The sequence below is a fragment of the Melanaphis sacchari genome, unplaced genomic scaffold, assembly GCF_002803265.2.
Source record: "Melanaphis sacchari strain LSU unplaced genomic scaffold, SCAv2.0 Contig225_pilon_pilon, whole genome shotgun sequence".
NCBI lineage: Eukaryota > Metazoa > Arthropoda > Insecta > Hemiptera > Aphididae > Melanaphis > Melanaphis sacchari.
This window is the reverse complement of record NW_020271102.1, coordinates 29,949-102,037: the sequence shown is the minus strand read 5'-3', so window position 1 is coordinate 102,037 and position 72,089 is coordinate 29,949. Positions and strand designations below refer to the sequence as shown.

Below are 72,089 nucleotides of genomic sequence, written 5' to 3'. Positions count from 1 at the left end.
TAGTTAATAAAATATTATAATTTAAAAGTACACATAACTTGTTCAAAAAAATTAAAATATCGTATTAAATCTACGTAGATATAATCACAAATAATATTATTATTGCTTATATCTATTATCTATAACTTTTAGGTTTGATAATAGTCCAATTCAAAAAATTATAATATAAGTACGAGGATTAAACACATTTAAAATATAACTGAAATTCTGCTGAGAAAATATACTTGTATTTCAAAGCGTAATAGAATCTCGACTTATATTTTTTGCTCAACTTCCATGCTGGTTTTATTACGTCTTATTTTATTCGGTATTTTAGTTTATTAAATTTTATCATTAATAATTATTAATTAATGTTTATAGAATGACTGAAGAAAATTATTATGAACTATAAAATATGTGTTATGAGTGCGAATCGCATATGGTTTTACTTTATGATAAACCAAATTATATCAAAATGATTAAAAAATCATTTAAGCTACGCATGACGTTTATCGTTACGTAAATTATTATTATTATTATTATTATTTTTAGCGACGTTTATTATATTATTTTTATAGGTTAGTAAGTACCCATTACCGCTTATTAATTATTAAACAGTAAAAACAAAAGCATTGGCCATTGAGGATGTAGAAAAAAAAAAACTGATAAAAATTAAACTTATTGGTGTTTTAAATATGAAATCGTATGCGCAGCATGCAGATCATTAATGTGCATCATGCGAATTTGGTAGTTTGGTGCATACAAATAACTTTTTAATTCACATAGACTAAATCACATTAATTGATTAATGAAATGAAATAATCTCAAATACACATTTAATAACCACATGTAAACATCGTAACGGTTTTAAACTGGTGGTCTGGATGAAGACTACTTCACGACGGTGCAGTTGGAGACGGTTGGGAAAAAATTCTATCGTTTTCTAGTTATGTTACGTGGTAGTCATATCACGTGTTTCACAGAGAAATAAAATCAAACCATTTCAACAAACAAAAATTACTTTACAGGAAAAAAAAACTTCGTCGAATCATTGAATTTAGATAATTTTTTTTTTTTATTTAAATGAGAGATACTTTATTTAAGTCACACTGGATCTTGATTTTCGAAGTACCTAATTTAAAAACAGCACTCGAAAATACATTTCAAATACTCAAAAAATGATAAATGTTTAATCTTCATTACAATTTCCGCAAGTAGACATTTTAAAATTAGAATCCACTATGTGACTTGTACAAATTTTTCATTTTCCAAATAAAGAAATATTGTTGAATTTGGACATTTTATGAGGCGTGTGAGACTTTCTTGCGAGACAAGTTTTTGTAGAAAATCGCGTCGACCCCAACACGTAATCAAATTTTAAAATGTTATCGTAAATTAAACATTAAAGGAGCAACTTTACGGCTTAGAACAAATTCAGTTACTAATCATTTGAGAGGTGAGAAGTAGTGAATCGGTTTTTAATTTTTTCTTATTATTTTTCCATGTTCTTTTTTCTTGTTCCTATCGTTACTTTTAACACATGATATAAATTTATATATAAAACGCTGTAAAAATTTTTTGTTAAAGACACTTATTAATATATTTGCAGTTTATGTCGTTAACCCATTTGAACCATGATAAGAAATAAAAAATTAAAAAGAAGAATATTGTAATATTAAACATATCATGGTCTATATTTTAACTATGTATGTATACAGTTTTAAAAACTAATTTACTGATAAAATCAACGTCAAATAACAATTTAGTATTTTTTCGGTTGTTAATAATTATTTTCATTTAATCAGGTAATATCGATTAAAATATTAACAGCATGAGTATTTTAATTTATTTCATCAAAACAGAAATAGGAAATAATAAAACAAATGTCATAAATGGTTTTAAGTTAAACGGCACTGTTTACAATTTTCCAAGTAAATAAAAAATATTTCCTTTTTGTCTTAGAAATGGTAACATTGTAATATACAGGGCGATCGAGTAATTGAACAAAACTAGGTTTTAAAATATAAAAATATTGAAATTTGATTTTTAATCTAAATATTTATTTATTTATTAATGCCTCTATTATGTTTTTTAACTGAAAACAATATTACAGAGTATACTTATTTAATTAATGAATAAATGAATTGTTTTCGGACAATTATTTTCTATTGAACATTTTTTGTGCATATAGATCTTTTAGTTCTTTAATCTTTCATAAATCTTTGGCCAAAACTTTGTACCCACATCGTAACAATGATGATGATCATTATATTTCATATTATTATATACATCTCCAGTATTATATATTATTATTAATGTCAGACTGGTCATGTAATTTGTTATAAGTTCATTCCATTATTTTTTTATTTCGTCTTAACTGGTATTGTTGCTATTTCGCTGCATGTTCTTGCGCAAGTGCCACGCCTTATGTGGAGTACCCTTCTTGCACAACTTGCATTGTAAGGAATTTGATACAGTCTGCCAACAACGGCTCAAATATTAGATATAATAATAACAATAATTACTATTATTGTTAATTCAAGTGTTATAGTTTATCATAACACTAACATAGATTATATACATATTCACATGCAGTGAAATCCTTGCATAACACACATGTTATCATAATAAATAGCATGTGTATATTGTATTCAATTAGGTTCCACCCCGGAAAATGTTATTTCAACAACCCTTCTCGTATTCAAAGCCATTAAAAAAAAGACCTTAGTTATGTCGTTTAATAAAAAATTATATTTCTAGAAGATACCACTTTTCATATCCGTCTGTAAGGGATTTAATTTAAAATTTTTTAACTAGATATAGTTACTGAAAAATGTATTTTAATAACTACTTAAATACATTTGAGAATTAATTAAGCAAAAAAAAAATATTTCACTAAGGCACAAAAGAGACTATCGTCAATACATAATAATATTATGTAACAATTGTGCAGTAACAAACTAACAAACCACAGAAGCGATTTAAATAATGAAAAAATGCTTTGATATTCATCATTAAGGATTATTTTTTACGTTTAAATGGATCTAACATCTAAGATAATACTTTTGAGAGAGCGAAATTGAAAATTATTCGATAGTAATTCTTAAAGTAATTAGGAAAAAAAATAAAAAATAATGAAAAAACTATAGTCTTTATCTGAAAAGTATTTTCTACAAAATCTATTTAATTTTAATTGTTTTACATTAATCAAAAAATAAATTATCATAGAGACTTGACATTTTTACCAAAATTTTTGATTCTTCTTGTGCTATTTATAGATATTTTAAATTTGAATTTTTGAGTTTTCTTCGATTAAAGTAAGATAAAAATATAGTTTTCAAACAAAAAAATGAAACACGAGATTCTTTATAAATTGGTCTTACTGAATTTAAAAACTACCAAGATACATAATCACATTTTTTTTATGACATGTATCAAGTTTTTTTTGTTTTTGCAAGATTCTTCAAAATCATCAAAATTTGTAAATTGTTTTATAGATGAAAATTTATAACATTATAAACTTTAAGATTTTATGCAATATTCCTAATAAAATTATTTAAGAGAAATTAAAAAAAAAATAGTCACAACATTTTTGTACGAGTGCTTAAAGTTTAAATTTTGACGATATTCAAACGTATAATAATAATTTATCACCATTTATTTTTGTTTTTTAGTTATAATAGAAAAAATATTGATCTTAGAAACTTTAAACATTCCATTATTATTTAAATTATAATTTTTTTTACTTAATGACATTTTTAAACTGTTAAGTTATTTAAGTATAAGCATTTGACATTTTTTGAATTTTTTTTTCAAGTGTTAATTAAAATGTTTTAGGTAATTCAATAAATTTGAAAATTTGACACAAGATTCCACGTACATTGTTTTCATAGTAATTCAAAAATATATAAATATATATGCACATCAATTATAAATATTTTGTTTTTATAAGCATTTGAAGTTTAAATTTCGACAAAATTCGGAAAATAAAATATTTTAAAATAATTTTACATGATATTAAAAAATATATTTTAAATTTAACTAAGTAATATACCTATAGGCTGATAAAACGTGTTAGCTCCTAATTGTTTTACGTGTGCAATGAATTATTGTTTAATTCAGTTCAACACATCTATTATAGGTACTAACTCAATGATACGGTGCATTCAACAATTTTTTTTTTTATTGAAACCTTAGTTATACTATTAGGTTCGACAGTTACAAAGTATACAAATATTAGTTGAAAATAGTAAAACAATAAAAGAGAAACAGATACAATTATAGATAAGAGTACTGATATAAACCAATTAAATAATTAAATGTATATAAAATGGCCAGATATAATTAAGGAGGTGAAGTATTTTTGGAAAGAATTGTATTTAGGAGATTAGATAAGAGCGAGATTAGTGGAGTAATAAGGGAATTTAATTGCGTAATGAAATGAGCCATGATTACTGAAATAGATTCGGTGTTTGAATTGTGCAAGTTGCCTGCAGTTACTTTTGCATACGTCTTGGCACCTTTTTTGGAATTTAATTGAGTGTGGGCAAGCGGAGGTACATCTGTGACATGCAAAACTTTAGAGGGCGTGGTCGGTGGAGCTGGTGGTGTGATCTTCGTATGTCCTTTCTTGTGGGAGGTGTATGATATTTTTTTTATTGATGAACACCCTTTGTAATTCGCGGTACATTCAACAATTACTACAAAAGAAAGTGATTACCTATAGTGGTCCACTTTTTGAATTTAAATTTTGTTGTTGTTATTAAATGAAGTACACTAATTAAATTGGCTATATTAGAAAATCGGTAAATTAATATATTATATTATATAAATATAAAGTCAGGAATACTAAAATTGTTTTAAACCTTTTTAATGGTAAAATTTAACTTATATGTAGGATAATTCATCATAAATTAAACAAGTTATCAAATTATTTTTCATAATTATTTATAATACTTATTGTTTGAAAAAAATACAATATGAATACATTTGTGAAGATTTCTTTAATAAACTCATAGATAGCGCCACGTGTATATATTATTTATTGTAAATATGCATTAAAATATCGTGTCATTTATATAACATGTTAAATCTTGAAATAGTGTATGTGAACTTGTTGAAACTAATTATCGTTATTATTATTTAGATAATATTTTATACTCTGAACAGTTACAAGATAGTGTACACAAAGGGTTCTTATAATTATTAAAGTGTTGCAAAACTAATACATTTTGAAGACTTACTCTAAATTAGTCGCTTCAAAACGTCTATTTTACACATAATTATTTGTTATCACATTTTCAGTATACATAATAATATTTTTACTATATTATATTTTATTTAAAAATTAAAAAAACAGTAATTTGTTAAATGCAATAGTCTAACCATTCATTTTACTTTTTTATTTTTCTTGTCATTTTCGACGTCGGATTTAACACTACGAGTGGATTTTTGAATAGCTTCATCGGTTAGTCGAAATGAGTCCATTAATAAATTAGTACCATTGTCGATAGCTGCTGTGGCTTCTTCATTCCAATCATCGATTGTACTTTGGATTATGGTCTTAAAGTTTGAATGATCGTCAATCATGACGTTCGTTTTACTCGCCATTAGATCCTCCAGATGATGTTTCATAACTCGAAATGTTTCCAATTTTTGGCAATCAGCACACTGAAATATAAATAAACAATATGCATATATAAGAAGCAACAATCTGTGTAATGCACAGTTTAATATTTTTTATTTTATAAATGTATTACGACTCGACTATCAAGGATCAGAGTATAAATTATTATTATCAGAAATTGGCTAAATTAAATACATCATATTATATCTGATACATATAAGAAACATTTTAATAATTTATAAAAATGAACTACTAAATAAATATAAAATAATATAATTTACTATAGTTATTTTATTATTTAACGGTTTTATCATATACCTGATCTACCTACAGTAAGCGAACTGTAAATCTCTATAAGAATAAGAATAACTATTGATGGTTTTTACCCAAGTTTAATGTCGATCATCAGAAAAAAATAAATTATGTAAACTATTAACTAATATTGTATATTAAGTGCATGATAATAACTGTAAAGACTCGTTGTAATCGAATGATTACAAAAATTTTAATTTTCCATTTGATTTTGATTTTGAAATTGGCCACGAACGTGTAAAATATTACAATTTAAAAATGCTCATAACTCATTTTAAAATTAAAATACGAAAAAACATTCTCAACAAACCACAGAAAAGTTTAGTTTGACAGTAGATAAATTAAATTTTATAATAAAACTAACAAAGGTAATTGAGAATTGTTTAACGTACATTTTTCATGTTAAGCATTCATCAGGAGGAGACAATTTAATATGTGGGTGAGATGTTCTCGGGTCGTCTTAAAAGGAAACTACTAACCCGTATGCGCTGTCTCCGTCTTACAAACTCATTGCGTAGAAAATTTATACAGTTTAAAACGCTCATAATTCACTGTAAAATAAAAAAAATATAAAAAGAAGACTACGAGGTTTACTGATTTATATTCTCATTTTTAAACATGACAATAAGTAAATTCACCGTAATATTAAACACACAGAGTTAAACAGATCGTTCAGATCGAACAATTCGCTGTGCTACGCGTTTGTAAGACGGAAATACAGTATATGGGTGTAGTGTACTTTCAAGAACAACCTAATTCGGGGTGATTTGATTATTATGGTTTTTATTTTCATACATCATAGAAAAATATTAAATGGTTTACAAAATCAACATTATTCGTACGTCTTTTTCTATCTTTGCGCACCGTTAGGTAAACGTACATGACTTTGTAATTTGTATGAGGATAAAGCGATTTGTTTGATTTGTTGCTACGGTACGTCTATACGTTCATGGCGTAGAATAGCTTCATTTGTGCATAAAATTATAGTCAGTCGTAAAAGGTTACCTATTACCTACGTTACACGAAGATAATACCAGTATATTATGATGTTCGTCATATTCATATAATAAATAAACTTACGTAACACCGGCATCAATTACGCCGTTCATATCACGTAATAAGTACCTACACCTACACCTACACCTACACCCGAGAACCACGTATGAAAAATAATTCACGTGAAAAAAAAACATATTTTGTTATAAAGTTTTTAACATCAAAAACGATGCGGGTATTGTTGATTTTTTTTCTCTGTCTCGTGTGCTTTTCGGGCGTCTGACTGAGTCCTCTGCACAGTGAAATCCGTCAGCTGCAGTGCAGTCCAATCACCGATGTGATCCGCCACGCGTGACACGCGCGACACGCGAGTGCAACACCGAAATCGCACTGAAACCACCTTATCACGCGGAAACGAATAAAAACAACGTGTTGGGTGACATCGCAATCGGTGTTTTTATTTTATTTTTTTACCCATTATCTAGTGATACGAGCAACGGAGTCACTTTACTTCTGTTACTTGTATAACATAAACGAGATCGTAACGAAATTCCTTTTATTTTCAACAAGAAAAGCGAGTTTTGTTACTCTCGCGTTACAAAAACGAAATATCATTCAACCCGTAGGTATACCAAGAAGTATTACGGTGCGATGACCAAAGAGCATAAATTGCACCAACGTATATCGTCGCCCCCGCAGTAGGGTCTGAGTGTCTAAGACATAGTGCATTATGTAGCCACGTAAAATGGAACGTTATTATAAACACCGCGTAGACACTTACGCTGTACGGAAAGGGTTGCAAAGTTGAGTCACAGACGTAATGATAAAAACGTGTACAAATAATATTTTGGAGAGGGTATTTATTGTAATATTATCAATCGACGATTACACGTTATCGTGTATACAAAATATTAGTCGACGGACAGTGTGTCGCGGGATGGCACGTAAATAGTAATAGTATAGCGCGACGTAGGCATAAGATATCGTGAACAATGTCGCATAAAACAGGAAATCGCGTAACCGGAAACAATGTTTAATGATTTATCGTTGGTTGGGCCGTGGCTTTCGTTGTTGTTGCTGGGCCTTGTCGACGGCCGCCTTGGCCCGGTCAGCCGTCTCGTTGATGACGTCCGACGCGTACTCAAACACCGCCTTGCCTTCCGAGCCGACGGCCCGGAGCAGGCCGTCCAGCGCGTTGCTTATCCTCCGGTCGCCGCCTACGTCGTCCCGGTCGTTGCCGCTGATCGTCAGTCGTATGTCGTCCACGGTCGACTGCAGCTTGTGTATGGTCTCGTCCATCACCTTCTTGGCCGCGGCCACGGTGCGCCCCTTGGTCTCCTGCAGCCGTCCCATCGCGTTATCGCCGGACGGAAGTTTCTTCTCGGGCGCGCGCAATCCGCCTCCGCCTACTTCCGACGCCGGCTTGATTTTTCCCGGCTGAAGGCGGCCCAGGGCAGAAGCCGCATTTCCGGCCGCGGTCCCGGCCCCGTCGAGCGTCTCGGAAGCTTGCTGCTTGACGCTGTCCATCACGCCCGTCACTCGATCCATCAGCGACGGTGACGGCGTCGTGCCCTCGCCGCTGACAACGGCACCATCGCCACCTCCACCACCGTTTTCGTCATCGCTTCCGCTGGCCGATGTGCCCGTCGCATTCTATAAGGAAAAAACCATAACTGCAGTAGTGTCACAACTACGTTTCGTGGGCCCCGCGATGCGACATATTATTACGCGAGAGCCCCTCCAAAAATGGAATTATCATTTAGTCATTACAAATTATTTTTTTTTATTAGGTCAATGATATTTCGATAAATAAATATACGATGTCAACATACAAATCTCAAAACCGAAATTTATTTCATTTCGGATTCCCAGTGAAGCGATGAACCTATCACTTTTACAATGTGCGTTTGTGTGCGTGTGTGCGTGCGTGCGAGGTGCATGTGTGTTTGTCTTGACCTTTTGGAGCGGTGAAAATGTTTCAATATTCAACTCTGCGAGGGGGATTTCTGTTAGTAAATCGAACCACCTATAGTCGTCGATCATTGGGTACCATGTCACGATAAAAAAAGCCGCATGCATTAAATCACGTGCAGCCAGATTTCGAAAACATCACCAAAGGAATGTGTAGATAAATAACAACTATAGGAGTTTTTGGATTTTTTTTTTTTGTTATTGTTTTAAAAATATTATTGAACAATGTAACGTTCGTGAACACTAACGTATTATAAAATCTATGATATTATTGACTTATATTATAATATGCTATGCGTACAGATTTAACAATGAAGTCCGATCAAAGTATTCAACGCGAGTCAACACGACATAATATTGAATAGGCTCACGGCTTACGCGGAGCTCGAGAAAATGGTTTAACAGAAAAATGGTCTTTTAATTTCTTAAAATTTAATTTATATGACCACATTTTACAAACGAGGTTAGTTACGACGATTCATCGACGATGCGTGTCTGCGTATATAATATAATATAATATAATATATTGCAAGCGATATAAATGTGGCAAATCATTAATTTTCGTTGCCACCTTGATGCCCTTCTCTCCCCTCAAATATCTCTTTTTTTTATCCATAGTAGACCAGTAACTTAGTAATAATTTATAATTAATATTATTGTAATGACAGTCGTTGATGTTCAAAAATTTTCACGCCAATTAACGTACACTCTGGTACAGTTATTTCCGCAGACGATACGTTTTAAATGTAAAAAAAAAAAAAATAGAATTTACAAATAAACTCTATTGATGATTAATTGTGTTTACCGATATTTTTTATAAATTTACAACCTTGATGGAAATTAATAGCCGCTATGAATGGTTTTAAACAATAGTGGTATTTTTGTAATATTGAAAATTGTAACGTTTTGTGGTTTAAATATATACGTTTAAAAGCCTTGACCAACTAGTAATATTTGTAGTTAAAAATATTTTCAAGATTTCATCAAAATTATTATTCATATAGTATAGACTATAGACCATGAATTATTTTCCAATTTTTCATAAAATCGTAAATAAAATAATATCGTAATATTATGTAAAGAGGTACTGCATAATATATGAATATATGTGCTTAAGCTGAATGCCTGAATCAAATAACTTATAAATCAATATTAATAATTTTGTTCTATATCAATTAATAATCACATAATAATTTCTAAAAGTCTTCATAACATATTAGTGAGGAAATGTGACTAAAAATATTCTTATTTTGTAGTCATTAGTCATATTGTATTTGACCCAGCTGCGCATTATAAGTATTTTATTGTAATTTGTCTCTACTTTCATGAATTGTAGTTTTTAACTTGTTATTTAATTTTAACATTGTATTTCAATAACCAACAATTATTATTTAGTGGTATTGTCGAACTAAGTGTTAAATATATTTAAGTGACCGTAAAAGGAAAAGAAAATTTCTGTCCGCAAATTGATATGTTTGTCATCGTTATTTTAAATATGATTGTCCTTAATTGAATGTAAACGTGCTATAGCCACAACTACGGAAGCCTATTTTATTCAGTTGTTGCGTATGTATACACATATACATACATATATATATATATATAGGTACACGAATATATATTTAATAAAAGCATAATATGATAAGTGATAAGGATAGCGTTTTTTGTAGGGTCGTCTAGGTGATTAAAATTTGCGATTTTAAATCAGAAATTGTTTCACGGTTGTATACGTACTTTATTATCGCTTATAATTCCGAAAATTCGCATACCTGCCAATACCTAAACATAGATTTTAATCAACGCCGATGCTAGAGCCACAATAATGCGGTTAATTCAATAAAAATCAAAAAAAAAAAAATAGACAGGTACCCGACCATCACAATCCGAGTTTAAACCAGAAGCATTTAAAAAGTGTACGTTGTATTGTAATTTTCCATAAGTATAATGCACAATCAGAATGGAAAGAAAAAAATATACATAAAAAAATAGTAAAATATTGTTTCATCCGGATTATAATGTGTAACTGCATACTTGACTCAAACTATAGCTATATTATGCAAGGTAATTCTACTCGTATAAATAAGGTATATAACACGAATAATAAAGTAATTTGAAGTTATGATATTTTTTTTTATCTTCTTGCATTTTCTAGTTTATAACAATACGCCGCCAATACAATTTAGTGATAATTTAACATTTTGGTTTCAAACAATCGTATATTAAATCGACTATGATATGGTTGAATCTTTGCATGTATGTGTTTGACGAAAAAAAATCGTTGACGTGGAACATAATTTTCTATAATATCATTGAGTGTTTGCCGTATCAGTTATTTTTCATTATGCATATATATATTTCGCAATTGACTAAAAATTGAAGGTTTTGACTTTTTTCAAAAAGCATAGACGAATAACCATCATTGTAGGAAAAAAATTTAGATATTTTACATTTCCGTGTAATACTGTAATGATACTTATAAAAACAAATAATAATTTAAAAACACTTAGCTAATTATATATAAAAAAAAAAATCAAAAATTTTCACTTAATACAATTTACGTCGTCGTGTACAAAGGAACATAGCAAACATTTCTACCTGAATAAATGGTTCTATTTATAGATTTAAAACGACATAGGTACGAGTCATTACACGTTATTATTATTATAATTTATATTAGGTACTATTGATAATACTGTTTATGAATGATTTGTGTAAGCAGTCAGTGTATAACGGGCCGAAGAAATCCGTTCGTATTCATTCTTTTCAAGGTGTTCATTCGTTTCCTCGTCAAACGCCTTCTAGCTAAGTTCCTCCTCCTGGAACCGTTTAACATAGTGTTGTATCTGATTTTTCTTCCCAAAACGTTTTTAGGCATTATCAGCCTCGGTCTGAAGAACAATTCTACCGTCCGTTTCCCGATGGCCACTGCTTGCTGTAGTATACTCTGTACTAGCGAAGGTCGTTGCACAACCGCCGTACTTTTCACTTGCTGTGAACAATATACATTATAACGTCGTCATAATACACTGTAACGTGATGCGAATCATACGTCGCAATAACTGCAGACCGGCGACAATTGAGCCTCCCTTCAAAACCTCCCTCGTCGACTGGACTAAACCTCATAATCATTAAGTATACATATAGTACGTATTTACCATTAAAAACTGCTGTAATATATATATATTTATATGAACACAAGAATATTATATTATATGAATATAAATATAAATGGACCAGTATAACCGAATTCGATGACTGGAGATATCAAGAAATATTATGCAAATCGAATTTCCGGGAACACCATTTTCAAAGGTTTCAAATGCCAATTATTATAATGTGGTGTTGAAACTTCGGAAATATGTATTAAAATGGTTACGTGCTATCGCAGTATAGTTTTACACAATGATACACTGCAAGTGTGTTAACGATAAATTTAAGCTTTGAGAATACGACGCAGTTGTTCGTAGTTGGTTATTATGTAATGAGATTAGTTTATTAACAATAAAATTATTGTTATCTATAAATTTTGTTGTAAAGTTATCATTGCTGACCTAATTACATATGTTAATAGGTACTTAAATATTTTACTGGTAACTAGAGTAAGTAAAATTTGCTTTGACTAAAAAGTAATTTTCAAATTCTAGAACCATGAAAACTGTTTAAGAAATTATTAATCATTTTAAGATCGATTGTTGAATGAAAGCTATACAATTTATTAAATTTATCTAAACCAAATATTTTAATAATTTTCAAATTAATTTTGAGGAAATAATGAATGACTTAGTATAAAATGTCAGGACGATCATTATTTTAATCATAAACATTCATGAATTATATTTTCCGATAAAATATGGTACAAATAGATAATTTAATGGAACAAATTAATGATATTGTATGATACACATCGAATTCGTTTAAAAATAGTAGTTAGATTTTTGTACGTTTTGTCGTTTTAAATTGTGACCATATATATAATATTATTATAAAGTGAGTAGTTGTTGATATTTTATTTAATATGATTTGCATATTTTTACTGTGAATTGTGACATTTGTTTACTAACATAACATTGTGTGCTATAAATTTATTGTAATAACTATACTTATTGTATAAATTATTGAATGGTTCTGTATTTAAAATTCAATATAATTAATTAATAAATGTATGTGAGCAGTTTGACTTTGAACTTTTTCTGAATTTTTAAATTAAAAAAAACTTAATATGTATTAATATGTATAGACGTGTTTATTTGTTTTCTTTTGTAACTATATATATATTTATATTGTAGACATGTTTTTTTATGTTCTTTGAAATATTTTTACCCAAAACATTTTGAAAATTTATTTATGTTATGTATAAAATTATATTTAAAACATATTGTTACAATATTTTTATTTAATGGGCAAAAAATATTTTAAGCAACATCAAGTAAAAATATTGAGACAATGAATATCTATAGTTATTGATAAAATGTGATCAGATAGATATTTTGAAAATATGTTTATTGAAAGAACAAGAAAATATTTAAGATCTACTGTGTGAGCATAAATATATTTTAACATTATAATTATATATATATAATATATATTAACAAGACAGTTTTTATAGAATAGAAAGAAAAGTTACAGTACTGTGACAATGTTTATAAAACACAATATAAAATGTATTATAATTATTATTATATAAACAAAATTATATATATTTATATATATTATTTGCCATTACATAATAAAAATAATACATTGATATTATATATTTGATATTCAGTCTAAATACATTTTTGTATATTTGTTAGTTAATAATCTTAAAATGTTTTGATGATAACTCAAAATTAATATACCTATGTGTTTCAATATTCATATATAATTTCACTACATCAAAATTTTGATATCAACAAACATTTTTGTATGATATTTGCCATATAACTTATCTAATAGTTAATGTTTATTTGATATCTAAAAATATTTATCATAAATAACATATCTACGCTTTACAGTGTATCTATTTAATACAGGAAATAATATATTAAAAAACAGATTTGTAAACAACAATAATATTAAATTGGTATAGTAATATTATAAACTAGATAATATACAATTAAATTTAAGTTAATGGTATGTACCTAATGCAGAATAGTTTTCAAATAATAATGGTAGTTTATAGTATATATATATATATATATATGATAAATAGTGATGGGTAATTGCCCATATTTAAAATAAAAATATTTGGTTAGGTTAAATAGCTACAATAATAATTTTTATTAAGTAAAAGTAAAACAGAAATATTGTTTATCATAATATCATTGACCTAGGTTCTCAAAAAATTGAGTATATGTACTTATATAATACATAAAACATAAAATTGCATAACACAATATTTTTTAATTCTTATGGTTGTTTGTTTTTACTTATATATATTTATGTTTATAAAGTTTGTTATCAATAAGTAGTGGCGTACGTAGGAGTAGGGTTCAAAGTCTAAATCCCTCTGGAAATTTCCCCCCTCAAAAAGTGTGTAGAGTCTGTGATAACCGTAGTTAAATATTTTCAATAAACTAAAAACCTGAGTACACTACTTATTACTTACTATCAATATAAGTATAATGATACAAAAATACAAAATAGGTTATACAAAAATAAGTATGATTTTAAAAGTATTTATTATATTATTAACTAGTTTATTATATAGTATCTAAGGAATTGTTATAATTATTAATTTCAATAGTAAATATTGTTAGGAACTAGTAAGAGAATAATTGTTTTATCGTTATCACAATAAGAGCAATATCAATAATTATTGAATATACATTAATATACAGAGAATATAATATTTATTTTTTATCTGATATTTTCAGATAAAAAAACATCAGAAAATTATCATTAACATATATTGTGCCAATAATGATCTTTTTTTAACAATATTTAATTAATATTTTTGTAATATGTATTGGGTAATGTTTGGATTCCTACGAGTTTTGATACATAATAATATATAATATATTAACAAGTAAAGTATATTTAGATAAACATTATTTGTTTATAGTAAATTTTCAAGGGCGTAGTTTGTTACGGTTAACGTAAAGTCTACTAGGAATTTTTTTTTTATTTAAAGTGCAATTTAAATTACTGCGTTATCTTACGATATTATATTACGATTACATAATGTTGGAAATTGTACCATTGTAATACGATAACAATATATTTTATAGATATCATATTTTTATGTTCCTGCATAATTAAAGAATGTGAAACAAGTTTTCAATTATTATAAAATTATAAAATATTATAGATAGACACAATTGGTATTAAAAAAAATTATTACATTTTTCGTGTATTTATTGTATACCTATACCATGTCACTATACGTATCATTGTTTAACATATGACGACTGTCATATTTCATATGCATGATTGTTCTTCGGCGTGTTGCTATAACTGATAAAAAGTGAAAAAGTGAATTAATGATAAACAATCTGTTTTGATAGTATACATTACATGACATATTATTTAGTAACATTTCATTACTTTGGACATTTTTCTTATATGGAAAAACATTTTTATAATATCTACAATTATACGTTTCGATAAAATAAATTTTATGATATGGCCAATAACAGGGAAATATATTTAGATAGTTTGAATACATGAGAGCTTGGAATACTTGGATTAATATTAGTATTAATGTCATAAGAATGTTTAAATTCCGTCATAAAATTATCAAATTTTCTAATCACATACTTAAAAATAATATGATACGAAAAATAGTCCAAGAATACTACTGAAATGGGTGAATTTAAATTTTAAAGTATGATAAATTCGATTTTGAGTATTCTTGGTTTACTTAAAAACGTTTTGTTGGTGTTTATTTAAATTGTTTAAAATTATTTTTCTGTTTATATGCATTTTTACGAATAATTACTTAATACATGAAGAAGTAATATGACATTTTTTTTTCGTTTTCATAGATGAAATATTTTAAATTCCATTGTTTTATGATCTATTGATACTGTTTGAGATTTTTTAAATTAAAATACATAACAATAACACTAAACAAAATAAATAAATAAAAATAATATTAATAATAATAAACATGTTATTGCTTTTTTATAATAAAGTATAAACTCAAATGTTTATCAATATTAAAAAAATATATAAATTTATCGAATATCATAATAATTGATGGTAAACGAAGATTCTATTAGTGAGCTTTTGAACTTTAATGTAGATTTACTTTATTTGGTTCTATAAAACAGGTGGTAAACCTCTAAAAATGAAATGTATAATTAAATTATTCATTATTCATTTGATGGTATTGATGTGTTTAATGAGTATACTTAAAATGAAACTCTTAAACGTAAAATTTCGTATTTTTATCAACATAAATTGGTAGGGATCAACATATAACATTGTTGTAAATGAACACACATTTAATGTCATAAATTTTGTAATATAGTTATTCGTATGAGAATTCGAAGAAACAAATTTAATAATTGTACCATGTAAAATTTCACGTACCTACCTACAGGTTATAATTTTAATTCGTTTACATCATTTCACCATAAAACATTTAATGAGTTTGTAACAAATAACAATATTCCATTGTGGATAAATATCGTCGAAACAGGAAAGTCAGAAAAATATTGTACGTATAATGTACAGTATACACGACACCTGTAAGTGTCATTTATTGTAATTTTTAGTTGCGCTTACGTGTAGTAGGACGGACATGGTTAAAGCGATCACCAGGAAACCATTCAGCAAACAACGAGTTGCGATCATAGTTTTTTTCTTCTTCCTAAGACGGGAGTGTAAAAAACAGAATAAAATATTATTTAATTTACGTTACCTACAACGACCGTGCGTATGTCGATAGAAGACTAAACAGATCATTCGCTGACCGTGTACGGTGTTTGTTGGATATTTTATACAGATTGCTTTGCGCCTATCGCCATTCGACTATCTGACGGGATTAGATAAAACGCACAGAAAAAAAAACGATTTATCACTATATAATGTTTCATACATAACACTTTGTTTGTTAAACAATATCCAATTGTTTTGCAATTTGTACGGCGATTTCAACAGTGGCTGGCACCGCATTAATGATTGTACGAGTCATAATCAACGCTGGTAAAATAATGCCCATGCATAATGCGATCTTTGGATAGATGCGTAGAAAATATGATTATTGCACTTTGATCAACAACATTTTTTCACAACAATACTGTTATTGAAAGTGTACACGAAAAACAGTAATAATATAGGTACCTATTATCTCATAAGAGATTTAAATGATTCTACCCACATCCATACAATACGTGATGTTTAGAATATGCGTGTTAAAATAAAATAAAATATTATAATATAATGTGTACCGTGGTTGCACTAATTGCAATATCGTTTCAAACTTGCGCCTGTATAGTTAAAATATTGTTAATGTAATTATAATATGTATTAAGTTATTTTAATAACACAACGTACGGTCTTTGAATATCGTAACGCCGTAACCGAACTTGCAAGCGGCGGGCGTGATTATGTTATAGAGTTTAAACTTCAAACAATAAGATAATTAACGACCCGCCAAGTAATGAGTATTATTTTTTCTCGTACGAAATAATAAATTGCGCATTTTTTTTTTTTTTTTTTGTGAAATTAAAGAAAATTTATGTTTGAATGAAATAACCGTTTTATTCCATTGTTTTTTATTTACGCGTAATATTATTATATTGTATTTTTCAAATGCTTTGTGCATTTTGTATTCTTGGAATTTGTTCGTTGACCTCATTCCGTCGAAAACAGAAGTTTAGAAAATAATATGCATCATTATTTTTCGCAGTAAATGAGTCAAACGTTTAGTAGGTCTTAACAGTTGTTTAGATTAACATAGGATGTGTGTAAACTAATAATTATTGTTGATTTATGGCAAAATACTAATCATTTATAATAGTATTTTTAATAGATATTTTTTTGTTTCTTAACAAAGCGTGTTGTTATATTTAGTATACATTTATAGGAAATAAAGAATTATATGGATTATATTACAAATGTTGTTTAAAAATTAATATCAAAGCGATTGTTTTATTTACACAGAAGAGTCTCGATAATGCAACATGTACATAGTATAGACTATACTACTATAGTATAATATTGGAAATGTTACTTATTGTAAAATTATTAGAATTAATAAATAAAAAACTTTAATTATTTGATTTTTTTTTTTTTTGCATAATATTAGACAATGATGGAAATATAGCATTAACCAAAATATTTTTGAAAACAAAAATATCGTTGATTGATATTTTATAACATTTGTTTCAATCGATTTAATGTACTCCGTAGTGGCATTGAATTCTTAGGTACCAACTGATAACTGGGGTAAATTATATAACCAGAAGTTTTTTGATTGGTTGGAAAGTCGGTGAGTGGTTTTATGTAATTCATGGTATTTCGACATGAATATGATTTAACAATTATGATATGCATAAAGCATAATAATATTAATAATATATGGCAGGGGCAGGTTATGAAAATTAATTTTAAGCAGGTATATGTCTGGATTTTTTTTTTTGTTTTATCACTGAAAATGAATTAACAGGCGTAACACGTATGAGATTATCATATTACGTGTTCCAATTGACGAGATTCGACTTGACTTAACTACATTGTTTATTAAACTTTACGTTGTAAAAACAATATAATTTAAATTAATTAATTTGGTGTTTAAGTTGTGTGAACAAAATCCAAGTACTTATAGTGATTTTACTCAATGTAAATACCAAATTATAGAAATAAAACTTATGGATAGGTACGATATATCAAAAAAATATTCTCCAAATTTGTGGATTTTTTTAAAGTCTAACTAGTCTGTAGACTTTCTTGTTTCTTGTGTATGGCTTATAATATTGTAATGCAGTACGAAATGAGTTCTGTATTAAATTTAATTGTTTGTTCAGACTCGGAAGACATAATAATATATTAAGTTCCATTTTCAACACACACTTTCTCTGTCGGAATAAACAAAAAAAACTTTTAAAATAAGTAAAAACAGATACGTAAATATATTTTGTTGAAAAAATAATGCAATATTAAATAAAATCTGACGTTTATGCATACATAGTAATAATAATTATTGTTTAACATAAAATAAAGAGTAATGCTAATATTAATAATATATTGACAATATTAACAGTAACAATATTGTCGGCTTATGCATATCGTGCTAACATAATACGTTTTAAAATGTACTGGAAGTTTTAAAGGTAAAAATGGAAAACAATCTACCGCAGAACGCGTTACATGCATAATTACAAGGCGATCTTACTGTTCAAATGGCTAATATTACCATCATATATTGTAACGCGATTATGGGCACTGTCGATAGACAAAAAATATTGTCACGGGATTCTCGAGGAAGCTTATAACATAATATGTGACTGTTATTAATACATGAAAAAAGTAATAAATAATAATATTATAATGCGATATGATATATTATTATCACAACATAATATGTAGTGTGATTGGAGAGCTGGTGGGTCGTATATATATGACGGGTCATCAATTGAATTATTCGGATTTCATGAAGTTCTGAGTCTTGTCGACAACAGCGTCTTTGGCTTCCTTAGCTTTGTCGGCGGCGTTCTTGACATGTTCTTCCGACGACGAATCCGGAACCCTTGGTACATTCTCCTCGGAGTTGCCGTTCTTTAACGAGTCGTACGAGTGCTTGATCTTGTCGATGGCGCCATTCACCAGCTTCTTAGTGCCGGCAACCGCTTCCTTGCGTTTTTCGTCCAGTTTGTCCAGCGCTTCGGACGCTCCCTCTTTGACGCTGCTCACGAATCCCTTGAACTTGTCCTTGAACGTGCTGGGTGACGGCGTGGTCTCCGCAGATGTGTCCTTGTCGACGTGCCCGGCCATCTGCTGGTGTAAGTCCTCGTTTTGATGATGCTGTTGACTGTTATCGGACGCGGCCAACTACACAAAACAATACAAAACAACTTCATAGATACTCTTGTGATTATATTTTACATAGATAACACTGGTGTGACGGACGTGGTACACGTCGTATACATTATAGATGCCTAATCATTATTATTAGGGAAGGATTTCGATGTACTTTGCATTGTTTTCTGATGCCAGAAATGCTTATTTTATAATATACGTTCATACTTTTTATGTATGTTTCAATCAGAATAAGAAATTTTTATTTTGCATATTTTTTTGACAATTTTAATTTTTGTGGAATATTTTAGAATTTTAGGGTATTTAATATAAAAATCTAAGTTTTTAAAAGTTTCAATTTAAATGAGTATTTAACTTTATACGCACTTACAAGATTTTTTCCTAATCGAATATTATTATTTTTCATTTGTAGTTTTTTTAACGGACTTGTACAAAGTAAAAATTGATAACACAAACAGAGAAATAAAAATAAAAATAATTTTTTCATATTACATCATGTCCATGTGGATGATTTAAAACTGTGTAGTCCTGAAAAACAATTTTTTTTATTACATTTCTTCAAAAAATGCTTTTTATTTTTGAAATATATATTTTTAAAGATTCTTAATAATTTTAAAATATTTATTATATTTTTATACAATAGATAGTATTAGGTACATTAATATAGACAAGTATATTATGCGTAAAAAAAATATAAACACAAGAAGGTTATATTGTGATAAAGATGAAGTTAATTGATGTGGTGACTGCAAGACGCGAGTGAATGGTTTTAGAGTATGACGTGTGATTAATTACAATGAAAGTTTTTGTGTGTTATTATAATTTATATATTCAGTAGGTATCAGGTTGAATCTCAACAGTTATGAGAATGTTATTCATCTCGTTCGACGCGTATGAAAACCGAAAATCGTCAACGTTCCGTGGTTTTATAATGTTTGACATACAGAGCCAGTATACTTTATGCCATACTTGAAGTTTTAATCTTTTTCTTCGGTTCTAATAAGAACTTACCATGTTGGAATACCATGGCTTTTTGAACCAAAAACTTATATAATTAAACTTATCTATATTTCGTATTATTTCATAGCAATGTTGTTTACTCACTTTCATCATTATAGATTGTTTATAATAATATTATGTGCAATGCACTGATGTATGGTAAAATATTGTAATATTATTTACGTATTATTTATATTCAGACAGAGAAAATATGAATTCATCTACACAAAATTTACGTATTGAGTGGCTCATAGTGTTTTTAATGGATGATTAAAAGTGATTATTATTATTTATTACATAATATTATCGTTCATAAAGCAAAATGTATAGAATACTAAATGTAAAGATTTTTATGCTTCATTTTTTTTCTCTAGCACATTGAAGTATTTTGGTACTCCTTTTAAATATAATAAACGTACGAGTAAGTTGAATAATTAAGAAATATGTAATTTACACAGTGACACATGTGTAAATAGGTATGTATCAAATAATAGTAATAATAATATGTGTTTGTGAATTGTATTTATTTGTTATAGATTTATTAATAATAAATTAGAAACAAATTAGCACACAATTATAGATTAAGCTCTAAATTATATTTATTAAAATTCTAAAACGTACAAATCGACATCCAACACTTTTTCTCAGTCTTGTTGTAATGACTCTCGTAAAATGATGTTATTTTTTTTTTTATACATATTTAAAAGCGTAAATCAGCAGAAGGTAAAAATTATATTGTTCTTTGTGAGACTTTTATTCAATTAACTTTAATTATTTATTAAAATTAAATTTTGATTAAGGCTGCAAGGAATAACTTTTATAGCAATATGAAAACGTATTTATTATTCATCGTCGAAATAGTTCGATTTTTATTTTTATTTTTAGCTCGTGTTATGGCCGCTATGAAAAATTAACTGCCTGAAATATATACTTAAATAATAATCTTATTATTTATTTTCTTGCAAATGATTATATTTTGAAATCTGAGAGAGAGTGATTTTATTACTACAATACACATATGCATAATAATTAATAGGTATATCATAATATTGTATTATAATTATGATTATTTTCAGGTATTATTAATATTGCTAAATATATAAGTACATACAAAATTCATGCTATTCGTACTTTCCTATGTTATAATGTTATATGCGTAAAAATTGTCTCTGTGCAGATACGCGTAAAGTCATCATTTGAATTGTAGCTATAAAGTAATATATGTTGTATCTAACCTACACTTTATTCTTTTGAAAATGTTTGAGTTAATTTAAATAATTTAATATCACCATTTATAAACACATCACCCAATCGCGTAGTTTATAAATTTCAATACGTCGTTGAAGTTACTGGTTATACTGTTATCACGACAATTAATATACAGTACACACTTGTTACAAATCTAATAAATTATATGGTTACCGGTTATGTTTACGAAGACGAAATTAACAACAACAACAACAACAACAAAAATAAAAACATTATCATAAAATTCGACTGGATACCGATTTTATTAACAATTTAAAATTTTTGATTTACAGAGAAACTTACTTAAGATGTACTTATATATAAATCGATCGTTGTACAATTGTTTACTGAAAGTTGGTGCACATGGAATTTAAAAATATAAAATATCTAACCTATGTAATATCGCAGTCACATATAATATCGTATATTATACATATTAAAAGCATTGTTATATTAAAATCGTTCATGTTATATTATTCCTGTCGAAATTAGTATTATTAGCCGGCTCATTTCGGATGTTTTATCGCGTAATCGTCAAACGCTTTGATGGCTTCCTGTTTGGTCAAATCGTCCGGGTTGGTCTTAGTCGAGCTGAATGTGTTCTTCAGTTTGGTCAGCGCGCCGCTAAAGAAGCTGCTCAGCTGCGATTCGACTTTTTTGGTGTTTTCCGGCTCTTTAACCGCCGCCTGCACTTTGTTGAACGTTTCCGATGCGGTTTGCTTGAACGAATTCATGAACTCGGTCATCTTGCCCTTAGCCGACTCCTGCAGACTATCCAGTCCCGTCTGTTGTTGCGTGTCCGCTGCGCGGCCACACTAAATAATCAAAACAAACCAGACGACTCTTTTTGGATTCTGTTTTTTCTTTTTAAATTCAACAGGAGAAACAAAAAAAAAAAAAAAAAAAGAGAAAAGAAAACCCTACTATTTCGTTTAAATTCCACGCACGTATAAATATAATATAATAATTGCAATCGCACATGACATGTATTGTGTTGTACACTTGATTCAAGCCACTGCAGATACTCGCATGATATAATAAACGAAAAGTTTAATACGTACAAAATTGTGCAGTCGTGTGTTTATCTATCAAATGACTCCATAATGTATCTACAATCTACACAGTTACAATTATTACGCGATTACGCGACGGACGACAGGAATTCGCTTTTGCGGACATCATCGCATTACGCCGTGCGCGGGATTTCGGTCATCGCGATTTTTCCGCGCACGCTTATCGTCGTGTCTCGAATTTGTCGTTATATTCGATATGAACGCATTTTAATAATCTCACCGGAGTATTTATTCGTATTGAATTATATTATTTAAATCTACGTATAAAATATTATATTGTAATATTATGGTGAATATGTTAAACAATAACGATCTCCTCGCCATGTACACTTATATATACTATTACATTTCGACACGTCTTATTTAATTCGAGTGTGTCGAATAATCGAAACCGAAAAGGGAACCAATACCTACCGAAGAAACATTTTTTTTTTTTTTTTTTTGTTTTTTAATAGTGTTATACAACACGTTAGCATCCATTGTTTTGTATGGTACGCTAAAAGTCACACGAAACTCGACCGTATTTTATATTATGTATTATAGTATTTTGTAATTTAATTGTCAGATTGATATTGCAATGACATTATTAGTATAGTTATCGTTGTTAATTGTTTTCGATTATTATTTTACTTGGATACAAGTACACAATAATAGCTATTCGTCTGTTCTATTCACATTACACGGTATACATAAATGTGTATTACATAATCACTGTGTGCTCTCGTCTCTCGAATACTTTAATTTGCATTCAATTACGATAATAATTTCTTGTTTAATACTAAAACCTAATTGTGTTTGAAAAAACATTTTGCCCCTAAACAATATTCAGTATTAATTATTCCCATTATCTCTCACTGTATATACCGAGTACGGAGTAGCTAAGTAAAATCAAAATATTTTTTCTTTGCTAAACCATTAAACTAGTGTAAGACTGTTGAATTTAAAAACGAAAGTTTTTTATTATTAGCGAGATGGGAGTGAACTCCGAAATAGTCCTAAACAAAAGTAAAAAACAATAGATACCAGTAGGCCTTAGGGTCACCCCAAAGAAAATCTCGTGGAGTTATCTATTACCCGACGTTTTTTCTTTTTCCCCCGTACTCGTAAACACCAGTCGGCAGACAGCTTTATTTCATTTTAATAATATGGGTGCCCACTTATAAGTCATATAGGTACCTACTTGATTTTATTTCTAAATAATTTTTACTAGGCTCTAATCAACAAATCGAATTAATGAAAAATAAATATGCAACATAAAAAATAAGAACGATATTATTATATACATAAAATATTCTTGTTATATTATAAATTAATTGTTATTATAAAACAGGGGTGGCCAACATGAATAGGTTCGCGGACCACATAGATAAATACAATGATACCAAGAGCCAAAATGTTTATATAATTTGATAATTTTTTATAAGCTAATACCTAAAAATTAAAATTTATAATAATATTAAGTAAATTTTGATTTTGTAAATAAAACGCGAGCTGCATTTGACAATGGCGAGAGCCACATGTGGGTGGCGAGCCGCAAATTGGCCACCTATGTTATATAGGGATAGGTTTGTATAACAACTCGAATTTATCTATGTGTATAATTTGGTCCTTGTATCTGTAATCTATTATTTTTCGCAGTGAATCTGATTAATTTAAAAATGAATTGTTAAAATTTAACATATTTGAATTTTAACTTATGTTGACCATTAAAAATTACTATATACCTAATAAAAAATACTATTATCTATTTTATTTTTTATTTTTTGGAAAATAAAATCGAACCTGTAAAAGCGTCTTCTACTAAAATAGTCAATAGTGCGCTTTTCTTTACATTATATTGCTATGAGAATGCAGTCATATGTCTATGAAATTACACATACGCCATTACACAACTCATGGATTCGATTGTATTGTAATATAGCATGTTTTTTCGTAACTATGGTATACGAGAATATGTTGGTTAAAATCTAAAATAAATCAATTTTTGGGTGTTTAGTCTGAGTTAGGTATACACTATTGTAAAATACCAAAACACGGGATTCATTTTAAGTTTTATCACAGTCTTACTGTTTAGTTTTTTTTATTATCAACACGGTATTACAACAAATACAAATATTTTTGTCAATATTTATCAGAGTTCATATTCTAAATTAAAAGTGAATGTTTACGTTTGAGCTTGTACAAATTTGAGAATTTTCAATTGCTTTAGATAAAATTAGTTTATACGTATGATGTAGTAAAATTTATAAAATCAATTGAAGTACATGCGCAATGCTAAACAACGTATAAGTTTTTCGAGATTGGAGCAATTTTGATTAGAAGGTTTAAAATCGCATACAATTTGTTTACAATAAACTTATATACTATTACTGAAAAAAAATCATCCGGAAAATTTCAGCGATTACGTTGACGTTGATTTTTGGTTTGTTTTATATGCAGCAAATGAATTAATTCCAACCGATTTACTATGCGCCGTCCCGAGTATTATTATAATATACGGGCTCATCGAAATATTTTGCAAATCTCGCCGCATCTTTACATCGTTTATTTCGATGTATAATTCATAAATAAAAAATTTTGACTTTTTTTGCAGATGATAAAATTATGAATAGAGATAAATCGCAGTCACTGTCGCCCGTCGCCAGTCGACTGACATAATATTTAATGTTTTGCTTCATTGTTTAAATCGTTGGACGTTGTTGCTGTCCGAAATGCTGTACCAAATGTCCGAATACAAATTATGTGGAGATGTATTATTATTTTCGTTTTGCTTGGTTACTATTATACATTTGACTGATTTGGGAATTTTGCGTTGAATTAACATTATCTGATAGGGTGGTCAATATTCCATTAACTTTTGAGACACATACATATATTTTATGGGTATCCATAATACCACGGTTATATAGATGTAAAGATTGTTTTATTATTTGTTATAATATTTAGTATTTCCATAATTATTCTTCAAACCACTCAATATGGTTTATATTTCACACGAGTATTATTTAGTTATTTTATTTATGCGCGTGATTGAAAATTGATAATTTAAGGTATTTCAAAGTATGTATACATGCATTTTGTAGAAGAATCGTTTGGATTAAAAGTTCTTGATTTTTTTACACTTTTATAATCATATAATAATTAAAAACTATTTTATTTATCAAAAAATGCAATGATTGTATATGTTATATGTACATAAAATAGATGTTATATATTCGTGTATGTGTTATGTTTGTATTTACAGAAATAGTGAAAAGCACAGATAAATACGCTATAATAGGTATTAATAATAAATTTTAATAAATCATAGGTGTGTACTCATAATTTATGTACACAAATTATCTTATAAATGATGACCATTAAATATTTAAATGTGTTATAGAATGATAATTTTTTTTTTTATAGACGACGATAAATTTACTCATGAAACCATCACAAGTTGTCTCAATAGAAGTCTTGCTTCATACTCAAGTTTTTAAATTAAAAATAAATAAAAACATGCTTTGTACCTACTTTGTTTGATGGGCGATGCCTATCAAATTATTGTAATAAATTGACCATTTCAGTTGGAGCATCAAGCATGTTATTTTATTTTATTTTTGAATATTTTAATAGTTAATAAATAGTATGATATTATAAATAAAGCGTCAAGGTATAATGGAACTATATTTTGAAGATATTTCCTATGGTTTTAATTAGAATTCAGAGTTATTAATATAGTATTAATTTTCAATTAAAGTTGAGAAATTTTATGTAATATCACGTATAACATATAAGTGTATAAAGTACTATTGTAACTAAAAAAATTATTTTTTATGAGAAAAGATTAAAATTATAATAATTTATTTGCTACACTTGAAGTAAAAATACTAAAACGGCGTGCATATATTATACGTCTACATAATATAGTTGAAAAAACTATACATGGAATTTGATTGCTGTCTATAAATGCTTGTGTTTGAGGTAGGTATCTATACTCATGTTTAGTATAATTTTTGAATAAGAGAAAAAGTAAAATTAACCATCATAAATATTTATTATGAAATCATCTTGTTGAAACATTGTTCTATTGTGAAAAATCGAATAGCAAGGTCGAAAAATTTAAATAAATTGTCGTTGGATATATTATAAATTATTTAATGATTGGTAAAAATAATGATTTATTTAATAGATGAATTTATATATTAAAATGTTAATGAAAACCGTTTCATAGTATTATTATGTTATATTGTAATTAATACTCATAAATTAGGCCAACGAATGAATATAATAATTGGCTGATTACGATTATTATTTTTCGTAAACCTACACAATATATTTGGTAAAATAAGAACGTGCGATAAAAGTTAAATTTAAAACAATGATAATTATCATGGTCGTACCAATTTAATAAATACAGTAAAGTTTATTTGGCCTAACTCAAAATATAATACAAATAGTGTCTATTATAGCATCAAATTTATCACGAACTGAATACAAGTATGTGCCTGTCTTATGTTGGGTATAAATGAAATATTTACAATAATAATAATCAATAAATAATGGATAATATTTAAATGAGTACTTATACAAAAATAGAATGTCTATTTTTTTTTCAAAAAGTCATATTTTAGTAATTTTTTGTTTAAGTTAATTTATTTTAAAATTTTTGGGTATTTATTTGTAAGTAATGCACACCTCGTTTTGTATTATTAACACATGCGAGTAAAAACTTAAAAATGGGCTTTTTGTATGGTTTGAGGTCAAAAGGAACAAATAGAACTGATAAAAAGAAAACTTAAAATTAAGTCAATCTGATCGATAAAATAATAATAATAATAATAACGAGTTCGTCTTCGTGCGATAGTAATGTGCGCACATAAACAGACGCGGTTGTGTGTCCACGTTATGATGGCAAATCGACGTTCATTTAACATTGTTTTATGTATGTTAAACGATCACAAATAATAAATAATGCCATAAATTGTACAATATTATTATTCAATGAAATTCGAAAAAAAATTGAATATTATGGTAAAATTATGTACCTATAGGTAGAATTTAATATTATTGTATACAGAATTTTAAGTTTATTCGTGTATATGCACAATGTATACCTACCTATATAATATATTTATAATATATGTAGTGCATCGCAATAAATATCGTCTTCAACCATACAAAAAGACCATTGGCAGAATAGCAAACGGATAAAATATAATATTATGTACGTTTGTGGAACTGTTACAAAACATTATTATATAGGTGCATTAATTATTCGTCCGTCGATAAAACGAAACATTATTGTCATGCACTGCAATAATAATGATAGTTATGGCGCTAATATATAGTATAATATTCTATGGTTCATGTATGCATTTCCATGTTCAATACTCACGTCAAAAACGAGGCACACCAGTGCGGTGACGACGAGGGCTTTGATCGCGAACTTTGCCATTATTTCTGTTGTTGAAAACGAAAGATGAAAAATTAAAAATTAAAACTGACTCTGTGCAGTCTCAAACGTTAATAACCCACACACGAATGTACGTCTCGGAAGCAGCAGAATACACTACTACGATTAATTGCGAGCCGAGGACGGATATTATGTGGGTTAGAGAGAGGCGCGATCGCGCGCGTGCGTGTGTTACAGTTGGTTTGTGTGTGTGTGTTTGAGTGTTGAAGTTAACGTATGTTTGTATGTGTTTTTCTGAACCCGAACACTAGGATCACGGCGGTCACGCGATTAGATATCGACACTGAAGACTATAACGCATAAATCGCCCGTCAGCGTCGTTCGGTTAAGTTCGCTCGTTATAGACCGTTGGCGTCGAAAATATAAAAAAATCACAGCACTACAATAAAAAATTAATAACAATAACCACAATAATAACGAATCCTATTGTATGCGCGCGGCGGAAGAGAATGTGTTTTCATACATTTTTCGTTTGTATAATAATAATGATAATATAATCTCTACCTATATTACATTTTATATTATAATATTTATTCTGTGTATGTGTGTGTGTTTTTATTTTATTTGATTGATTAAACCTTGAACCGCGGCGGCCGGTATAAGGATAATATTTGTGTGTAAAAAAATGGTGTCTGAGCGATATTATCTGCGCATACACGTCCGTTTGCTATTCGTATATTACACCAATATAATATTATTAATGACTCATCATGTAATTTATTAATATGAATTTAATACTGGAAGGTCTCTCGTTAGCACTATGTACAGCAGCATAACACAAGTACACCGCTATTCCAGTTCTCATTGTTCTTACGCTTTTTGTGTTGGTCTTCATCAACGTTCAGGTCCTAAAACAATGATCGTTTATCATTAAATAAAAACAGGCCAACGTTTGTAAAGGTGCCTATACGTTTGCGTACAAATTGTCTGAGAAGAGCCGAAGGCCTCTGTTGGAATCTCTATGTAATATGAGTTTATAATCACAGACACGGTATAGAGGCCCAGGGTGTGTACACATATAGTATATTATATGACTAGAAATTATGTACAATTTAAAATAGTAAAATGTGCATTTTCTTTTGCTGAAACATGCTAAAATAATATCCAATTAAAATATGTGTATCTATTTTAAAATAATCAACGAAATTACCGATATTTTTTAGACTATCATTAAATGAAATATCGTCTAATTTAAAAATACATAGATAGATTGAAAATATGTACTCTTTATGCAAGTTATTATAATTTTTGATATTAATACCTTAAATAAAATAAAAAATTTTCAATCGCTTTCAGTTTAAGATAAATTCATTGGTTTTATGGAATTATAATACTTAACTAATAGAACAACAACAACAACAAAAAAAAAAAAGGTAATGGTATCATTAACAAAAATTATTACAGGAAAATGCAAAAAAAAAAAAATGATTGCCAATATCTATAAATCACAATACTGTTTATAAATCGCATAATTTTATATTAGTGTACAATTTAATTAATTTTTTTTTTTGGAGGGAGGACTGATATTTTTGAATCGTGGGCCATTCAGTAAAACTATTAGCTGTTGGTAATGGACTTATTTCAGCGTAACGAGTCAAGGATTTTACATTTTATGTATTTATGTGTTAAACAAATAATTGTTAAGACTTCAGAAATTAAATTAAACACGAAATAAAATTATAAATATGTACACATGTTTTTATTTATAATTGTGTACATTATTGCGATACGAGTTCAGAACGTGGTACCTACATCAACAACATTTTAAGTTTTTTTTTTTACTGATTTCATAGACTTTGATAATATGCTATACATATATGTAAATATATTATTAAGTAAACAAAAGTGTAGATATTATGATAATATACCACACACAGCCGTAGATATGGCGAACAACTTATCAGCTAATAACTGATAACGAATTTGAAAAATTAAGAATAATGAGATCATCATACGTACAGCAATAATAATGTATAATAATATGTTTGATAAAATAATATTGTTCTATTAAGTTTTACGATTAAAAGTATTTTGTTACTGGAAAATTATTTATTATGTAGTTTGACATATTTTTTATTTTAACAATCGATTTAACAATAGCATAGTATTTTAATTTATTCATGGTTCGTGCGTTAATGTCTCTGGATAACATCATATATAGTATCTATACTGTTATAAATAGTAATATATATAATATGAGCTATTATACTAAAGTCTATAGTGTATACATATTTAATAATATATTACTACTATAAGTAGACTATGTATGTATAATGTCATTTAATAATCTATACAATTATGTTTTATGATGTTTTTCATATTCTTTTTTTATGTTTAAACTGTTAATCGATAGTTTATTGGTTCAGTTTAAATACCTTTCACGTTTTAACGTTAATATATATTTTTTTACTGACAATAGAAGGTGACATTTCAATCTTATTATTACAACACAAGCGCACAATAAGTTGAACAATTTTTTTTTTTTGTATTCAATTTTATGACTGTCATTATTAAAACGGAAATTTTACGGTCTCTAAATAATAATTTTATACAAACCATAATGAACTAATGCGGCTTACCCATCAACGCATATAGCGTAGGTATTCACATTTTACTATATATTATTATACTGTGTTATTCATTATTATCGTGACGCAGTGCTGACAAATCAATTAATAAACACGTATATATTTTTATTATCTTTTAAAATTTGAAAATTATCGATGAAAATCTATTACACATTTTTCAGATTAAGCACTTGTTTTCTATAATAGTTATACATTATTTATACATTTTAATATTATCTATTTGTTATGATTTGTTGTGCTGCATTACCATTAATATTATGGGGTACTTAATGAGGAGAATCTATGGGGTATTGAGGCTAAAAATACTCAGAAATACATATTATTGGTTTTTTTAAATAAAAAATTACAAACTTAAATCTATGTATAAGTTAAGTTAGATAACCTATTATGTTGAAAATAATTTTATATACCTAATTATTTAAATCACTATTATAAATTTGTTATTTAAATGTACTATAGTTATTATATGATCATCTCTTTCTACAAATCTTAGGTTAGGTTTTCCATTGAAATAATTCATCTTAGTTTTCAAGGATCTCGATTATTATTTTCGGTCATTCGTTCAATATTTCATAATCATTTATTAATGCCAACTCATACTAAAACATCATAATTAACTAGCTTGCTAAGCAACGTTCAATTTACCTCTTGTTTTATGGCTCTTAAATGGTAAATTATAAATTTAATAGGATTTATATAATGCATAACTCGTTTATTCAGTTTAAAATATGACTATAAATGTAATGTTATTAACGCATGATTATTTTTATATGGTCTTAGTAACAAGAATAAGTCAGTTAATGATTATAAGATAATGATGTAGAATTAGATATTTAGTTTTATCTATTTAACTAATTATTAGTTATTAATACTGATTTTTTTTTTTTTTTTTTTGGTTACAAAAGCTTAATTTAGGTATGATAATCATTAACAGAAAATTTGATCATTTTCAATCATAGGAATCTATATACATGTACAACATATACAACATGTACATTGTACATAGTAAAACAGCATCATTAATGTAAAACGTATTATATAATTAATATTATTAATAGTATACTTAATACACATATATGTTTTATGAATATCAATTTTGTTTTACAATAATAATAGTCTATAATTTATATTGGTATGATTATATTTCAATGATAAATTATTGTTCGTCAGACGAACGTATATTAAACAAAATTATATATCAGAGTAGACTTGTTGATTTGATGACTCATTGAATTTTATTGGATGTACAATATAATAATTTTTAGTTTTGAGTAGAGATTACTTATATAGTTATTACAATAATGGATCAACAAATAGTTTAAAGACTTTATGTATGGGTGGTCGAAAACTTTAGTTTAACAATACAATAATAAAGAATAAGACTAAAGACTGATTAATTAAAATTATTGCAAAAATATCGAGGAAAAAAATATATAATGATTTGGGTATCTACTATAAACATTAAACACACATATAAAATTAATTATATTAATAATTATTAATTCATAATATATATATATATATATGTATGGTTTATCATTTAATAATATACATTTTCCTAATTACACAAAAATAATATAAATTATAATATAATACATTGTATTGTTCTATTGCTAACTTTCGAGTGTTAACTGATCCGATGATAATTTAAAAAATATGAAATAACAAATCACGGTCGTTTATGAATAATTGTGGTTAAAATAATTGTTTATCACTATAAGCTGTAAACTTGGTGATCATAATTGCATGGTATAGGATCGCGTTAGTTTTGAATGACCTTTTTGAGTGCTACAATTATATTATGTGTACAATTAAACAAAATAAATTAGATATCCTGTGATTTTTTCCAAGGCTATTAAGACACATTCAAATTTCTATTGTTTATGTTCTAGATAGAAACCTAAAGTTTAAATAGGAATGCTTTGATTTTCACACATTTGTATAGTGATGTATAATATGATAATATAGTGTAAATGAATTATGCTTTATTTTGGAAATATTTAAAATTCCAATTTACTATTCAAATACCTAAAGAATATCTTTTTCAAGACTTATGGTTATTGAATAAAATGTATGTTAAAATGTCAAAAAGCATGAAATTATTGTATTTTTAATCGAACCTAATGTAAAGAAAATGTAACAATATATACACGCATACATATATATAATATATTATGTATAATGCAGGTAAAATTTTGCAAAGAAATAATGAATATATTATAAAAGTACGAATCATATACATAATTAGGATTTATTTAGTTAACGCACTTTGATTGAGTATCTTAAGTTGGTATACTTACTGTTACTATACCAACAATATTACATTATATCTCGGTAATATCACTAATATCGAATATTAATTAGTCGTATAGCAATAAGGTGATCATATTAAATGCATCATCTTTTTAGTATTAAAAATGTATACGAGATTTATGCAAAGTGTGTTATTAAAACTACGTATGAAATAAAAAATTTAAAAATATTAACATACGGATATCATGCGGATTCGTGGTAATTTTTGGGGTGAATCTAGCTGTACATTTTTTATTGACTATAATATTTTAAAAATCTTATGGCTTTTATTGTTGCAATTCTTTGTGATTGATATGATATATATTAGTACGACATAGACACCAATGCAAATACGCTATACTTATTAAACTATTACAGTCTACAATATATAATATATTATCTAAATAATAATATGTAATAAACTAATGTGTAAGAAATTAAAAAAAAGATTTAATGAGGTTGATGACTCATTGAGGATATTAATATAAGTTCTTAAATAGTCGATAAAAAACTATTATTTGAATTGAAAAACTAAAAACGTTTAAACTATTATACGAATTAATTTTAGTCAAATAGTTAAATTAAATGTAGTCGGCCGCGCATTATCTTATTATTTATTTATTCTTATGTATATTTATTCTTAATAACATTTATTGTATTAATATTAACATTAAAAATTTAATTACATACATGCATCTGTCATAGTTATGCTATACTAGAATTATTATTATAGTTAATGAATAATTTTTAATCATAACTTTATTTTTTATTCACCAAAATTATAAATATATAATATATATATAAAAAAAAAAAATGACAACAATAAATTCACACAGATATGTATCTATAACATAATATAAGATAAAAATATTTTATTTTAATTTAATTTAAAAAAAATAAATATGCAAGGAGGTACCATTCTAAATTTTATACTAAACATCAAGTGGATCACTATTATGGGTTTATTAAATTTAAAATATGTTATTATAATATATGCAAAACGATTAAGAACGGAGGCGATCTGTCAGAGTTTCACCATGTTATATTTTTCCAAAAATATTACATTTAGGCTTCTGCCACACCATGCGTTTTGGCGGGTCCGGTTAAACTGGATGCGTTTTGACCGGATGGCTTTGACCATGTCACATCTATGCGTTTTTGTTCTTAAAAATGTTCCCGCCGCTGCATTCAAAGTTCCAAATGTCACCGCTAGTCTTCAAATTTGTAATCAACAATATTTTGCTATTGCATCACATTCAACGTCCCTACGCTCTTTGATGGTAAACCTATATTACTTACTTGTTTTATGCAGTGTTATTTTATTATATTACTCGTCAGTTATAACTATATAAATTATATAATAATTTAAGTGTGTCTAAATTATAATATTTTTGTGTACTTCTACTTGTGTAATTTACTTTTTGAACACGTCATAAGTAAGTAAGTAAGTTATACAGGGTGCGGCGTAATGGACTCCCATATTTCAAATAATCATTAGCGCGTAATTAAACTGATTAAATTAAAGTGGTTTATTTCGCTAGATTAGATTATTAATAAGGTTTTTAGTCGTCATCATGCCGTGGTCTGGTGAACAACGTGGTTTCGTTATTGAGGCATTTTTCAAAAACGCTGAATGTGTGATCGCGACACAGAGAGCATTTCGCACTCGGTTCAGTTTGAATCCAAACGAAAGTGTCCCTGATCGGAAAACGATTTTGAATTGGGTACAAAATTTAAGAGCAACGGGATCTGCAATGCCTAAAAAACCGGTTGGACGTCCCAAGTCCGTGAGAACACCGGAAAACATTGCCGCAGTAAGAACATCGATAGAGCAGTCTCCGTCGCGTTCTGCTCGGAAACATGCCTCTGCTCTCGGGATATCGGATCGAACGGTAAGGCGAATTTTGCACTGTGATCTTAAATTACACCCATATAAGATTATGGTAACTCAGGAATTAAGTCCAACAGATTGGGGAAAACGAAAAGATTGCTGTAATGCAATCCTTAAAGTTGTGCCTCCCAACGGTATTGTGTGGAGTAGCGACGAAGCACATTTCCACATTTCTGGCACAGTGAACAAACAAAATTTTTGTTATTGGGCTGCTGAAAACCCTCTAAAAATACACCAACGACCTCTTCATAGTCCTAAAGTAACAGTTTGGTGTGCTTTGTCCTCGGTAGGCATCGTGGGGCCTTATTTTTTTGAAGAGAGTGATGTTACAGTTACTGTGACTTCCAACCGGTACTGCGAGATGTTGGAGAACTTTTTACGCCCGAAAATCGAAGAGTATGAAAATAATGATGTCTTCTGGTTTCAACAGGATGGGGCCACAGCTCATACAGCCCGTTGTTCTCGTGCTGTATTGCAAAAAATGTTTCCTGGTCGCTTGATCTCTTTAAGGGAAAACATTAAATGGCCTCCTCGCTCCCCTGATTTGAGCCCATGTGATTATTTCTTATGGGGATACCTCAAAGCTGAAGTTTTCAAACATCGACCAAGAACCATTGAAGAACTAAAAGAGGCCATCCGTCAAGAAATCTCCGCGATTCCACTCGATATGCTGGCGAAAGTGATGGAAAATTTTCGAGAACGGCTCCATATGTGCGTTGCTCGTCAAGGCAATCATTTAGACGATATAATTTTTAAAAAATAATTTTAAAAAAACCTTATATAATATAGTTTTTAAAAATAAAAATTTTTTTTCTTTATCTTGTATCGTTTTTTTTTAATTCACTTCGGAAATGTGGGAGTCCATTATGCCGCACCCTGTATTACTTAATAGTTATTAGCACTTGCACTTTTACATATATTCAATATTAGTTATATAATACTTAATAATTTATTAATATATAATATCTAATATAATTAAATAGATTAAAAAAATGAATCGTAAAAAGATTAAAGTTGTTGCTGTAGCTGAAGCATTAGGCTTATTAGATCCACCGAAAGTACAAAGAAGGTATTGGGTACACCCACTAAATATGGATCGTGAGAAAATTGGCCAGTTTAGGACATTTTTTGAAAATATTAGACAATATCCTGACAAATTCTTTGAGTATTACCGTATGTCTATCTCCAGCTTTGATGAATTGCTAAAAACACTGCGGCCACATATAACAAAAAGTACAACAGAATTTCGTAATCCGATATCTGCTGAAGAACGTCTTACAATTACTATAAGGTAAGTTTTTTTTTTATAATACATACCTATAAGTTGAGTTTTTCAACGTGAGATTTATGATTATTTTAATAAGTAAACAATAATCATCCTTAGTTATCATGAATTAAAAATAATTATTTTAAAACATAACTTCTGTAGATAATAGGTTAACAGATAAACAGTCAATGAGAAAAAATGTAGTATTTAATTTTCATTTAAGATAAAATATAATTTTTAAAAATTAAATACATTAAAAACACAATATAATACTTACTGTATATTGTATAACAAACTTTGTTATTAAAATTTGTAAAAAAAAAATAATAAAAAATAATAATGTCATACCGTATAAAAATTAAAATATAACATACCTTTTTAAATATCATTAAGTACATTATAAACACAATATAATATATTTTACTGTATAACAAACTTTGTTATTTAAATATTTAAAAAAAATAAAAATAATAATAAAACTGTTTAAAAATAAAACAACACGCCTTTTAAATTGCAGTAAATATAATATTATTACCTACCTCTACTTATTTATAATATCAAAATTTCCGTACATTTCTCCACTGGTATTAGGTTGTTGAGATTGATCAGATGTATAATTATATGAGCTAGTATATGGCAAGGGTTGTGGGCGTTGTGGCATAAGATTATGATTTTGATTGTACCCCAAACCAGGGTTGAACTCTGAAGAATATACATTTGAATATTGAGTTTGGATCGGGGGAATTCGAGTAGTGTTTTGATTAATGTTATAAGATGGCGGAGTTGGTTGTAATTGATTAGATCCTAATGATATGTTCCTAAAATACTGTAAAGTCATGAGACGAAAATCTGTTTTTTGCTCATAGTTAAGACGTTTATAATCGGGTAATAAGGAAAATAAAAATGCCTTATCAGGATCAGATGTGACATCTTCCTCGGAAGTAGATAAATTTTTTAATAATTCTCTTTGAAATTGTGTTATTTTTTGTACCTTGCATTTATTTTGTTTTTTACTTTTTGGAGTAGAATATCTATCCGATTGAGCTGGTATAGTTTCATCATATATCTCTAGCTCGTGTGACGAATCTTCTCCGCTGATATTTTCTCCTTCTCCTTCTTCATGTACATTTTCATCAAAATTACCTGTCGTTCTATGAGTAAATAGAAAATAATTCGTTTAGTTCTCATTACATTTGAAACAATTCGTAGGCGCTTTGGCGGAACTAGGGAGGGGAAGTAGAGAGAGCTTAGCCTCCCCTGACAAAGATTTAGCACCCCCAGAAAATATACCTTGTTAACTTTAATATTTGTTACATTTTACAATTTTTTATTAAAATATTTTTACAAAATTAACATTTTGTCAAAACATTTTTTTTTAAATTTAATTTAAATTTAAATATAAAAAAAAAAAGTCGGCAAGCGGGTATCGCTCTGCTGTACATTAGGGGGTGGGGTGGACCTCGGACTAGGGTAGGTTAAATTTGAATGCAATGATAGGTATCATTGTATACGAAAAACGTTTCTGAACGGAGATGATTTGTCAGTCTAGAATATTTAACGTTAGATATAAATATAAATAATTTTATGAATTTTGAACTACAAAATAATTTGCAATTAATATTCATGATTTTGACGAGATCTTGTCAAAATTTGAACTTCAAATTGACCCCCCAAAGTACCACCTAGATTCAATTTCCTTTTCAAAAAGGGGCTGAAGTCAAAAATCGAAGCATTTTTACTGCTCTAAATGTTGTCGACAGACACAAAAAAAAAAAAACATATCATTGTAAAATCAATACATTCATCACTTCGTTCAGAATCTAAAATAATAATAATAATAAATTTAAATATAATTATATTAATATAATCACCTTCTCTTTTTGATTACATGCTGCAGAAATGAGAGTGATTCTGCATATACATATTTTTTTTTTTTAGCACTATCACCACTTTTCCCCTGATTTATAAATTTTGAGTAATGGTCTCTTATGTGTCTCCATTTGGTTTTCAAGTCTGTCACTACAATTATATTAATTTTTATTCTATATTATTATTATAAATAAATAATCAAATTAGTTTAAATTAAAATTTGGATTTTAACCTATCATATATTATCAGAAATAAAAGTCGCACATATTTCGCATCGTGGGTATTCTTATAATATTTGAACTTATGAAAAAAAAACTGTGCCTATGCATTAGCTATTTTTGCCTAAAAATAGCTTAAAGTAAGCGAAATATTTTGAAAAAATTATTTATGTAAAGAAAATGCTAATTTAAACATCTGGTACATTTTTAATTATTACAAAACTCTAAAATCAGAAATTAGAATCTAAAAGGCTACCAATCAAAATGTATTTATTAATTAATTATTTCGTGTTTCTTAGATATTTATCAACTGGTACATGCTTCTCCGCATTAAAATTTGATTTTTGTGTGGGAAGAAGTACGATTGGAGTGATTGTAAAGGACACATGTAAAGTGATATGGTTAACATTGAATTCAAAAGAGATGCCTAAACCGACCACTGAAGATTGGGTGGAAATATCAAATATATTTTATACGAAAACTAATTTTTCAAATTGTCTAGGAGCAATAGACGGAAAACATATAAGGTGTAAAAATCCTAATGACTCCGGTTCATTATATTTTAATTATAAAAAGTATTTCTCAATCGTTTTTATGGCAGTAGTGGACGCCAATTTAAATTTTGTTGTAATCGATGTGGGTTCATATGGTCGTGAAGGGGACTCTAATGTGTTCAAGGAGTGCGCTTTTGGTAAACAATTATATGAAGACAAATTGAACATACCAGAACCAGTTGTTTTACCAAATACAAGTGCCAATCCACAACCGTATGTATTTATTGGAGATGAAGCGTTTGCTTTACATAAAAATTTACTTAGGCCATACCCTGGACGTAAACTTACTGATTCCCGAAGAGTGTTCAACTATCGATTATCCAGAGCAAGGCGCACAGTTGAATGTGCATTTGGAGTACTCGCGAATAAATGGCGTGTTTTACATACGGCTATCCAGGTCGAACCAGATTTTACCGACGATATAATAAAAGCGTGTTGCATATTGCATAACTTCGTTCGTAAAAGAGATGGCATAAATTATGAAGATTCTCAAACGCACAACTTTGAAGATATTGAGGCTCGTGGAACAGGAACTCGATCGGACGGAGTTGAAGTAAGGGATTACTTTGCGAACTACTTTATGGGCCCAGGAGCAGTTGATTTTCAATATGATATGATTTAAATTTTAAAATAAATATGTTAGTTTAAGAAAAAAATTATTTTTAAATATAACATTTATGTATTAAATGTATTAAATAATGTAATTTTTATCTACAATTTACATGATATAATAAGTATAAAATATAACTTAACCTTTATTTTGTTTTGCACGCTCTTCAAGCTCACTCCAATTTTCAAACATGTATTCGCCAATCGTGTTCCAACTTTGTTGTTTTATGTTCCTATCCATATAATCTTTTGATCCAATTTCCCATATGGAAGGGTTATTTTGAATACAAGATATAAATTTATCCGTATCAAAAACCATTATTTTAGATATTTTAAAAATTATCAAAAAAAAACACTTAAAATGAAATAAGTAATCAATTATCAAGTTCCTACTATATTTATGTAATATATAATTTATTATAATTATTAATTATGTGTTTAATAAATAATAAATTTTCATAAATTTTCAAAAAACGCAGCGGCCAAAACGCATAGTGTGGCATACACGATATAAAATTATGTGTTTTGATGACACGTCCTGCCAACTTGTTTCCCGCCCGACCGCAACATGTTGCGGTCATCGAGCGGCAGGAATCGTCAGGTCCCGACAAAACGCACTAGTGTGACATCTAGAATAAGAACTCTTGTGAGTCGTTAATCCGGTCGACCGGATGCGTTTTGACCGGACCCGCCAAAACGCATGGTGTGGCAGAAGCCTTATTAAGTATATTATCATTTAATTATTATAAATTATAATAATATGTATTTATACCATATATTATAACATTAACTTATATAAATCAAAGTTTAATATCTTCTAGTAAATACCGTAAAACAATAAAATTAAAGTTCATAGTAAAAATAGATAATATCTTAAAGTAAATAAAAAACTTCATTATGCATTACTTCATTAGCAACATTCATAATAATACTTAAAAGTTTTAAATCTCTATGAATAATTCATCGTGAAAATACATAATTTTATGAAAATTTGAACTTCAAAAAAAAAAATTGTGCCTACAAGTATTTTTAATAACATTATATAGACGTATTATAAAAATAACTTAATATGTGAGATCTTTTAATACATTTAAAAAAATGTTGATCATCAAATATTGTTTTATTAATATTTTTAGAAAAAAATTATCAAAAATTTCATATAGATATAAATAACTCAAAAAGAGTCAAAACATATTGAAAATTAAATCTTAAAGTAATAGTATATTTTGTGAATATTTTAAATAAGACGGTTATTTATTTTTGGTTTATAACAAAATCAAAAATTGTTTGGGAAAAAATATTTAACTGGTAAATATCAGCTGTTGTCGTAAAAATTTTAAATTCAAATGGTCATAAAAAATGAATCTTACTTTCTGGTAAGATTTTTTTTTAATATAGTTTAATAAAACGTTTACAGAACATAATATAATTTTTCAAATTTTAGGTATAATCAAAAAATAGACTATGCATTTTTAATTTTTTACTATAAAATAATTTGTAATTTTCGAAATTTTGATGAATTTCGTCGAAATTTAAAATTTAAATGCTTATAAAAACTACTGTAACTATAAATTTTAAATATTTTTTAGTGGGAAGATTAATCATTTATTAGAACATTTTTACTCATTTTTAAACTTTTTTATCGACACTTAAAAAATAATCGTTTATAAATAGCTTTTAAAAAAATCAAAATATTTAAAAAGTTATATCACTTATAAAAAAATTATAACACAAATACTTAAAATACTCGTTGAATTTTTTAAGTTTCTGTGGTTTTTGAATTGTAATAGAATAAATAAATCAATTTAATCGAAATATGGTCCAGCTTAAACATTTTTGTTCGTTTTTTCTGATTATAAAAAAAAAAAAATTGATGAAAATTTTTCATTTTGATTTCTTAAAAGTACACACTAGATCTAATTTTCTAATTAAAATCACTCTCAAAGTTTAAAAATTATTTTGTCCACTTTTTATCGTGTAAAATCAATATACACATAGTTCTGCTCAGAATCTAAAACAATGTACAGATATAAATGCGATATTAATGCAATATATACGTACTTATATATTATTAACTATGACTTAAATTCAATGTTTTGAATTAGTTTTACGTCTCAAATATTTCGAAGAAATTGTCTAGTATTAATCATCACTATTTTAGTAACCGTTGCCCCTTGGCCTAGTTGATTCAACATGATATTCAAATAGGTCACGCCATATAATATGCATTATGTTAGTATGTGTATCTAATTTAAAATTTTAAGAATTACTGTTATTTGAACAATTTAAAAATATAAAATACTTGAAATATTAATTTAATATAAGTGCTATCTAAATTCTACATTAAAAAAAAATATAGTTCTGAAATAAAACTATTATAAATCTTGATTCAATATTTTGTACATTTAATCAATTATTTTTATACTAAAATTGTTATAGTTACTTTTGGTTTTAACTGAGCTAAAGTCACGTAGAGGCATTCAATCGACTCTAAACTTGATTAGACAAAAAATGAAGATAAAATTAGCATTTATAATTCGATAATTTAATGTTGTTTTTGCATAACTAAATGGTAAGTACTTTATAGATAGATTTTATAAATGCCGACTTTAAATTATTTATCTAGGCTTATCTATTGTAATAATAATTAGAATTTTTTTAAATATGAAACTAATTTTTATACATAATTTACATTAGAATATGTCAATGTTTGAATAATTAGGTGTACACATAACATATTAAATTATTTTATTAAATAATAAAATTATAAAATTATAATTATATTATTTATTTAATTATTAAACTCTTAATACTGTTCCTTATAGATAAAAACTCAACAGTTATTAAATTTTACTCAATTGGTTATGAAACTTATAGATTGATGTAGTATATGTGAATAATGTATCGTTATATGTAATTAAAAAATTACTTTTAATATTTATTTTTATTGAATTTGATTTCAGTTAGTTGGAAAATAATAACAATAATCTTACAGTTTTAAATACAAATTAAAATCTAATCAAAATACATCTGAAATCCACACTGATACTATATTATTTAGTATTTACACATTTGAAAACATCATTTTTATTATTCAAAAATTTTATTTTTTTTTAATTCTTTATTTTATACAGTTAATCTATATCTATATCAATAGATTAAAATAGCACATTTAAAATTTAAAAAATATATTACAGCATCTAATTTATTTAAACAATTTTTCCTGTATTAAATTTATTATGGTCGTTAATGCTTATCAATATGCAATTAGTTATGTTTTTTTTTTTTTTTTTTAATTATCTCATATTAATAAACTCTAACATATCAAAATTAATAGAACAATGTTTTACGCAAATAAATTCAAATCTATTGTTTTAATACAAAATAAAATTTTAGTTTTAGTTCATATGTTTAACTTATTCGTAACGGTCGTGCAAATTCAAAGATCTTCATAACGCACATTAACTGCTTCATTCAGCTAACAACTTTACAATTTATGAAGTAGTAAGGTATGTAGGTCTAAAATTATATAAATTTATTAATAGGAACTCAGAATTATGAATATAACTAAAGAATAATCCTTAAAAACCAAAAACCAAGGAAGTCGCTTCAATGTATAATATAGGATTCGAGTGTAACTCATCATCATTGAATAACTAGTCAAAGATAAGTTAGATATTTTAAATTTAATAATAAAATATTGAATACTATAAAAAACGATTCATAGCCGATACAATCGGTCACTCTTTACTCCGATAAAGATATTTTATAATTTATTTTTATAAATATTGTCATTTTTTTTTTTTTTTGTCAGATATACAATAAGTTTAACTTATGTTTATCCAGAAAAATCAAATAAATTAAACGATAAATTAATAAAAACTAATATAATATTTTATTGTTATTATTATATTTGATATAATTTATAACACAATACAAACGTACCGTTGAATGACACTAACTTAAAATTAGTTTAAATCTAAACTTTTAATCTAGAAAGTTTTATTACGTGTAGAAAAATAATAAAAATGTATGTAATGGTGAAAATGTAATGGCTATAATTCATATTTTTTAGAATTTCCTACAGAAAAATAACTAAAGTTGTTGAAAATTTATTAATTTAATTTAAGTGAATGAGGAATTTTCCTAACCCTTTTTAATGAAATTTTCATAATTACCATCTTTTTAGGAAAAATTTGGTATGTAAAATAGACAATTTTCAATTATGTTAATGGTTTATAACTAAATTTACTTTCATATTATATTTAGCTGTGTTAAAAGTATTTTAATTCTCAAAACTATGGCACCAAAATATGATACCTAGTTTTATTTATTTACACAGTCAGCATTTGGTAATTAGCAAACTTTTTTATTACCTATATAACATTATAATAAAGTATTTTGAATTATTTAAAATTAAAATAATTATGTTATCGTCCAACATTAGTAGGTAAATTGTATTTAAGTTAACAATAGAGATAAACAGCATATAATGAATATTGACGTAGATTATGCATTTATATATTTTTAATGGTTGGTCAAAAAAATCATGTATTTGTGATGTATCATTGATATTTTTCATTTTCAATAATAAGGACATGATACGTATCATACCATAAATTATAAATCAATACTTTATGAATATGTTCAATATTTGAGATATCAGCCTCAAGTTATTAAATGCTGACATACATGTTTGATGACAATTTCAAGTATCTAAGGTTATTTGTTTTCAAGTTATAATGAATAATAAGAAAACTTATGTTTTCGAAAACCAATTTTGTGTGAACACGCGATGTGTGCTGAAACTGAATTGTGTACCAGTATATGATTATGATACATTAAAAATAGATACACCTCAATCGTTCATTGAGAAAAATGTAGGTAGATTAAATAATAAATTATTATAAAATTATTTGTCTAATTTACATTTCATAAATATTGATGATACGATTATAACATTTTTTATATTATAGTAAAATTAAAAATCAAATATACACTATGTATAAAAATGTAATTTAGGTTAATTAAAAATTAAATTTAGATAATGTAGGTACAACATCACTTTTGATAAGACCGGAGAAACCCAATGATAACATACCTGTATTTTGAGTTTCACCTACGTATAAGGTCACCAAATGCATTTAAATACCTATTTATCTTACTATATACTTTGTAATATATGAGAAAATGTTGTTTTTAATTTATGTGTATTTTGATATCAGTAAGCGCAATTGATGCAGGTTCTATTGACTATTTCGTAATGTATAATCCCATCAATGGCTACACAAATCAATACATATTTTATTAAATTATATTATTGTTATTATGTTTTATAGTAGCTCTTGGTCGATGTTGTTTTCACAGCGGTTGAACGCTAGATAAGTATAATATTTAAATCTTGATTAGCATATTACAATATACTGGAGTGTAGAGTACTGGATTTCTTATAGTTTTTATACTAATCACTAGGAAGTACGAGTAAAAAAATTTAAAAAAACTTAATGTATGTTTGTGAATTGTGTTTGTGGCAGGTTGGGAGAGTGTCAATCAATTTTTTTTTTGTCTCTCAAATAAAGTATATTGTGCTGGTTATCGGGCACCGTTGCCTGTAGCTATAATTTATATGCAATAATCACAATACGTTATGTCATAAACTCATAACATATATTTAATATATACTTGTGAGTCATGAATGATTGATTCTCAGATCTTGTTTTCCGACGTAATAATAATAGCTGGGTATTATGTTAATTTTGACTTTGAATGCATACCTAGTTTATAATACCAATACACGTTTTCTACAATTATCGTTGAAATTAAATCACAATAGGTTATATTATACTCGCGCGTATAGCGTTATAAATGTGCAATTGTATCTTAATGATACAAAAATACAGGCCACACGACATATTATTATATTATACATTTATACCTTCATTTGGTGTCGTTGTGATGGTTCATAAATTAAATCCTCACATTCATACTCTTCAAGCATAATAATAATTTATAAGACACTATTATAAACGTTTGTCCTAAATGAGAGTCATCACCATATGAAATAACAAATTCGAATATCATACATCTGCCTCCTAGTTTCACGATTAATGGTATTCAACAGTCAACACACAATGAAAAATCGATATGACAATTTGACATTCAACACCATCAATATAGTTTTTTTTTTTTTATGACTAGTTTTTATTAAAACGACCAATTTATTGGTCTTTATCTCAAAACGATTTACATTGCATGTACAACCGTCTTAATCGAATAACCAAAATAAATATAGGTGCATGTTATGCGTACACGTGTGTGAAGTTACATTTTCATTGAAACAACTTTTACTCTTAATTCAATATTCCATCAAGCTGAATCGTATGGTTTTAGGCGTTTGAGCTGTCTGACATCTTTTGATTTATCTATTAACTAAATAGTTACAGACTACATTTATCTCAGTATTATCTCATATTTGCTGATAAGTTTACTTCTGTGATTGCAGACCGCATTATATAATTTCAAGTGTTAAGCGTTGTGCCATTCAAAAATATTTGCAGTGGTAATTGTCCAAAAGGCGGCGTTAACATCGTTGTAATGACTATTTAATACTAGACTGATTTGGACAAATCCATTATTGGACACTTTAAGTTAAAATTGGTTGAATAATAGTTGCATACACGGAAAATATTGATTGTATTAATTAATAGTTTAGAATACGATGTAACTATCATAATATCAAGTTTGCGCACTTTTATTCTGATTTGCAATTTTTTATGATGGAAGTGGTGTAGTATATATTACATATTTTCAAGCATTATGCTGAAACTTGTTTTAGAATAATCGTTTAATTCAACACCGTTGAGCTAGAAGCACATTAGGTGTGAATAATTTAAGGTATGCTACAGTAATTTGTTTCACAACCTCTTAGAAGAGAGGGAGTTATCAACCCCATAAACATAATATAGTAATTTATAGTTTTTTTTTTTTTTTAATATACATCTCATTGAATTAATAAAACAGATGGTTTATGTCATTATAAATCAATGAAAAATATTAACAGCTTAAAAATAATTTATTCAAGATTGATATTTTGATTTCAAAACGAATTTTTGTTGAATAATTATTTTTTCTAAGACATAAAATTACACAAAATAAATAAAAATCTAAATCGCTAAAATTTTCAAACAATTTGTGAAATAAATAGGATAAACTGAAAATACTTATTTGAAACTATTGGGTACTTAAAACTCTCAAGCCTCTCTCCTTTCAGCTATGAACATCCATGCCATGTGGGTGAGTTTAGTTTATCGTAAGTATGTAGCGTATAGTTTTACGTATATATTTTTGTTGTACAAGTGCAGGACACGTGACTAAATTTCAGACAAAAACCTTGGACGAAACGATAATCACGGGACTTTTAATGCAATAGAAGATGCCGCATACGGTCGTGGTTGTCGTCTTTGCTATCATTTTGTTTCTGGTCCCCGGGCAAACGTTACTGACAACTACCGTTGCCGCCGACCGTCAACAAGACTTTGACAGCGGCGATGGCGATGGTGGAATGAAGTCGCTGGCTATTGAGCTAATAAAATTGTCTATACTGAACAAACTGGGTATGCAGCAACCACCGGAGTTTGGCGATCGACGGCTACTGCAAGTTCAACTTCAAAAATACCATAACAACAGTGGCAGTTCCACGGTGACTGCCCCGCAATTCCAGAACAGGTTGCACCACCTAAACGCGACCAGAAACAACACTATTAACGTCAACAATTACAACGACTATGACGATAATTATCATGCACAGACGCAAAAGCTCATAGCGTTTGCTCAGCCACGTAAGTAAGCGTATATCTGTACAGTCTTAAGTCTTTAATATTTATTCTTAATTTATTTAATGCATCGACTCCCTTCCCCTATAAATTAGACACTAAATTATTTTGCAATACTCAAAAGTATTTTTTGTATTTGTACATTACATTGATTAGGTATATTATATTGTGCTGGTCAGTTGATACCCTTAAATAATATTAATTGGTAACTTTTAAAGAAGTTGTGATATCCAGGTTGAAAACTACACGATTACGCGTATTCCTCCAATTTTGTATCGAAATCGCAAATTATTGATGCCATCGCAGGTCACGGTTTATCTCAATTACCTATCGATTCTACCAAGTGGAGTGATAATATTAGGTAGGTGGTTAGGGATTTATCTCTCTTCATTGTAATATTATTATTATTATTAATTTTTTTTTTTTTTTAAGGTGTTCGATCACGTTTAAATTATAGTTGTTATTATAAATACAATAAATATCTCTTTCCACAAAAAATTAAAACACGATTTTTTGAAACTTTCTATTTACAAAATTAATAAAAAATGTGCAAGCTCAGTTAAGAAATCAATAGGACACCTTCCTCCGTAAATTTATGATACAAATTTAAAAATGCTTGGAAATATAGCGTGGCCATATACTAATGGAGTTTTGATCGTAATAATAATAATATTAACAATAACAACAGTAGGTAGGTACCTACTTTTAATAATTCAATTAACGTATGATGGTTACGTGATAGAGAAATAGAAATAATAATGATCTTATATTATATCGCCATAGATCCTACAACGCAGAATTTACAAGGACAATATCCACTTTACTTTGCGTTTTCCGACCAAACTCGCCATTATCGGATCACCAAAGCAATCCTTTGGGTATACAAGAGAATGTTGGACGTGGTCATCGACAACTCGGTGATTATCATCAATGTGTACAAAATTAATCCAAGAAACTTACAACAGTCATTAGTTTCAAGCGTAGAGGTAAGAAACTCCAATATAATAAACTAATAATTGACTATAGCTTAAAGTCCATATAAAACTACAATTGAATCTTTCAGACAGACTATTACAACATACCCACACATATTATAATCGATAAAATCGGTTATATTTGGTACATATATATAGTTGTCTTAATATAATTATGAGTTACGATTCTCTGTTGTAGTCGCCACTGTTGAGCATAATATTATACATACACATTACACACGCATATACGAGTATATATATATATTAATAAATCATTATGTTTCTATAGGGCTATTATAGACTTGAAAACTATTAAACTAATTTGCACCACATTTTACTCACATATTTTTTGAGACTCGTCGCTGAAGTCACCATAACTTTTTTTTTCAACCTTTGTATAGGTTGTTATAGGATGCTGAATGTATTAATTTTATTTTGATTTACTGGAATTGAACAAGTTTTGTTGATATAGTATATAAATAATATATATATAATAAGGGTTGCCATTGTCGATTGGTTATAGAAATAAAAGAGAATTTTGTATAATATACTTATACATAAATTAATGTATAAATTTGCAATTTAAATTTTGTTTAAAAATTATTCGATCAATTTTAATAAAAAATTTAGAAATTGTTCTTCCTCCTATTGAAAAAGTTAAGAGAGTAGTTTGAATCATGTTCAAAAATATATCAAATCCACCATAAGTAAATTGTTCATCTTAACTAAATTAGTACTCATAACGAGACATACCGACGATGATTTATCTTTGAACTAAGACACAATAAAAGCAATATAATATATACCAAATTATCACATTATTTTATAAGTGTTTATTTTTTTTTAGGGCGAAGACAGGCTACAGGCTACTAGTAAATAATTAGTTATATGATATAATATTTTTAGATTATAATTTAATATTTATTATGATTTATGGTACTGTCTTTTTTATCTTGTCCTTTTTCATATATTTGCAGCAAGTGTTCAATACCACCAAACCAGGCTGGGTGCCTATTGAGTTACAGAGAAACATGTCCGACTGGTTTAAAACTATGGATGGGGCTAAGAACTTAACATTAGTGGTACAAGCGTACTATATTAACAAGAATACTACATATGACAAGATGCCATATATAACGAATGCTAGGAAAAGAGAAGACAATATGACTGAGGTACATTATAAAGTAATTTATAAGAAACTTACCACTAAAACACAAACTAATAAACTTACTTCCATGACTACATATTATACTTTTATCGTTATTAAAGAGTATTGTTTTAAGTTATAAATGTATTCTACACTATAAACCATACAATTATAATATATAATTATTGTATAAATCGAGCACATAGATTGATGAAAAAAATATTGTAATAAATCAATAATTATCGGACATCATAATGAAGTTAGAAATTCGATATAACATTTATATAAGGACTGCGTAGTTTAAATAGATTTCAGAAAATGGAAGAGTAGTGTTATGCTATATTATTATAAGTTAGAGGAATAAAGAGAGAGAGAGAGAATGTGTCGGTTGAAAGAACACTGTAGACTTTTTTCAACATTTAAATCATAATACGATATGAACATTGGACGTTATCGTAATATTACCGCATTTTATTGATTATATAGCGCATTATAAAACTGTTAAACGAGCATAATTTGATACACTTTGCATTCAACTTCGCATAACATAATAATATACCTTACTACCTTAGAACGTATATTACCATCGATAGTATAATGTTGACTTTAATATACATACGAAATATATGAATTGCGAAAAAATATAACTTAACATTACGTATTTACATGTCCTCATCGTCTTATGTGCGCCTCATGCAGTTTCTAAATAATTACGTATATTTAATATGTATATATTATATTATACAGAAATTTTCAAGTTACAAAACGTATCATCTTTTAGTAACTATAATTTTGTCTGAGATCAAACAATTCATAGTAAAACAGATTCCATAAATATTAAATACACGGTTTTTATTTCAGGGGCCATTTAACGTGTTTGAATTTTAACTTTGTAGGTACTATCACAACTTTACCTATACAAAACTTTATTTTACACCGTTCTTTAGAAGATTCATAAAATATATAGCTGGGATGGCCAACTTGCAGCTCACGAGCCACATATGGTTCTTGTCATTGTCAGATGCGGTTCTCGTCATTTTATGAAATCAAAATTTATTTATTATTATTATTATTATTATTATGAATCTTAATTTTTTAGGTTTTTATTTAGATAAAATGTATCTACAAACATCTATCATTGTATTTATTGGCGGGCCCGCAAACCTATTTATGTTGACCACTCCTGTTAATTGTTATATAGTATGAAATATTGTGTTCATTGAGTAACTTAGTAACATCGGAGGTTAAGTTTTTTAAGTATCAAAGTTTTAATGAAAAAATCAAAGAAACTATATTATTATTGATAATATACAGTAAAATACTATCTTCATTCTTCACTATCGTCTTTACCACTGTTGAGATCATCATTGCAATAATTATTGATATCTTTGCTTTATTTTACATCGATAATCCCTCACTTGTAAAACTATATATTTACATCGTCCAGTACGCAACACCACGTTCATTTTTATAATACGAGTAATAATAGTATAATATTATTTAATTTGATCTATTCACCGTGATCATGCGTTTTGTAGACCCCATATTTGGAGGTGCACACCCACTACGGATATCGTAACAGACGGGAAGCAAGGTACGAGTCATCAACGTGCAACGATACGACCTGCACATCACAAACCCGGTGCTCTAGGTACCCGGTGATGATTGATTTTAATAACATTGGTTGGAATTGGATCCTCGCGCCTAAAAAATTCAAGTTTTACTACTGTTTGGGAGATAATATGTCCACAGGAGAATGCAGTTCATCGATTCCAGCGCATTCCTCGCGTCCTACTAGCGAGCAAGAATTACAAATCTCCGTCAAAGGTCGGTGTTGTGTGCCACATAAGACGTCAAAATTTACCCTATTTTACATGGACAGCTTAGGAAATATCTCCTTGTCGGTGATACCCAACATGGTTGTGGATGAATGTAGATAATAACAAAGTTTCAACTTCATCGCGCGTTCACTGCTGTAACGGTTTTTATACACACGATAAATATATATATAGACTAGAAGAGCCAGTATACACCTGTATTAAATACAATTGATCACGTTTGTTTGGACAAACGTATTTTCATCATTATTGAGTTAAAATTTTAACAAGCGTGTTTATTGTGCCGTAAAATATATTGCAATCTTGTATAATTAACGTACAAAAGTTAACCGATGTTGTATACTTTATATTTGTTATAGTATTATACAGAACAATAACTTTAAATGTAAAGTATGTACAATACAATAAATGAATCATCTTAGTACATTTTTTTTTGATAATTTACGCATTAAAAATATATATAAAATATGTATATCCCCGAGGGCACAAAATAAAACACACATAACGTGTGTTAGGGTCAACTAATTCAACCGTTTTAGTGCGTTGTCCTCGGTTTGTTACCTTATAATTTTGAGCAAAACGATCCAGATATTCATTTTGTAGATGCAGAAAAATTATCAACTAATTAAAATTGCCTATATAAACTTGATTAGTTTTCCAAGTTAGCTATAAACTCTATCCTTGTAAGTATTAATATCACGTTTTGAATAATTTTACAATGTATTTATTCTTTTATTTTTATTTTTTAAGGTTTTTATTAAATCCTATTGGTGACTAAAATTTATATATGTATACCTTCGAAAAGTGTGTATATCAAAACTGTCTTGGCGGTTTTGAACATAAAAATTAAATTAATTATATTAATTTTAACGACAAATCTATAAGCATAACTAATAACTATATAAAAAAAAATAAACAAAGTATGTACCATACTTAAAGATCGTGGTTCAACTGTAATAAAAATATTAATAATAAACTAGAGTGTTTTTTAAAATTTCAGTACTTGCCTATAATAAAAAGGAGAAAAAAGAGGAAACAAATAGAAAAAATAATTGCAAAACAACATAATATAGGGCTTTTGATTAAAATAAGGTTAGACGTCTGCATAAACATTAGTACAGTAATGTCAAGTCTGTATACTGTACATATAGGTAAATAAATACTAGTTGAATAATAATTAAGTAAGCAGAAATATTTAGGTGCTAATAGAATCGCAGACAGTAAAAAATAATGAAAGTCAGGTTAATGTCTATAATTTTTCGTAATATTATGTATAATTACACATCATAAAATAACATAATAACATATCAGAGGGAAAGCAAAAACGTTACGTTATTTTTATTTTATTATCAAAAATAATAAATACAAATTCTTATGAAAAAAATGTGTTACTTAAACAAAAATATTTCATTCATAGATAATGCTTGTATATTTTAACAATGAAATAGAATCCTATGAATGCACTTAAACTCGCAAACAGCGCACATAAATTAACATTTATGTTTATGATGATCTTACTAAAGAGCAATATAAAATAAACATTTCATAATTAACAAACAAATAATAGTTGCATTTATTCACATCAGATTCATTGAACATTGGCGTGGCAAATAAACACGACCATGCGAAATTAAACGAACCAATAGGTATAATATTCTGTTACAAACTTACAGTATATGTTTTGTTAGAAGGGCTTTCAAGTAGTGGCGTCATTTAAATTTAGAATAGAAAGAGGAAAATATTTTGATAGCCCATAAGTCTGAACAAAAAAACCAAGATAAAAAGTATCTTAAACACAAATTTTGGATACAATTTGTATTTTTTAATTGATACAGTCATAGAAAGTACCAAGTATTTTGTATTGCGATACATTTTTAATCCATGTGTTGAGTATTTCATAAAAAAAAATATCTTGGATAAATACTCGATCATTAAAAAGATACTTTTGAAACATTAATTTGTTTTTAAAGTTTATCGACATTTATTATTATTAATAATAGTCCTTTATGTTATTGATATGTTAAGCCGGCCTACTAGATTAGTATTATACATTTACACATATACTTGGAAAATATTCATAAATCGTTATGTTTTATGAGTCTTTGATTCTACTATATGTTACTATACGTATATATAATAGATATTACGCATTTACATTATAAAATATCTGTACGTCATGTATATTGACGTAAAGTTTATAAGTTACTAGTTGCGTAATTGATTCAATAGTAATACATTACTATAGAAAATTCCCAAATATTAAGTAATTTACAGTTTACACGATCAGTGATCAGTTTTTTTAAAATTACTTTGGAAAATTTAAAATTAAAAAATTAAAATTATTTTTTAAAGGAAACAAGTTGTCGTAAAGATTTAATAAATTACAATAACCCTGACTGGCCTTACCTAGCTATTAAAACTAATTATTAATAACTTACTACAAATATTTTTAGTAAAATAATTCAATTCTAATAGTATATTAATTATGAATTTCTGAATTACCTATCATTTATAATTATTTTTAAGGTTTGACCATAGCTTATAGTTTATGTGAATTACAATGACTTCGATCTTTGTTTATTTTTGTTGCTAAAATCGGTGTTGTATAAGAAATGAGGATAAAACATAGACACCAAATGCAAAATTGAATGTTAAATATATGTCAAATTTATTAGATTGGAATATTAATAGGTATTAATTATATTGAGATCACTCATGGTCGATGGTTGTTGTCACGGATTCGGTTAGTCGTAACCATGACGTCACATAAACTAGTCATGGCCTTTGAATTGAACGAGTCACACTGTTTATGTCCCGAAAAGTGACGGTTGATAGGAACGAGCGACAGTGGTATATTGAAATATTTGTATTTTGTACTTGCAACTGCTATCGACCACGTCATATTGACTATCTATCTAAAAATGTATAACAGAATTATTTTAATTGTATGGTACAATAAAAGTCAGCAATAATTATTATTTTTACTAAGACTATTATGATTTATGTCTACTAACTATAAATTGTTGTTCATATTAGCTATTTAAAATGTTCTTGTATATTAATCAAAAAAAAAAAAAGATAATATTATGTTTATGAAACTGAAGAGCTAATAAAACTTAAATACGCAATACATTAAAGGAGGAAAATAATAAATGGATGATGTCCAAAAAAATAATAAAAATAATAATTTTTTTTTATAAATTACCATTGTCAAAATTAAAGTCAATGCGTCCAATTAGAATTTCACGCATTTTTATGTAAATAAATAAAAGTTAATAATTTATTAATTTATATACAATAATTTAAAAATGTAATTGATATAGTTATTAGTTAATAGTTATACATATATACTGCTAATATATCAGTAGTATATTCTATTAAATTTAAAATTTAAATACTTACTTTAATTCAAAAATATTTTATTTTGGCTTTTCAATATACCATGCTATTATATTTATTAAATTCTTTAAATGTAAACATTGTTTTTCTCTTGTTCAAAGGAGCTTTATCAATAATAATAATAATAAAAAAATATTTAATCAAAAAAATTATAAGATATAATTCAGCCAAAATATTATATTAATTATTATCTAATCCAACAGTTCCCAAATTTTTTTGATTCGCACATCACGCCAAAAACAAAGAAAATTGAATAAATAAAATAACATTTTTCATCAGTGTATAATATTATACATATTAGTACTTATAGTGTATGTGTAACAATAGTAGTCAGGATTTTTCATTTTTTTGTGGGGGAGAGGGAGGAAGAGATTGTCTTTCCGCATGTTAAAAAAAATATATTTTAGCCGTTCTTTATTTCGTCAAGTTCATGTTTATATTTTGTGAACAACCTTCTAAATTATCAAATAACACTTGATGAAATTCTTTTTTTTTTTTTTAAGGAACTTGAACGATTTCCATGTCATTCAAATAATTAAATGGATCTTGAAATATTTTTTTTTATTTCTTTTAATAATACCATTTTATTGTGTTGACATTTAAACTATACAATTTTTTGATCTTAGTATATTTTAAAACTACGATGTATGACGAGTTTAATGCGGTGATGCATTAATGAAAATATAAATAATTAAATATTAAAGGATACTGGTAATTTTGTAACAATAAACAAAAGGAGATATATATAATTATTAATACATTTATTTTTTAGGTATTCTTCATCTCTGAATACATTAAATTTCTATGTAAAATAGAATAGGTACATTTGTACCTTATTAAAAAATAATCTAAGTAACCTAATTCATTTTTGGTGATATTTTAAGTTTGTTATTTTTGTTTATTTTTATTTAATTTTTTTTTTTTTTTAATGTATTCAATGACATAGTTTAAGACATTGGTGTAGTAGACACTGTGAAATTATCTACAGAGTAAAATTACTTATACATGGATAGATCACTGAATACTTTTAAATACTATTCCTATGTGTATATATTGATACACTATTCTGAATAATTTTAAAAGTATTTATTCCTTTATTTTCTTTACGATTTATATTGGATTCTATTATGCCGCCAAGGTTCTACCGCGTTCTTAGTGTTCCTACTACAGCAGAACGATCTATATATATGTACGAAGTTATTTAGTACAGCATTTTGCAAAAATATAAATTATATTTTTTTTATACGAATCAAAATTGAATATTAAAAATCAATAATTCAAGGTCAAAATTGTATAAAAACAAAAACAAAACAAACAAATACGTAGTAACATATTATGATTATATTTTCATTTAATCATTACAGGAAAATATATGAAAATTGAATATTAAATAGCTGTGTAATCGATTCATATAGTTTTACATATTTTTTTAAATAATATGTATTATTAAATAATTATTTATAATCTATTTACATGTATTTTTGGCTTTTACCTCAGAGTTTTGTGTTACAACCAAACACATGAATAATATTAGACAGTTTTAATTATTATCAACTATAATAAACATTATCATTATGTCGTAATGAATAATTATAATAATTACTAATTAGTATGTCATCAATAACAAAATTTTAGTATAGTCTAATAATAATATGCTTTTTAATGCTGTGTTTCTCAGAAAAAGTGGTATGATAATGTTAAGGTTGTGTTGTGAAAATTTTAATTATTTATTTAAAACAATAGAAATAATAATAAAAAAAAAAAAACATTGAGAAATAAATTGTCAATACAAATCTAAAAATCACTAGTGATGAAACTTATTTAGAAAAGAACTAATTTTATAAAAAAACTAATAATTATATATTTCAATGTTTTGTTTTAAATATTTAAATATTTGTTTGTCTTATGGCATTTTTTTTCTGGACTTAAAAGTAATCGTTAGGAGAAGTACAAAATGTTTTTAGAAAATGAACCGTTACCAAGCAGGGTATTTTATAAAAATGTGCTGCGAAGAAGTTATGTTTGGTAACCACTACTTGATCTTTAATCTATTCAATATAATTTATACTTTTCATCATAAAAAAACACTGTGTACAATATTGTTTAAAGAGATTGATTTTGTAATCACGTCTTAATATTACATTTATATAATGCATATTCATGTATCGATTTAATGTATTTTATTTGATTAATAAATTGCTTTTATTATTGAATTATTAGAAATTCATAATATTATTTCATCAAATGTATAATAATAAATGTTTTATTATATTTATATTATTATTGGTAAATTCTGTCTTTAATCTTAATTATTTTTAAAATTATAATATAGTATAGTTTACTTTTCTTTAATCATTAGAACTATGAAATCACTTCTTTTTTGTTTCAACTAAATATAACTAACAATCGACTGGGTTATTTTAAACACTAAAAGCACTCATTAAAAAAAAAAAAAAAAACGATGACAAATAAAACTGAAAAAGGAAAAATATGTTATTGTATAAATAACTAATTCTCTCCCACTATTAAGACTAAAATATAAACATTGAGAAAGTATGTGACCGTAGTTAATCTAAGTCAATGTCATGTATATAATAAATTTAAATTCAATGATAAATTTTTGCATACGAAAAATATTACATTTCTCAAATGCACCTAAACGAAGCAATATATAAAAAAACTTATAATTAAATAACTCATTTTAAAACTATAATCGAATTGTTATTAAACTTTTAAATATATATTAAACTAATGCACTTGTCATTGAAGCTTAAGATCAATTAAAAAAAAAAACAAAAACAAAAGGTTTTTGAAGAAAAGGCAAAGTTACTTTCAGTCTAATTTATTAAGTATAGTTTTTATGATATATTGATATTATAATTGTCATAGTAATTTATTTTACTTATTAGTAATACAGCATACTGCATTAATTTTTGTAGAAAACATTGTGTTTATTAAATTATTAATATTTAGTCATCCAAATAATACCTATATATTATTTATATATCATATTTTATTGTAATTAATACTGCTTTACCATAGAATAATTTGAATAATTTGATGATATAAATAGGTATCTTATACCTTAAACTAGGTAATCTTATTTTTGAAATTGATTACTTTAAACTCCTGCTCCTAAATTTTAATTAAATCTAATTTGTTATCAGAAACCATTCTCAAAGTTTAAAATCGAAGCTTTTTACTGCTCAAAAAGACAGAAAAGCAAATTATGTGAAACAAATTAACCATGAAAAAATTTAAATTCTAAAATTAATTAGCTGTTGCTTAAAAATTAATAAAATTATTACTCAACACAATTTAAATGTAGTCCATAATTACCTATATGGTTTTTAATAATAAACCTACTCAGTATTTATAAACAACACAACTATAATAAATAAACTGTACTAAATAAGGAATTTTATTCCGTGAATTAATTAATAAATAAATAAAATAAATAAAAACAAGTGAAAATAGAATGTTTTTACATTTATATTACATTAATTAATTTTTATCTACAGTTAAACTATGAACTTATTTTATAACATAAATGTTTTTTGTTTAAATATACTCATACACAGTAAATAAAGCTTTTTTTTTATTTCCAGCACCTATTTATGTTGTTACACTGAAAATGTGTAGAAAGTATTTGTTATAAATTTAATAAATCCATTAAACGAACGATTATGTATACTTCAAAAAAAAACTCTACCTAAGTTTTTGAAATATGAAATAAAAAAAATTGCAAAATTATATTTCTATTTTTAAATGTTGTTTCACACTGGTATAATTAAGCTAAAACTTATCAAAATATTGGTTGAAGACTCAAATACATATTTATAGTACTATTGATAAATTTATAATTTTTATTGATAAATCGATGATTATTTCATATCAATCACTTTTTATTTTCATTGTAATACTGTTCACTGATATCGATTATTTTATTCAAACTATCTATTTTATATGGAATATATATTGATTATATTTAAATTATATATTTTAAATCGCTACTTAAATACTTAAGTTGATTACATAGTATAGAAATGCTGTTGTTCAAGAAAGAATACTCAATACTATAGACGTGTACAAGATTCCAAATCTAGGTAGTGCTTGTAAATTATTATTATTTATTGGTCTTCTATGTTAAAACTATTGGAATTTTTTTAAAATCTTAATGTGCATACAAGTTTTATACAACCACACATCATTTCCGAGAGAGTAGTCATGGTGGGGTTAATATTAAATTTAAAATACAATCAAAAAAGAAAAAGAAATGAATAATATTATCGATAGATGATAATAGATGATCACAAGTTTTACTTTTCAAATTGTAAATTAAACAATTGGTTTCTCAGTAAACAATTACAATTAACTCATAAAAATTTTTAGTATATAATGCTATAGTCACTATACGTCTACACGTTAAACTACATACAGACTTTCAAGAGTATAAAGTGTACCACAGTAAATTATTTTAATTTTTCAAAATTGCTTTAAAAATATAATCTAAAATTTATTTTGGTAACCAAGGTATAATTATAGCAATTAATATTAATATATGGGCAATTTAATTGAGACATTACGCATTTCAGCCATGAAGTTCATAGGACATGCCTTGACACACCCTGAACGCTCTGTGCGCACACCTGTATGGCTATATACGAGAATAATATATAATATAAACATCCAATATAAGTATTTAGTACTATAAACTAACAATGATTTTATAAAACAACTACCCTTTGATAATAAAATTAAAATGCTGTATAATAATATAAACTTATAATTTTTAAGCCATAAATTAATTTAAAACCCAACATTCATAGTTAAATTCAGCAATACAATGCATATTTGAGGTGTGTTCAATAAATGTCGTGACAACAATACTTACTGAAAAACTTTTGATGTTATTAGTTATTACTAATATACTCGTAGTTGTACTAAAATAAACAATAGATAATTTCTAGTGCACGTTTAAAGTTAGGCATTTTGTATGAATTGCGATTTCACGATTATATTATTACGGAACAACGTGCTTATATTAAATTTTCTTTCAAAGTTGGTAAAAATTCTACGAAAACTTTATAAACTTCATCTTGATATTTTTTTTAATACATCTCGGTAACGCAGAATAAGTTAGTTTTATCAAAGAATTTACCTTTAAAATTATTTTTATAATAGTTATTGAACATTAATTTTAATTTTATATTAGAATATATATCACAATTTATAGTTAATTTTACATTAGAAACTATAATATTAATATACTATTGCACTGTTGTATGCAAATATGTAATTGATTTATATTAATTATTATAATATAGTATTATACAATACTTATGTTCAAGCATAATTATTATTAATATGTTCATTTAATACCCAAACTCACATTTGCGTATAAGATATATCTTATATTTTTATAAATTCAATATTTTTTTGTATACTCGTGTGTAATATATTATAATATTATATTGATAGGCACTCGTTGAAGAGGAGAGGAGATGCAACCAATAACAGTTTTAATTGTTAAATATTCATTTTTAAATATAGTAAAATATTACTGTAAGTTTAATAAATTGATTTAAATTATGTATAATTCCATAATAGTATTCATACTTTATAGGTATTTTATAAAATAACCTAATTTACTAAAATTTAATTTTTTTCCCAAAAACCCACTTACCAAATCACGAAAAGTCAGTATCCCGTCGAATATTACTACTAAACAATTAAATTCTGTTATATCAATAAGATGCTGAGCATTTTATATTGATTATTGATTATTGACTATTAACTATCGACGATTATATCCCGAAAATGGTGAAAACACAGCGTACGAAAATTCCGTAATCATGATATTTATATTATGATATAGGACGGATAAAACCCATAAGTAGTTACATTGACACATGTTATGCATATATTATTATTGACACTCTTACATGTAACTTACGATGCGAATCCGAATAGAACCAGGTCAACGACTACATAAATTTAAAATTAAATTATAATATAAAAATAATAATAATATTTCCACACTGCAACAAAAACGGTTATACCAACGGACAACGACAATAGTATTGTTCCTGCTGGCGATACTGGACCCGTGATAATTGTATTGTACAATATTCTACCTGAACAGCTCTTCAGCTTTCTCGTATACGGTATACCGAACGCGACACATAAAATATCACCATCGCATAGTTCAATACATAAAAAACGACACTGCAGTGTCAAAAATAGTCGAAATCTTACAGTAGATAGCCTTAGGTAGGCCTCCAGTGCATTTCTTAACAATCATTATTATAAGGAACAACATTTATATTAGGTATGTATAGAAACCTACAATTTGCACTTGCATAAAATAATATGCAAATATAAGCAAACAATAATGTTGTCATCAATTAACCTATGAACATATTGATTATAAAAATGTTGTTAAATAAATATACTAATTACTATTTTTATTATTATTATTATTAAGAACAAGGTATTCGTAAGATGTATTAAAATTTAATGAAATGAGTTGTATTAAGTATGAAGTTTTAAAAATTGACTTAAGTTTTAATTTTTTTTAAATTTTAAGATTATCTTGTAATAATTTTTTCTAGGTACATAATAAAATTGACACATATTTATGGAGAATAATATCAATGGTTAAATTTTAGAAATTCGTATTGCTCTATTGCAGCTAATACTCTTTTTTAGTCAATTGGAGGAGCATTTGATGAATTATTATCCAATATGTTTATTTGGGGAATTAGCTCTCCAAGCCCCCGTCTAGTTTCACATGTATACATGTAGTGGTGGCGAAAGGCTGGTTGAACAAATGACACGTTATAAATTTAATACAATAGATTTCTAAACGTGTTTTCTTATTATATGTTTATTACATTTATTTGTGTGATGTTAACTAAGTATTATAATTATTTAAGTCACGGATAATTGTTGCTTACGAATGCTTTATACCTACTATATTGGCCGATTTCGTTATACATATTATGAGTACACAGTACATACAGAAATCGATATTTTTGTAATATATACTACAACTGGACCGTCTAAACTCTCTGCGGAAACGTGTGTTTCATAGTCCAAAAAACAATATAAGTTATAACGGACGCCGCGCCGGTGAACACATCAACACATCCATATTTTTACTATCCAATCCTCCGGATCTAGGTTATATGATTTTGTACAGGACACTGAAAAGTCGTAATAGTCGCAATAATGCGCGTGATCCAGATAGTTGACTGCGACATTTCGCACGGTTATGTTAGGTTGGGTAGGAGTCGTATAATATATTGTAATTCACGATTATATTATATTATTATTATTGTGTGTTTTGTTTTCAGACGGTTATATATTTTTCTTTTCGTTTTCCATACATTTTGCAACCGCCAGCGTTTACGGACAATATTGTAATACACTATGATCGTAGAAACAATTATTAATTAACGTCGATTATAATAATAATAATACAACCGCATTGGTATACCTAATAACGCAATGATGTTTCCATCGATATCATAAATATATATATATATTTTTTTTTTATTAAGTAAAAAAGACAATCTACAATCTATACAACAATATGCACATTAATTAGATAAGATAAAAGAATACAAAAAGAAAAATAACAATGAAGATTTTGATCATAAATATTATAAACTGTAAGCTGTTATAAGGTATATGGAGACGTATATTTTATCATTTTATCGTTTAAATATATAAAATTGCGATGAGCACGATCGATGAATCACTTTACAACATGAAATGAACGCTTAAAAACTATCCGGTTTCCAAGCATCACCCCCGACCACTCCAATTACATCTCCGATGATGAATAATATTTTATTATGAGCAAATTGTTAATAAAATGAAATATTTCACGGTTAATATAGTAATACTGTGATCTTTAAATAGCATATTTGTTAACCTAACCGCATAAGACGCGTATAACGTAAACGTCATTTAGTAATTTTATTGATTCGACGTGGGTTTTTTTGTTTTGCTATGATTATTGTTATTTAAATGCTGTTTGAGCGAAATGGCCCGCCGAATATTGTCCGCATGTTATTGTTTCACGAGGCCATCGTTGTTTTCTATTTACCGCTATTTTCGCATTGGTACGCCTAAACACGTGATGGTAATATTATAATGTCTCCAATGTCCCGTAGCCCATACCTACGTAATATTAATGCCATTTATCTTACATCCGTTTTTTTTATTGTCTATTTGTGTTTACCTATTGTTAGGTACGTTACTTTCAGACGTTATAGCCACCGTAGATCAAATGTGCGCGAGTTCACGTAAAATGTTTTTCATTTCTCTCTCAATTTTTATTTTTTTTTAGGTTTGTTTTGGTTTTATAGTTCCAAGGACATAGAAATGTAGGTGAATTATGCAATACGACTTACTTGTTACATCGTTACGTCGCACAACGCGCAAAATATTCCGTCGTCATCCGTCAACATGTTTTCTTTTTTCGGTATTTTTACCGATTTAATAATATAATATTATGCACACCCTAATAAGCCAACACGTATAAAATAATAATATACCTATAAAATATTATCGTATAATGTGTTTATTGTATAGTTACAATGATACGTAGGCAATGTGACAACACCACAACAGCGAGTGTTTACTACTTTTTTTTTTGGGTCATTTTTTCGTAAACATTCTCACGCGAAAAATGACGGACATCGACGATTATATTATTATATTTTTACGATTTATTATCACTTCTGTAGATCACTAGGACCAAATCACCAAATGCATCTAAACGGTCAATGAATACTCCTACCTTATATAATTTCCCGTCAACCGTACAGACCGAGTACAGATCATTAAATATTACAGCAAACTGTCAATAATACAATGGTCAAGATTTTTTATTATTGTGTAGTTAATAGTTATGTTGTTTTCGTAATATATGGTTACAATATTATCTACTTAAATAATAATAGCTATCCAACTTTAAAACACCTATGTGGAAAACGGTGTTAATAAATCTAGATATAATATGCAAGATACAAGATATACTGAAGAAGTATTTAAAATCTGCCCTCGTTAAAAAAAAAAAAAAAAAACGATGTTGACAAAGTCATTGCGGAAACATTAATTGAATTTTATTATTTTTACCTTATAGTAAATATCACAACATCGCTATACTGAATCACATAATATTTTATAATATCACGAGCTTAAATTGATACCATTTCAGCACAGGCCACAACGATAGTCTATTTTAATTATTAATAATATATTTTATAAATAATAATTTTTAATGGTATAATAGAAACTAATAAATTATGTATTATTTCAATTTCGTTAAAAAAAGTTTTATTTAGCACACGGTTATAGCTATCTTGAATACAAAAATACGAAGAATAACACGAGTTTGAACATTAAATTTTTTTTCTGTTTTCTGGTCTTGAAAATGAATACAAAATACATTTTAATGAATTTTATTTCCACGTATTTGATTGAATTACATAATTTTAAACGTATGAGTAGGTATTACCGACCGTATAGTGACGTGTTGAACGAAAGTTACATGGAATTTTCTTGCAGTATTTTAACTGAAATTCATTGATAAGATCATTTACTGTTACGAAGAAATCGTAAACGGTAAATTTAAAATCGACGTATGGTAATACATTTTTTTTTTAAATCTTGACATGCCTTTTGAGTGTTTACAAATATAACACATGTAGTTATTGTGAAAATTCACTACGGTAATTTATCAGAATAAAAAATAGAAAAAAATTACCAAATATATTTGTTTATCAGCTGGCTATTATATAATATGAAATAATTGAAAGGTGCGGGGGTAAAAGAATAAAATAATTCACGATCACTATTATTAAGAAAACGATAAAAGAGATCGTTTCTGTTATGATTGTATGGCCTTAATTTTTTCATAAATATTTTGTGATAATAGTTTCGTGACTAAACAAAAATATTTTGTACAAATAAAGCGTGCCTATATACTGTATACATACAAAATATGGTCCAATTGCCAACCAGCTTCTGTATATATTTTTCCATAGAGGTGTATAAACTATTTTTAATTTTCGTAATAATATTATAACAGCAGATTTCAACTGTCTTTTACGAACGCTTCGTAAAGTATTGATATCATTTGCAATAATTTTGGTAGCAAATCCTTGAAACCGAAATAAATTATTCGACCATAATTTCTATAACATTAGGAATTAGGACAGACAACACTCCAGATTGTACGTCACCAGTTACGTTTCTTCGGGCCATAATATTTGTCCAAAACGTCTTTTGTAACTCGCTGTAACGGTCGACATTTAAATCGACATTTTAAAATAATGCGGTACACGGCTGTTATTCGTATATAATAACGTTCGCGCAATCATAATACGATGCATTATGCAAAATTAGCGAGCGTTAAATCGGTCACGGTGCGACTACCCTTTCTCGGAACGAGCGGCTCGGGATTTTGAATTTTTTATTTTCTCTCTCTCCGCGTGTATTTAGTATAGGTACCTGCCGCGCCCGCACTCTCACTCGTAGTTTTCTCCTCTCCCCGCCGTAAATTTTCTCCGACTCGTGTTTTTGATTTTTGATCAGGCTCCGGTCGCATTACACGCGAGATCCGTAATAACAATAAAAAAAAAAAAAAAAAATAATAATAATAATCCACATGAATTAACCATGGGGTGGATAATTTTGGCGGCTTATCTATCTATCCATATCGTAACCCAATACCCCCGACCGCCGCCGTCGCCCGGCCGCGCGCGCGTCGTGTCGTACTGACCTATAATAATATTATTATTACAACCGTGCCACAAATCGTCCATAATTTAACGTCACATTAATATAAGGCATCGGCGGATGGCGTACGTACACGATTGACGAGAAAAAACGACGATAAACATTATGATATTATGCACATACAGCGACTAATAAACTGCTGCTGCTGCTGCTGCTGCCGTTGCTCAGTGCTCTGTTCTGGCCGAGTTCGCATTGCCCGGCGGCTTGTATGCAGATGATGTCCGCTGCGCGTAGTAACAGCCAGCAGGGTAGAGAGACGGCGGCGGCGGTGCTGCCTCGATATATTATTATTATAATAATAATTATCATAATATCGTTATTATTATCATATTATAATGCCGCGCGTTCGGTGCGCGCTTCGCGAGCGTCAAAATCTGTGTAATATAATACGCCATATATATTATAGCGTGTGTACGCGACACGGCCGATGAATAAATCACGATCAGCCGACAACGGATTTGTACCGTTATTTCTGGAACGCGCTCGCTAATACCTACGCCTATACCGAGGTTTATACCCGCCGTCTACGTGCACACGTTCGCAGCCATACTATACGCCGTATTGGTATTAACCAATATACTATATTACTGCTATTACTGTATTATACACTGTTACTGTTACTACGATTTTACTACCACACTGAGGCTGTGCATTCTTCGAAACCAAACGATAACATGATATGATTATTATCATCATCATTATTATTATTATTATTATTATTATTATCATCATCATCATTATTATTATTATTAATATTAATATTATTATTCTTATTATTATTATTACTATTGTTGTTATTCAGGTATTGCCCCGGTCTACTTGTAGCGTGTCTTTGCGCGGGACCACCGCCGACTGGGGCTGTCGATTCGATTTCGCATTTTCGTGTGTACGGTTTACGAGAACGCGCGCGCCCGTTTCGCCGCGTCCAATGCTCGACCGAATATTAAACATTATATTTACAACAGCAAAACGTGGCGGCGTGCGTGCACGTATATACGTTTATCGTTTTATCCTCAATACGTTATAATCGGCCAATGTCAAGTATTGTCGTCGCGCAGAGGACGGCCTAGTTCTGTCGCTTATATAACGTCTAGAAATGTATCTTTGCAGTTGTTACACTGTTATTGTCGTAACGGCGTGGCGCGTATTTTTGTTACTGCAGCCACGGCCGAAGTCGGAAGGATACGGTCGTACGATCGCAATAGATGTCGTACGAGTGAAGAAAACATGTTGAATAGATTAAGGTAGTGTTTCTCGATCTGGGGGTCGCCAACTTATTAATCGGGGTCGCTAACGTATGATTTAAAATTCAAATCAATATAAAAATTTAAAAGCTCAAATAATAAAATAAAGTAATGAAAAACTAAAATCAATAAATGTAAAACACTGTATATTGTGTACAGTACTATTAAAGTAATTAATGATAATCTATGCGAATATACAAAAAAATATATGTAAGAGTTGTTAAAAAATTGAAATTCAAAAGGGGGTTGCCACTGTAAAAAGGTTGAGAAATGAGAAATGTTGGATTAAATTAAAGATATCATTACAATATGTTACATCGCACGTCGTCAGGCGATGGTACCTCTATTTTAATTATATCGTTTTTTTGCGCTTATGGAATACACGGTGATTAAACAAGCATGCTCACCCACTTCCTCTCCTTTTAAACACGTTTAAAGACGATATTTTTAAATTCTTAAGATCTTAACCGCTTAATGAGTGATCTATGTAGAAACTTCTGTTTTTTTAAATTATGATCCCATCCTCTTATATACATTAAATTATTTAGCGGATAATTTACGTCGTTAAATTGTAAGACCATTTAAAAAATCTTGGACTAAACCCGGGTTATCGTGAGCTAAAAGACACGTAGTACCGAAATCCAAATTTTGAAACATTTAAATTTTTATATATTTTAGTACGACTTACAGTTTTTAAATGCTAATATCAATTTTTTTTTTACTGATTTGGATACATCATTATTTTTCTAATTATATAAAATTGCAAAGTTAGAGACATTTGAAATTTACAAATAACCGCTATTTTAGCAGTATTTTAATGATATTTATTTTATATTGGATTTGTTCTCGATATTGTAAGCGGAGAAGACGTAAATAAACACTATTGTCAACACTACGTATATTGCTTATTAAATTAGAAAAACTAAACAATTTTGCTATATATATGTATGTGTGTGTGTTTTAATCATTATTCACATGAAAATTACTCTATTTTTTATCTTAACTTAAAATTAAAACTTAAGTAAATTAAGAAAAAAAGAAAGTGTTGAAAACACATAATTAGCTTAATTATTCGTACCCATATTTTAGCTTCCTCAAACTATGTGGTTGATAATAAAGTTCCTAAATTTTACTGTGCATGTACGTACCAAAAAGATAAAAATGTTGATATTTTCTCAAAATATGTATTTTAATACTCCCTAGTCCCTTTATCTCCCTAAAATCGATTTCAATCTGAGTTATTCATCTGAAATATTATTTAATGACATTTCTTAACGTTAACACAATTATGTATATATATATTCAGGCCTTTCGTTGGGGGGGAGGGAGAGGGAGGAAAGGTAGGATTCCTCCGGGGCCCGAACGTTTTAAAGGGCCCGAAAAAAGATAACTAATAATATGTAATGTATGAATACATATAAAAGATGTAAAATTATTTAAAAAGCAATTTAATTTGAAAACTAATATTGTTTACGAATTTGTGCTTTTACTTTGTTACTTGAAATAGAAAAAGTATAAATATTTTAAATTTATTTGGTCTTATGAGAGGTTGCGGGAAGGAGGGTGACCGTGGCTCCTGAAACCACCACTGCTTTTTAATTATTATAAAAATTATATGATATATATGGTTGTCAAACATAACATTTTGTTATGATATGATAAATAGTATAAATTGATTGTATTCTATTGTAATAAAGAGGTATAACATTAGTAAAAAATATATTTTTATAATTGTATGTGAATAATTCACGTTATTATTATGCTGATTAATGGAGACTTTTTTTTTAAAAACACGTATGTTTTATGGGCTGCTTACGTGTGTAAAACGTTTATATAAGTATTTATAATTCATTCTTCCTATTTTAATTATTTTTAGGTATGTACCTATGCATAAAAATTATTACAAGAAAATAAAAAAAACTTTGAAATCATTTTAATATTGTGATTATAAGTAGATACCCACATTGTAAATATTGTAGATATTAATATCATTATAAATGCTTATAGAACGATTACCATTTTGTGTATAATAATAATAATAATAATAATAATAATAATAATAAGGATATCCAAAATTGATAAATTCTAAATTATGCTAATCTAAGTGGTTAATATGTATAATGTATATCGTATATTATATCATAGTTATTTTTATGATACAATATGGTAGACTAAAAAAGATTATTTATAAATGCTCTCAAATCTTAGATAAAAAAAAATGAATGTATTATAATTTATAATATACAATTTTAATGAATAGTAAAAATAAAAATAATATTTATAGACATTTTTTTCTTTTACTATATCACTGTAGAGAAAAGTTGCTTGATATACCGAGAAACTTAATAATACGGAAAGAAAAAAGTTATAATTCGAGTATATATAATATAGTATATTATACTTAGATATACAATACAATAAAACTAAAATAGATGTACCAGGTAAATTGTACCTACTACCTACATAAATTAACCTACGATAGATGTAGGTAATGCAAAAAAACAGTATTAGGTACACAATATAACCAATGAAACTAAATTATGAAAATTAAAACCTATGGAGTCTACCTACGGAAATAAAATATAAATACACTAAATTCTTTGAGAGAATTTCAATCAAATAAAATTGTTTATATTTAGAGACAATTGAGTAGATAAAGAAAGTATTCTTAACTTATTAAAAAATGGTAAATTCTATGGCAAATATGTATTGCGATTTCTCCAATAACTCAAAATTTGTTATTCAAAAATATCCCAAAAATAACGATTGCGTCTCTAAATAATAATAATATTTATAAAACAGACTAAACATTTTAAATTGAAATTAAAAGTCAATATAGTATCTCTTAAATATAAAAACTTCAAACTATATTATACTGAATCAATTTTAATTGCACACATATAATTATATGACTATTATTTTGATGAAAAGCTTTAAGTCTGCATAACATTTTTAAATGAATTTTATAAATATTGTTATTGATAACATATTTTTTGAATACAGTTTTTCTGTCGCTAGATTAACTATTAAATAAATCTGTCAATAAAGTTAACAAAGTTATAATTTTGATTTTTTTTTCGAACAAATTTTTTTTCTTCATTTGTTTAATTTTTCTTTAATTATAAACACATTTTTTGTAGTCGGCTATCTCTCTCTTAGGGTTCATTCTTAAGTGTATTTATTTCCATACATTTACAATCGTTTTCTTGTTTCAAATATTTGATTTTTTTTCTTTAAGCAATAAAAGAAATAATAAAGAATTAAATCATTTTTTATGGAACGAATTCCATCTTTTTAAAATTTATGTTGATTGTTGATTATATAATGCTTAAACAATAAAAAATTCTAATTTTAATGAACATTAATTCCGACATTTTAGTAATAATATCATACTAAAATCACGAAAAGGATGTAAGTATTTACTTTTGTTGTACTTTAATTTATCCTGAACATATTTCAAAGTTTTTTTAGAGTCTGTTAATCTAATTGTAATTTATTTTCATTGAATTCTATGATTTTCAATTGACTTCTTGTACATTTTTCCTGTTTTCCATGCTTGAATTTTCATTGATATTTTGCATTTGCAACTTTTTTAAACTATGCTGTAGTTCTTAAATAGTTCCTATATAGCCCTTATCATTATTATTATTTTCTTTATATTGTTCTAATTGTTTTAGTTAGTTATTTCTGTCAAATTTTTCTAGTTTTCTATCTAATTTATACATTTGTTATTTTGACAAGTTATAAGCTTATTTACCCTCTATATCATTTTTTTAAAGTGAATCTAGATAAACAAAATCGTGGATAAGTATTTTTGATTTATATTGTAAATAATACTGTGCATAACTTACTTCATGTAAATTTAATATTTATATGAAGTCAGAATAAATTTTAAACATAAAAAAAAAATTGCATAATACATTTTCTTACATATATTTCATTTAGTTATACTATTTGTACCTAACCAAATTAAATATAATTTTATTTATATACTTTTAATACTAGTAAGCAAAATATTATGAAATCTAGTAGTAATGTAGATGGAAATATTATCTTATTGTAATATTAAATTATTTTTTTAAATTGTGACAATAGACAATTTTTGATATTAGCTATTTATTTTATAATAACATTTAAATATTTTAAATTAAAAAAATATTAAAGTAATGTTTTATAACCTGTACGTATTAAGCAATAAAATAAAATAATATATTTACATATAATATTATAACTATATTTTATTCAATGGAAATAATATATTGCGTCTCAAATTATTAGGTTAATTTTATTAATTGGTAAATTTAGTCCGTTGATTAGAATATTCAAGCTGATTAACTGTATCTAAAATACAAATATTATATAGGTACAGAATTAAAATTAAATAATTATATTGAAAAATCTTATTTTAAATACAATTGACTATATTATGAAGATATTAAAAAATTTATATTTTTATCACAATAAATAATGAAATATTAAAATTAAAACATATCTCATTATTTTAATACATTAAAAATGTTTTTTATTAAGTTTTACTTAAATAAGCAATATCAAAAAACATGATTTTAGAGATGATTAATATGTTATAAAAATTTTGAATATTTTAGCAATGATTACCTATTTATTAACAATCTTAATTATGTAACTCACATAATCGACAAATATTTTAAAACGAAGACTTTACCTACCATAATATATTACACAAAGATACAAATTTTAATATGTATATTTTTTATTATATTTCATAACTTATGTGTTTGTTTTATATTATCTAGAGTCATATTATTTTTAAAGATTTTCTCTCAAAACTTTTATGTGTAATTTATATTATAGACAATTGATAATTACGCGTAATATTAATTATCATAATATAACAAACATCTAGTTTAATACGTATACATAACAGCATTTATCGATTACCAGTAATA

At 27.2% G+C, this 72,089-nt stretch overlaps 6 protein-coding genes across 10 annotated transcripts in view; 3 read left to right on the top strand and 3 right to left on the bottom strand.

Annotated features, from left to right (window-relative positions):
- Positions 1–7,756: 7,756 nt before the first annotated feature.
- LOC112594274 lies at positions 7,757–16,959 on the bottom strand. Its single transcript, XM_025338977.1, has 2 exons — positions 16,595–16,959; positions 7,757–8,566 (listed from the first exon to the last, which is right to left on the bottom strand). The coding sequence occupies exons 1-2, from the start codon at positions 16,661–16,663 to the stop codon at positions 7,955–7,957; spliced, it is 681 nt and encodes a 226-aa protein (XP_025194762.1). The 5' UTR covers positions 16,664–16,959; the 3' UTR covers positions 7,757–7,954.
- Positions 16,960–19,032: 2,073 nt separating this feature from the next.
- Positions 19,033–28,886, bottom strand: LOC112594275. Its single transcript, XM_025338978.1, has 2 exons — positions 28,547–28,886; positions 19,033–19,861 (listed from the first exon to the last, which is right to left on the bottom strand). The coding sequence occupies exons 1-2, from the start codon at positions 28,604–28,606 to the stop codon at positions 19,451–19,453; spliced, it is 471 nt and encodes a 156-aa protein (XP_025194763.1). The 5' UTR covers positions 28,607–28,886; the 3' UTR covers positions 19,033–19,450.
- Positions 28,887–34,582: 5,696 nt separating this feature from the next.
- Positions 34,583–39,963, top strand: LOC112594271 (protein ALP1-like). Of its 4 annotated transcripts, none has more exons than XM_025338970.1 (3): positions 34,583–34,784; positions 36,379–36,686; positions 39,049–39,963. In XM_025338970.1, the coding sequence occupies exons 1-3, from the start codon at positions 34,617–34,619 to the stop codon at positions 39,923–39,925; spliced, it is 1,353 nt and encodes a 450-aa protein (XP_025194755.1). In that variant the 5' UTR covers positions 34,583–34,616; the 3' UTR covers positions 39,926–39,963. The 4 variants fall into 4 exon arrangements, with proteins under 4 accessions (XP_025194755.1, XP_025194756.1, XP_025194758.1 ...); XM_025338971.1 differs by having other exon boundaries at positions 34,583–34,948; XM_025338973.1 differs by lacking the exon at positions 34,583–34,784 and adding an exon at positions 34,898–34,940.
- On the bottom strand, positions 37,169–40,616 carry LOC112594273. 2 transcript variants are annotated; one of them, XM_025338974.1, is made up of 3 exons: positions 40,057–40,616; positions 38,534–38,681; positions 37,169–37,813 (listed from the first exon to the last, which is right to left on the bottom strand). In XM_025338974.1, exons 1-3 carry the CDS (start codon positions 40,229–40,231, stop codon positions 37,204–37,206), a joined length of 933 nt encoding a protein of 310 aa, XP_025194759.1. In that variant the 5' UTR covers positions 40,232–40,616; the 3' UTR covers positions 37,169–37,203. The 2 variants fall into 2 exon arrangements, with proteins under 2 accessions (XP_025194759.1, XP_025194761.1); XM_025338976.1 differs by lacking the exon at positions 40,057–40,616 and adding an exon at positions 38,764–39,040.
- Positions 40,617–47,149: 6,533 nt separating this feature from the next.
- Positions 47,150–52,027, top strand: LOC112594263 (growth/differentiation factor 8-like). The gene is made up of 4 exons (XM_025338958.1): positions 47,150–47,750; positions 48,528–48,730; positions 49,696–49,890; positions 51,404–52,027. The coding sequence occupies exons 1-4, from the start codon at positions 47,345–47,347 to the stop codon at positions 51,803–51,805; spliced, it is 1,206 nt and encodes a 401-aa protein (XP_025194743.1). The 5' UTR covers positions 47,150–47,344; the 3' UTR covers positions 51,806–52,027.
- A 19,962-nt stretch (positions 52,028–71,989) lies between these two features.
- Positions 71,990–72,089, top strand: part of LOC112594262 (cytochrome P450 307a1-like) — a 2,789-nt gene continuing 2,689 nt past the window's right edge. Inside the window, exon 1 of the mRNA XM_025338957.1 lies at positions 71,990–72,089. This exon is cut by the window's right edge and continues 947 nt beyond it. The gene's annotated coding sequence lies outside the window, so the exon portion shown is untranslated.

What these genes read in the sequence shown, in the direction of transcription:
- LOC112594274 (XM_025338977.1), bottom strand. Translation starts at nt 16,663, where the DNA reads ATGATCGCAACTCGTTGTTTGCTGAATGGTTTCCTGGTGATCGCTTTA. An exon ending in CCATGTCCGTCCTACTACAC is followed by an intron (nt 8,567 to 16,594) that starts GTAAGCGCAACT and finishes TTTTCCTTATAG; the next exon opens with AATGCGACGGGCACATCGGC.
- LOC112594275 (XM_025338978.1), bottom strand. Translation starts at nt 28,606, where the DNA reads ATGGCAAAGTTCGCGATCAAAGCCCTCGTCGTCACCGCACTGGTGTGC. An exon ending in TGGTGTGCCTCGTTTTTGAC is followed by an intron (nt 19,862 to 28,546) that starts GTGAGTATTGAA and finishes TGTTTTGTGTAG; the next exon opens with TTGGCCGCGTCCGATAACAG.
- LOC112594271 (XM_025338970.1), top strand. Translation starts at nt 34,617, where the DNA reads ATGCGTTTTGACCGGATGGCTTTGACCATGTCACATCTATGCGTTTTT. An exon ending in CGTCCCTACGCTCTTTGATG is followed by an intron (nt 34,785 to 36,378) that starts GTAAACCTATAT and finishes ATAATTAAATAG; the next exon opens with ATTAAAAAAATGAATCGTAA. An exon ending in CGTCTTACAATTACTATAAG is followed by an intron (nt 36,687 to 39,048) that starts GTAAGTTTTTTT and finishes CGTGTTTCTTAG; the next exon opens with ATATTTATCAACTGGTACAT.
- LOC112594273 (XM_025338974.1), bottom strand. Translation starts at nt 40,231, where the DNA reads ATGGTTTTTGATACGGATAAATTTATATCTTGTATTCAAAATAACCCT. An exon ending in GCGTGCAAAACAAAATAAAG is followed by an intron (nt 38,682 to 40,056) that starts GTTAAGTTATAT and finishes ATATAATTGTAG; the next exon opens with TGACAGACTTGAAAACCAAA. An exon ending in CATGTAATCAAAAAGAGAAG is followed by an intron (nt 37,814 to 38,533) that starts GTGATTATATTA and finishes ATTTACTCATAG; the next exon opens with AACGACAGGTAATTTTGATG.
- LOC112594263 (XM_025338958.1), top strand. Translation starts at nt 47,345, where the DNA reads ATGCCGCATACGGTCGTGGTTGTCGTCTTTGCTATCATTTTGTTTCTG. An exon ending in CATAGCGTTTGCTCAGCCAC is followed by an intron (nt 47,751 to 48,527) that starts GTAAGTAAGCGT and finishes ATATCGCCATAG; the next exon opens with ATCCTACAACGCAGAATTTA. An exon ending in GAGAAGACAATATGACTGAG is followed by an intron (nt 49,891 to 51,403) that starts GTACATTATAAA and finishes TGCGTTTTGTAG; the next exon opens with ACCCCATATTTGGAGGTGCA.